Below are 72,089 nucleotides of genomic sequence, written 5' to 3' on the forward strand. Positions count from 1 at the left end.
ACCCCAGCCTATTCAGTCACTCCCTATAGCTCAAACCCTCTAATCCTGGCAATATCCTTGTAAATCTTCTCTGAACTCTTTCAAGTTTCACAACATCCTTCCTCTAGGAGAGAGACCAGAATTGCACACAATAATCCAAAAGTGGCCTAACCAATGTCCTCTACAGCTGCAACATGACCTCCCAACTCCTAAACTCAATGCTCTGACCAATCAGGAAATGCATACCAAAAACCCTCTTCACCATCCTATCCACCTGCGACTCCATTTTGAAGCAACTATGAACCTGCACTCCAAGGTCTCGTTGTTCAGCAACACTCCCCAGGAACTTACCATTAAATGTAGAAGTCCTGCCCTGATTTGTCTTTCCAAAATGCAACACCTCATATTTATTTAAATCAAACTCCATCTGCCAATCCTTGTCCCGTTGGCCCATCTGATCAAGATCCCATTGCACTCTGAAGTAATTTTCTTCACTGTTGACAAGAACCTTCAATTTTGGTGTCATTTGCAAAGTTACTGACCATATCTCCCATGTTCACATCCAAATCATTCATATACATGATGAAAAGCAGTGAACCAACTTCGAAAACTAATGACAATTGCTGATATTCTGCCTTGACAAATCAAGCGGCTAGTTTCTGAAATGATTCCATGTATAATTGCCACTGCGTAAATAAACACTGTCCGTGTGGGAAAGTGGCAGTGCCTAAACTGTTTGTTAACTGGACCATGGCCTGCATGGGCTCATTAATCAAGCACAAACAATACAATTCCTTTCCAGTGTCTTGTTGCATGGTCCTGCATTGTGGTATCAGATATATAAATTTAACAATGCCAATAATTTGTACCAAATAAAAACCAAGAGATCTGCAGATGCTGTAAATCAGAAACAAAAACAGAAATTACTGGAAATGCTCAGCAGATCTGGCAGCATCTGGGGAGAGAAATCAAAGTTAACATTTCAGGTCAAATGACCTTTCCTCAGAACTGCTCTACTTCTGAGGAAGGATCACTCGACCCGAAATGTTAACTTTGATTTCTCTACACAGATGCTGCCATACTTGCTGAGCTTTTCCAGCAATTTCTGTTTTTGTTTCCAACAAATTGTACATTCAATGTAAGTAAACGACAGGAAAGATATAAAATATCTGCAGATCCAAATCAATGCTTAAAGTCAAGATCGATCTCAGTGGTAAATGCAATAAATTGCAAGTAAATTTTCAGTCCATGGGGGAGCACAGCGGTAGTTACAATGGAGAGTAAAGAGACAATCCTGCAAAGTGTGTTGTTGAGTGTCAGAAAGGGGCAAATCATTAAATGTGGTTATAAATGTATAAACCAAATAATTAAAATGGAGCAGTTAAAGTCAGGATGTGTTTATTTGGTAACAGTTCTGAATGGGTTAAAGTTCACATTACATTGGCTCCTCCCTTCCTACTGATGTCATGCATTGTCTGTGAATGGAAGTAAGGAGTTCTTCTCCTCTTTTTGAAGGGAGCAGATGTGTCCGTACCAGCCACCTAAGGCCCTCAGGATGATACATGACCAAATACAGTTGTATTTTCTGCTGTTATGCAATAAACCTTCTTGTTAAGAACAGTCCCTCTCTAGGGTGGTGTATTCTCTGTGATTAATCACAAGATAAACTAAAGCAAAAGTAGAAGAATTGGTGGGAGTGACTAACTTAAACCAGCTTTTCCCAGTGCCACATATTGGAGAGGTAGCAGCAGTGATTATCTGGAAAACTGCCTAAGAAAGATCCACAGGAGGTAATGATGTGACACCACTGACTTAATTTTAATTATCAGCAATCTGGTGCAGGAGCAACTTGGTTCCTGTTATTTTTGGAGAAATACTGGTGAACTTGTAAATAGTGTTTGTAAGTGAAGTTGTGTAGTGGGCAACAGATTATAGACACAGAACATCGAAATTAGGAGCAAGAGTAGTCAGTTGGCCTTTCGATAGCTGATTATTTGACTGAGTAGTCTGTTCCAGTTTTCTCTCCCTCTCCTTTAATGCCTTTAGCCTTAGGACCTATATCTAACTGCCATTTGAAAATATACAATGTTTTGGCATCAACTACATTCTGTGGCAGAGACTCCCACAGGCTAGATGAAGAAATTTCTCCTCATCTTAGTCCTGAATGGCCTACCCTGTATCCTTAAACTGTGACCCTTGGTTCTTGACCCCACCCCCTGGTCATTGTGAATATCCTTCATGTGATTAGCCTGTTTAGTCCTGTTAGAATTTTACATCTTCCTATGAGATTCTCCTCCTGTTCTTCTAAACTACAATGAGTATACTCCTAACTCACCCAGTCTCCCTTCATACTTCATCCTGCCATCCCACAATCAGTCTGTTAAACCTGCATTTCATTCCCTCCATGGTCAGAACATCCTTCCACAGATAAGGAGACCAAAACTGCACACAGTACTCCAGATGTGATCTCACCAAGGCTCTGCGCAATTACAGCAAGGTATCCCTGCTCCTGGACTCGAACCCTTTCACTATGAAGGCCAACATACCAGTCGCTTGCTTCACCACCTGCTGCACCTGCATGGTTACTTTCAGTGATTGCTGTACGAGGTACCCAGGTCTTATTACACCTCACCATTTCCCAATCTTTCAACGTTCAGATAATAACCCGCCTTCCCGTTTTTTGTAACTAACATGGATAACTTCACATTCATTCACATTATGTTTCATTTGCTCACTCACTCAACTTGATAAAAACACACTGAAGCATCACTGCATCCTCCTTACAGTTCATTCTCCCACCCAGAGTTTGCACTCAGTTGACTGCAAACTTGAAGGGGTATTGCATTTAGTTGCCTCTTTTCAATGATTAAAAATATTGTGAAGCACTGGAGTCCAAGCACTGATGCCTGCAGCATCCCAGAGACAGATTCTGCCATTCAGAAAACAAGAAGAGTCACTTGGCCCAAAACATTCTCTCCACAGATCCTGCCAGACCTCCTGAACTTTCACAGCAATTTCTGTTTTTGACTCAGAAAAAGAATGTCGACTCTCCTGCTCCTCGGATGCTGCCTGATCTGCTGTGCTTTTTCATGCTTTTTGACTACGTTTAACCAACACAACAGTTTGAAAAGCTCAATTGTGCTGATATTTTAGATCAACTGAGAGGCATGTGCACATTATTTAGCAATATTCAGTGAATTTTACAGGGCAATAGCCAATTTGAAATTGAGAAAGTACTTAATTGGCAGAAAGACACTCCAACTAAATAAATGACTAAACAGTTTTAAAGCTAATGCAGTCATAAAATTACTCAACTATTCCAATCCAGTTTGGAATTCACTCAGGTTTGATAGTTTCTGTTGAAAAGTTAACAAAGAAGAACAACATTCATGAAGGACGTCACTGTTTTGAAATGACATTCAGATCAAAAATGAAATGCGACACTGGCTTTTACATAACCAGTTTTGCAAGAGTAAGTCACAGAGAATCTAATCATGAACAAAAATAATTGGCTCTGTGTTAATTTCTTAGCATCAGTAAGTAATGTTAAAGTGTTTCAGATGAGGTATTTAATGCCTGTATGTTAAAGAATGAATAAAATACAAACTAAGATTTCCACTGGCTGTAATCCAGTGTGAGAATTATTGGTTAAGAATCACACTCTGTTTCTATTCATTTCCTCTTTTTTTTAACCAAAGATAATAATAAACTTCTCATCCAAATACATTAAAATTGCAAAACGGATTGGACCATTTGGCTCAACCCATCATGTTGGTGATAAGTTTCTGGCAGTAGTCCTCATCCCAAAATCCCAACCCATTCCTAGGCACTTTTCCTGAACCAAATATCTAGTCTATCTTTAAAGGTTGATATTATAGTCTATACTTCAACAATTAATGCAGTCTCAAAATCCTGTGCGTAAAGAAAACAGTTTTGCCTCTTCTCTAACAAAATCTCTAATTTTTAAAAATCTATTGCTCCCTGCTTTTCTCTGAGTCACAAGGTAATGGGTTCAAGTCCCTTGCAGGGCTTGAGTTAAAATATCCATGCAGACACTCAAGTATAGCATTGAGGGAGCACTGCATTGTCAGAACAGCCATCTTTCTGATGAGGTGTTAAACCTATTTTCCTGCATGATGCTATCTTAAAGCGAAACAGGAAAGTAATCTCCAGTGTCCTGGTCAATAGTTGACTCTCAAGAAGCTTCACAGATTATTGAGTCATTGCCCTTTGTGAGAGTTTCCTGAATGTAAATTGACTGCTGCATTTCCAATATTACAACAGTCACCGCTCGTCAAAAGTTCGTTCTTATGAGCTGTAGACACTTTGAGACAGAGTTAACAGCCCTAGTCTGGTGAACCCCTGAACTCAAAACATTATCTCTGTTTTATCTCTCCATAGATTCTGCCAGATCTGTTGAGTTTATTCAGTGCAAATTCTGCTTTTGATTATTTCAGTATTTCAAATGTAGCACAAGGAAGCTTTTCAAAACAATTGTCTCTGCCTTTCCCATAAGAGACGATGAATTGCCTTTCGCAGTAATGTCAGTGTAAAAATTCTTGCACAGTTTATTATATTTCAATAGAATATTCTTTTTAAAACTACACAAACTGACATAATGAAAGAGAAAAAGAAGCATATTGAATTGAAAACATTGGAGCCATCCACACAGCCTGTATTCACGATATTTACTGACACACAAGTAAGCATTAAATGCACATCTCAATATATCTTTATGCTGTCATTGTATTTTGTCCCAATTTACTAAATTGATGTTAGGTAAATGGAAGGTCTCAGTTGCATTGTTCTCGTCTAAACTATAATTAATCCCTTCAGAAGTATAACCATTCTAATTTCACTTTACAACTTATTCATGCCAGGCAGAACAATACCAGCAGAATGATGGGCTACTATACACATAACATTTAATCTATTTTGTAGTTCACCACAATATTAAATGTCTACATTCAACATCAATCTAATACAAGTCACCATCTGGTAACAGTTGGGTTAATTGCTTTTAAAGCTAAAACAGCAGTATCAAAATACCTTGCTTGGTTTGAATCTTTACAAGTGACCGAGCAGTCATTTACAACCTGTAACCAAATGCAAGTGTAAACTGTGGTATTGTCTGCTGGTCTCACATATAAAAGTGGTGTGTGTGTGAGGCCTTGAAATAGCACAAGTGATGAAACTTTGACTCAGTTATAGTCAGTTAAAAGAGTGGCTCCAAAAATATAAAGCTCATTTGCAAATATCTGCACAAAGTGTGTGCTAAAGTTCACTTCTACTTGCATCATCATCAAATTTGGTTCTATTTATAGTTTAAATGTAGTTTAAGATCTATACAAGTGAGACCTCCCAAGTGTTCTATTACATACATATTTCCTATCATATTTCTCCAAGAACATTTTCAGGAAGCAGCTTTGAGGTTGTCTTCAGAGAGTCTCCACACGGTGTTGATACCATGGAAAGGGTGTTAATCCAACACAGTTAGCTGAAACATGTTTACTGGTGTTACAAGCAACTGAATTGTCAACAGAATCCTTCTTTAAATATTCAGTTGGGGGTCTGTTGCCAAGCCTGTCCCACAGCCTATGATTTTAACTCTAGTCTGAGCAAGGAAGTCACTGCAGTTTGACTATCGGGTGAAGGCCATTCAGAAGCAGAACAAAAGCAAAATAATGTTGTTCAATCTAACATCTTTTATAAATCAGTCCTTTCCTTGGTGCGGCTAAAAGATGCAAGGCTGTCAAATAGCCCACATAGCATTCTTCAAAACAGCTCCAAGTTACTTCATTTGAATTTTGAAAGTAAAGGGTCAGATTTGGTATCAGCCAAACCTATTTACTGACTCAGACTTAAAGGTAGGGCACAGTATGGTCACAGGAGAATAGGGTTGGTTATGAATCTGAAGGTATCAAGTAGTTTGCAGACCATTGAGATACAACTAACTAGTGCCATCAAACTATTGTTAAAGCAAAGTATATAAACCGGAGTAGGATTTCTATGTGTTTGCAATATTGTAATGAACTGGGAACGTGTTTCTCCATTCATTATTTTTAGTAAAAGCTCTAAGTCCTCTAAAACAACAGATTGATGTATTTTCCAGAAATCACAAACAGTGGACACTATTCCTTTAAGATGTATGATATCTCAATCATTTAACACAACTGAGGAAAACCTCTCCTGGATTCTTTATTTTATTCTTATCAACAACGTTACAGCATTATTGTGGATATGAAACTTGACTAAATTATAAAGGATAGGAATTGCTAAAATTAGAACCCTACACAATCTTTAACAAACATTGGTACCTGCCACAGAAAATCTTAACTTCCAAGTTGCTGACTGCCATAGTGGAGAATCATTATCTTTACTGTAATTGTATGATGAAGTTATAACCTGCAATTTAAAACAACAGTGTCCCTGCAGCACAACAGAAATAAAAGTGTTCTTGCAGCAGTTATTTTTGCAGTGAACTGTTATTCTGATAGGTCAGCAAGACTATAATAATGAACCTCAGGAAGTGCAGTTACTGGTTATTCATTCAACGGTGCATTCAAGCACAAAATAAAACAGTTCATTGGTACCATTTGATTTGAATTGTTCCTCTTACCAGTGCAACAGAGAAGAAACTACTGCCTTCTTCAGAAAAAACGTGAACATGTCTGCCACTCGGAAGCCCCTCTGAATATTTTCTCTGATTGCCTCTAGAAGTTAGAAAGGTTCTGTGATCATCTCATGTGAACAAGCCAGGCAGAACTGAAAACAAAAGCTCACAGGGTGTAACTGGGTTTTTCCTAGTTCTGTTCTTATCACTCTTGCAGGACTGCAGTGGAACACAGAGATTAATCTCTTTGAAGATAAAGCACAAGCTTTGTTGTACTTTGAAGAGCAGCAGCTATATCAATTCTGACCCTTAAAAGACATCCCAAGGTATTTTTTTTGGTGTGTGCTCAGCATCCTTGCACCCTAGTCTGCTAATTATTGAGTTTTTACTGATTCATTGTATTTAGATTCTGTAATATTGCCTTTCTTATTATTTAATGCTTTAAATCGCAAAATACAAATCATTACATGTTTAACTTGCAGATCAAATCAATGAAATATTTAATATTTCAGTGGGTCCAGCAGAATATCCAATAGATGAGGGCTAATATTATTTAAGGTTTTAAAACAACGCACCGACAGAATAACTGTGCTACCATTGTGACAGATACAATCCTAGAATACAATAAATATGAGCTTTTGATATTACAACTTGCCATTTCTGTATTACTTAAACCATTGTTAAAATATTTACCTGGATACAATTCCTATAAAGATTCAACTTGCTTTTTCATCTTTCTAAACAAGCACAACGTTTAATTTAATCTGACATGGCACACTTTTGCAACACTTACCTTTAATGCAGAAATCCAAAACGTATCTGCATTCAATTTATACAACTGTGGAGATGCTTTGATTGAAGCATGAATATGTAACTAGTGTAAAAAGGGAAGTGTCATTCATGTGACTAAGTAAGAGATGTATATGAAAGGAAATGAAATGACATATGCAGGTTTAACAGTAGCTGGAAAGCAATGTTGTTCATTGAGTATAAATCACATGTTTAATGTTATATAAATAGACATTTTTCTCCTCTTAGTTTCACATTGTCGTTTCAAGTTTGGCTGTGGTGATTGTTATGACTTATGTGAGGAGGAGGAATTAGTTCCCCTCTTTTTAATGTGGAATTATAATCACATGCCAATTAAAGATGAAATTAACTAGATCTAAATAAATGGGTTAAACTAAACTAAATAGACAAAATAAATACAAGGTTTTCTTGAATGAAAGAAAGAAGAATTTCTTACCTATTAACCCCCAAGATTAAAATAATAGAACACAGCATCAAGCATACACAGACACAAGCACAGGTAATAGGTTTAAACGAGAACGTGGTGTGGACTGGTAATAAATAAGTCTATGCAGTTTAAAAGACCTCAGAATTGCTCACGTCTTAAATTTTAAACTTGAGGCCAGTGCATAGCATCCATAGCATTAATAGAATATATTGATCATTTTATGTTCTCGATAAATGGTTGTTAGCACAAGTTGTATTGTAACCAGATGCTTTATTTCAAAATGCTGGAAGTAACAGGCAGAAAGAGAAAGGGGGAGAGGGGTCTGAATCTTACCATATTTTTCAGAAGCACCAATTCTATTGTGTTTCATGAATGATTTTTCTCCATGAGGTCTAGTGAGCATTTCTAGCATGATCATCCCAAACTCACCTCATTAACTCCCTACAGTTCCCCAATGGCGACCTATTTGTCCTGTGCTAGCCCAGTTCTCCCACCCACCGTAGAAGCACTTGCCACTGCTGGTGTATTCCAGCTTTTATCAGCATTCACTGCCCTGCTGCCATCTTGGAGACCAAGCCATCTATCTGGTAAATGTTGTCCTTCACCATCAATGGAGTACCACAGAATCTACAAGCCAACTCACCTCAAGCACATAGGTGACCTTTCCTTACATATACAACTGTCCAATCATACACCTATGACTGTATAAGTGCTGGTCCACATACCTCATTAATCCTTAGCTGCATCTCACTTTACAAGCCTCTGGATGTCACTGCTATGCTTTCCTGAATCCCCTCCAAAGCTCAGCATCTTCTCCATGATGAATGTGGGCCTGTCACATGCAGGAAAGCCTCCAAAATGTTGCAAGGATTAGCCTTGATTTACACCAACTAAAATTGAACAGATATGAAACAACCGGAAGCTACATTTTTCTCTCAGAACTTAACTTCTTGCATGTCATGTATGAACAATTTTACAGTCAATGATTAATCACTGTACATTCATCTATAGCAAGTGGAGGTCAATAAAAATCTGTCTGGTTTATTGTGCCTGATACAACTGAGCTCTATGATAAAGCAGGTGACATTTGTCCTGCCCAGTATTCTCCTCTTCAGGAGACTGCTGCCCCTCTCCCAGGTCTTCTGTATTCATCACAGTCTCTTGTTCTTTTCTATAGTTGTACAGGGAGCAGCATGCTGGGATTATGCAGCACACTCTGTCCAAGGTATAGTGCAAATGCCTATCTGAACAGTTCAAGTATTGGAAACAGATCTTCAGGAGGCCAATCAGCTGCTCCATGATGCCTGTGGTTGAAGAATAGGCTACACATTTTATCTCCACTTCAGCTCTGTCAGAGGGTTACATGATGGAGTCATCAGTTGTGGATGCAAAGGGCAGCCTTTGTCTCCCAGTAACCATCCTTGTAAGGCATAAGTCCATAAGATGTAGGAGAGGAAATAGGCCATTCAGCCCATCAAGTATATAGCTCCATTCAATGAGATCATTGGTGATTTTCTAATTCTTCACTCAACTTTTCTGCTGTGCCTCTGGAACTCCTTACCAAATGGAGCTGCATGGGCAGGTCCCAGTGTATATTTAAGGCTGAGATAGATAGATTCTTGATCAGGCGGGGAATTGAGTATTACAGGGCAGGCTATAAAAATGGACCTGAGGAATGGAGGATCAGGCACGATCCAATTGAATGGTGGATTAGGCTTGAGGGGCTGAATGGCTTACTCTTATTTTCCTGTTACTTTTGGTCTGATAGCATGGTGCTGAACATGTCACTGATGGTTGCTGACAACCATTAAAAGCTGCCTGGCTAAACTGTGAGGTATGACGGTGAGAATCTCATTTCAATGTCTAGAACTTAGTTGGAAAATGCAATTCATTCCTTCCAACGTCAAGACTGGCCTTACGTGACTTCTTGTGGAATTCGCCCACATTTCTCACCACTGCCCACATCTTTCAGAGCCTGGGAAGAATCCACCCTGAGTCTTCCAGTTCTTGCTGACAAATCTATTTTCATTCTCTCCGCTCTGCTGGACTTATATACTTAATGGTAAGGTCCTAAGGAGTGTTGCTGAACAAAGAGACCTTGGAATGCAGGTTCATAGTTCCTTGTAAGTGGAGTCACATGTAGATAGGATAGTGAAGGCGGCGTTGGGATGCTTTCCTTTATTGGTCAGAGTATTGAGTTCAGGAGTTGGGAGGTCGAGTTGTGGCTGTACAGGGCATTGTTCAGGCCACTGTTGGAATATTGCATGTAACTCTGGTCTCCTTGCTATTGGAAAGATGTTGTGAAACCTGAAAAGGTTCAGAAAAGATTTACAAGGATGTTGCCAGGCTTGGAGGATTGGAGCTATAGAGAAAGGTTGAATAGGCTAGGGCTGTTTTCCCTGGAGCATCAGAGGCTGAGGGATGCCCTTATAGAGGATTATAAAATCATGAGCGACATGGATAGGATAAATAGACAAAGTCTTTTCCCTAAGACAGGGGAGTCCAGAAGTAGAAGACATAGGTTTAGGGTGAGAGGGGGAAGATATAAATGAGACCTAAGGGGCAACATTTTCATGCAGAGGGTGGTACATGTATGGAATGAGCTGCCAGAGAAAGCGGTGGAGGCTGGTACAATTGCATTTAAAAGGCATTTGGATGGATATATGAATAGGAAGAGTTTGGAGGGATATGGGCCAGATGCTGGCAGGTGGGACTAGATTGGTTTGGGATATCTGGTGGGCATGGACAAGTTGGACCAAAAGGTCTGTTTCCATGCTGTACATCTTATGACTCAATGACTCTATGCTGTTCAAAGGCACCTGGTGTATCATAGCTCAGTATATAGTCTAAAGTCTAGCTCCATTGTCTTTCTAAGCTAGCTAACTGGCAGGTGAGTCATACATTTCCCCAGATGTAGAATTACAACCAAGTGTGAATAAAACAGGAGATGTGAATTTCTTGATGCCAACTCAATTGCCGGCTTTCAGCATCTTTAGATAAAATAGTTATCTCCACACAGATGTGTATATCAGTCTGAAATCAGGTGACTACTGCAGTTTCCTTAGAGTCTATGTTTCTTTTTTAAAAAAGTATTTTAGTCCCTGAAAGATCTCTGTATATCAGGTGATGATTTTATAATCCATATGGTTCATATTTTTTACTATTATAGCACCTCCACCCCCACCATGAAAAATGAACACAAACAATATTTCGATTTTTTTGTTTACAGTGAATGTTCTATTACTAGGTCAACATGAAATAACAGCTGTGTAGTCCCATCTTTTTACTTTTCTTTTGATATTGTGGACAAAAATGGGATTTGACTTTCAATTTGGATCAGTTGTGTATCTCAGGATCATCAACATGGCAAGACTCTGATTAGCTCCAGGGCAGATTATCAACTTGTGTGTGAACATTACAGAGGCAGAAGGTCTCAGACTGCAAGACAGAGCATCTTTCTTTTCCTCTCTGTGCAGTAAAGGAACCAAGAATTGAAAGATAGACATCATTCCTTATAAGCTGTTGTCACAAACCAATGACTGAAAACCTGGACAATTAATGTATTGACTGCCCTGTGTTTTCAGCAAAGAACTGAAAGAATCGGGATACAAAGTTCGGAGAGCAGAAGGACTTGGAAGAAGCAAAAGGACCATCTCGTTGACTCCTGCGGACTGGTGCTATTGAGCCTGAGCTTCAACAGCATTTTTGTCTTCACTATAACATCTACATTGGTGTATCTTTCTGTATCTGTCTGTGTGTGTAGGGCCCCATGATGGGGATTAAGATGAGTTATATATTGATAATTCATGTTTTGTTTTCCTGTAGTTAGGAATTATTTCTTTGTAATGAATGGTAGTTCTAGCTGGTGTAAGTGTAGAAACCTGGTTAGTTCATTTTCTATTGATCTGAGTCCACCAGACAGATAAACTGGAGATGTTTAAACAATTTGATTAAAGCATTATGTTTTGTGATGATCCTGAGATTAGTTGGAAGTTGACTCACTTCCAAAGATTTGTATGACCCATTCTGCACCCAGTCCCTTGTCCTAAATTGGATTCAAAATGTACTTCAGACTAGCAGCTGCATTGGTTCTGTCTGCCTAAGTTTTAACCATTTCCCTTTACTGCTCAGTTCCAGATTCAGGCACTTTTACAGTTTTGGCCCCTAGAAAATTAAATGGTGGTAATCCAAGGTTTACTTCCTGGATGGTGCCTGCACCTCACTTTCCTTTAAATTTATACCAACCTGATTTGATTGGTTGTGTTGCTTGGATCCTGTCATGAGTGAGGCTGTGTTTAACTCACTGTGTACTCTTGCTTGCCACAAGCAGTAGTGTCTGATGTGAGGAAATGTTCTCCTCCCTTTGTTTTTGGGATTGGGCTTTTCCGTAACCTTACCCACTTTCCCTGGAACACTACCACCATCAGGTGAATGTTCAGTGTCAGCTGTGCTCCCCGTGACCCTTCCAGTGAGGCTTCACCTTCACTTTCCCCTGGCCTGTCTGAAGGCTCCTTTAATCCTCCATTAAATTTGACATGAAGTTATCTGTTTGCCAGATCTCTGCCTCTGGCCCTGTTGTATTTTCCTCACCTGCTCTGCTGCTTTTTGTTTTGGCCTCCTTTTACAGCTATAGGCCTGTCTTCTTTATATACAACCCAGATCTTCTTGGATACTGCTGACCTGTCTTCAGCCCTGTTTAATTCAAGAGATTCTTCCATAGCCACTCCAAACCTCAAGGGTTTTCCTATCCCAGAGGGGCCCCTGAGCCTTTCATGGTTCCCGGCCTGTGTGCCACCTCCAGTTCATTTGATCCAAGTCAATCTCCTTGAGCTATTCCAAAACTCATTGGTTTTACTGGACCCTGTGGGCTTTCCAATGATTTTTGGTTCCTGGTCTTGCTGCCACATGTTGCTAGTCTTTTTCTAGTTATTCAATCCCTTCTACACCTCCCTTTCCTATCTGGCTTACAGCCAAATAATTCCCAGTACAAAATCTCTCCCCAGCATTGGAAAGCTTGGGACAACACCCATTGTTACAAGTTGAATAATAAGTTTACTGTGCAAGTAAACTTTAACTGGGACACTTGTAACACACTTCCCCATGAGCTCTTTTACCAGCACATCGGAGGGATGTGTTGCTTCAAGGTGGGAAATCTTTTATTTGTCTGATGAGCCAGATCTGCAAGCACCCAGTGTCTTCACGGGGGCCATATAGGGCAAATTTGTAGGGGGCCACAGGGTGTTCAAGAACAAATGATCTTCTGTCTCTGTACTTGTGTGGTATTCCTGTTTGAAAAGGGTGCCCTGGAACCTGAGAAGAGCTCCTAAGGGGACCGTGGCCAAACAAAACAGTTGCAAATCACTAGACAATTCTGATTTCTCTCTTTGGTTGTTAGATGGTACAAAACCCTGACAGCTAACCTGATGAAGGGTTTATGTTTGAAATGCCAATTCTCCTGCTCCTTGGATGCTGCCTGATCTGCTGTGCTTTTCCAGCACCACACTTTTCATCTCTGAGACTCCAGCATCTGCAATCTTCACTTTCTCCCCGTCATGCCTGAACAGACAGGCACTGGTCAACCTTAAAGCAACAGACACTAGTCTTGTAGAGTGCTGATTTGGAGTTGCCGGTGTTGGACTGGGGTGGACAAAGTTAAAAATCACACACTATGACTTGTAAAAGAAAGTAATTGGTTCCAGTTTTCCATAGAAACTCACTCTACAAGGTTAAAACAAATCACGCAACACCAGGTTATAGACCAACAGGTTTAATTGGAAGCACACTAGCTTCGGAGCGTCACTCCTTCATCAAGTGATAATGGAGGGCTCAATCCTAACACAGAATTTATAAATTCTGTGTGTTATGATTGAGCCCTCCACTATCACCTGATGAAGGAGTCACGCTCTGAAAGCTAGTGTGCTTCCAATTAAACCTGTTGGTCTATAACCTGGTGTTGCGTGATTTGTTTTAACCTTGTAGAGTGAGTTTCTATGGAAAACTGGAACCAATTACTTTCTTTTACAAGTCATAGCTTTATGAAGAGGAAGGACTTGGAATGTTAAATATAACACATTAGTTATTTATTTTTGCACCTCAATAGGAATAAAATAAACAAAATGAATCAGGAGTATTAAAGTGTAGACATTATTTGTGGCTCAGTGGTTAGCACTGCTGCCTCACAGCACCAGGGACATGGGTTTGACTCCAGCCTCAGGTGACTGTGTGGAGTTTGCACATTCTCCCCGTGTCTGCTTGGGTTTCTTCTGGGTGCTCCGGTTTCCTCCCACAGTCCAAAGATGTGCAGGTCAGGTGAATTGGCTGTGTTAAATTGCCCATAGTGTTGAGGGATGTGGAGGTTAGGGGCATTAATTTGAGGAAATGTAGAGTATTAGGTTAGGGGGACTGGGTCTGGGTGTGATACTCTCCGGAGAGTCGGTGTGGACTTGTTGGGCCGAATGGCCTGTTTCCACACTGCAGTCATTCTATTTGGTCATTTTCTTGCCAGGGTATTTCCAACAATGACTTCTCTCCCGGTCCCTCCATTAATACTTCTGGATTTCCCCAAATATCCATTCACGGCTCCTGCCTCTACCTCAGTTATATCTTGGGATCACCTTTTTAATGCAAACCTAGAATGCACCTATTTCTAACAGCTTAATTGTTGTCCTCAGAATATGCTGATATAACTTCGTGGTTTTGTTTTTAACCATCTTAGAATACAATCATTTGTCCAGTAGAATTGTATGGGGCTGGAGTCATTAGGAGAAAGTGAGGATTGCAGATGCTGGAGTACCAGAGTTGAAAAGTGTGGTGCTGGAAAAGCGCAGCAGGCCAGACAGCATCTGAGGAGCAGGTAAAATCGACATTTCAGGCATGAGCCCTTCTTCAGGAATGAGGCTGGTGTGCCAAGCGGGCGGAGATAAAAGGTAGGGGGGAAGGAATTTGGGAGAGGGGCGCTGGGAATACGATAGGTGGAAGTAGGTGCGGGTGAGGGTGATAGACCAGAGAGGGGGTGGGGGCGGAGAGGTCGGGAAGAAGATTGCAGGTCAAGAGGGCGGTGCTGAATCTGGGGGTTGGAACTGAGATAAAGTGGGGGAGGGGAAATGAGGAAGCTGGAGAAATCTGCATTCATCCCGTGTGCTTGGAGGGTTCCTAGGCGGAAGATGAGGCGCTCTTCCTCCTCGTATGGCCAGGGTCTGGTGATGGAGCAGGCCAAGGACCGGCATGTCACTGGCGGAGTGGGAGGGGCAGTTAAAGTGTTCAGCCACAGGGTGGTTGGGTTGGTTGGTGCAGGTGTCCCAGAGGTGTTCTCTGAAACGTTCCACAAGTAGGCGGCCTGTCTCCCCAATATAGAGGAGGCCACATCGGGTGCAGCGTATACAGTAAATGATGTGTGTGGAGGTGCAGGTGAATTTGCGACGGATATGGAAGGATCCATTGGAGCCTTGGAGGGAGGTGAGGGGAGAGGTGTGGGCGCAAGTTTTGCACTCCTTTTGCAGGGGAAGGTGCCGGGAGTGGAGGTTAGGTTGGTGGGGGGTGTGGACCTGACGAGGGAGTCGCAGAGGGAGTGGTCTCTCTGGAACGCTGATAGGGGTGGGGAGGGAAATATATCCCTGGTGGTGAGGTCTGTTTGGAGGTGGCGGAAATGCCGGAGGATGATACTTTAACTCCCCCTCCCACTCCGCCAATGACGTGCAGGTCCTTGGCCTCCTCCATCGCCAGACCCTGGCCACATGACGCCTAGAGGAAGAGCACCTTATCTTCCGCCTATGAACCCTCCAACCACATGGGATGAATGTAGATTTCTCCAGCTTCCTCATTTCCCCTCCCCCCACCTTATCTCAGTCCCAATCCCTGGATTCAGCACCACCCTCTTGACCTGCAATCTTCTTCCTGACCTCTCCGCCACACCCCCTCTTCGACCTACCACCCTCACCCTCACCTCCTTCCACCTATCGAATTCCCAGTGCCCCTCCCCCAATTTCCCCCACCTCCCCCCACCTTTTATCTCAGCCCGCTTGGCACACCAGCCTCATTCCTGAAGAAGGGCTTATGCCCAAAACGTCGATTCTCCTGCTCCTCGGATGCTGCCTGGCCTGCTGTGTTTTTCCAGCATGACATTTTTCAACGCTGGAGTCATTAGGCCAGACCATTTAACAACAGCGGATTTATTTTTCTCTAAAAGGGATTAAGGAACCAATTGGGTTTGTATGATAATCTGGTAACTCTTTATTGTTTTTTCAGTTCCAGCTTTTTAAAGTTGAACAGAGATTTTCAAATTGTCATGTTTTCTGGATTATTAGATTACTAGACCAGTGTCCTAATTATTCCATCACTATCCTTCCCAGAGAAATGGAATCAGTTTTCACATTCATGAGGATGTCACCCAGATCCAACAGTTCTCTCCATTCCCTGCAATGCTATCACGTTACTTCTTCAATATCCTGGGTCATATAATCTGATCTGGAGGTAGATGTGAAAGTGGATGTGCTGGTGTTGGACTGAGGTGGATAGTCTGAAGTCACGTGACATCAGGTTATAGCTGCAAATGTGTTGCTGGTCAAAGCACAGCAGGCCAGGCAGCATCTCAGGAATAGAGAATTCGACGTTTCGAGCATAAGCCCTTCATCAGGAATAAGAGAGAGAGAGCCAAGCAGGCTAAGATAAAAGGTAGGGAGGAGGGACTAGGGGGAGGGGCGATGGAGGTGGGATAGGTGGAAGGAGGTCAAGGTGAGGGTGATAGGCCGGAGTGGGGTGGGGGCGGAGAGGTCAGGAAGAGGATTGCAGGTTAGGAGGGCGGTGCTGAGTTGAGGGAACTGACTGAGACAAGGTGGGGGGAGGGGAAATGAGGAAACTGGAGAAATCTGAATTCATACCTTGTGGTTGGAGGGTTCCCAGGCGGAAGATGAGGCGCTCCTCCTCCAGCCGTCGTGTAGTTGTGTTCTGCCGGTGGAGGAGTCCAAGGACCTGCATGTCCTCGGTGGAGTGGGAGGGAGAGTTAAAGTGTTGAGCCACGGGGTGATTGGGTTGGTTGGTTCGGGCGGCCCGGAGGTGTTCTCTGAAGCGTTCCGCAAGTAAGCGGCCTGTCTCACCAATATAGAGGAGGCCACATCGGGTGCAGCGGATGCAATAGATGATGTGTGTGGAGGTACAGGTGAACTTGTGGCGGATATGGAAGGATCCCTTGGGGCCTTGGAGGGAAGTGAGTGTGGAGGTGTGGGCGCAAGTTTTACATTTCCTGCGGTTGCAGGGGAAGGTGCCGGGGGTGGAGGTTGGGTTTGTGGGGGGTGTGGATCTGACGAGGGAGTCACGAAGGGAGTGGTCCTTGCGGAACGCTGATAGGGGAGGGGAGGGAAATATATCCTTGGTGGTGGGGTCCGTTTGGAGGTGGCGGAAATGGCGGTGGATGATACGTTGTATGCGGAGGTTGGTGGGGTGGTAGGTGAGAACCAGTGGGGTTCTGTCTTGGTGGCGGTTGGAGGAGCGGGGCTCAAGGGCGGAGGAGCGGGAAGTGGAGGAGATGCGGTGGAGGGCATCGTCGATCACGTCTGGGGGGAATCTGCGGTCCTTGAAGAAGGAGGCCATCTGGGCTGTGCGGTGTTGGAATTGGTCCTCCTGGGAGCAGATGCGGCGGAGACGAAGGAATTGGGAATATGGGATGGCGTTTTTACAGGGGGCAGGGTGGGAGGAGGTGTAGTCCAGGTAGCTGTGGGAGTCAGTCGGTTTATAATAGATGTCTGTGTTGAGTCGGTCGCCCGAGATAGAAATGGAAAGGTCTAGGAAGGGGAGGGAGGAGTCTGAGACAGTCCAGGTGAATTTCAGGTCGGGGTGGTCTGTGTTGAGTCGGTCGCCCGAGATAGAAATGGAAAGGTCTAGGAAGGGGAGGGAGGAGTCTGAGACAGTCCAGGTGAATCCCGAGATAGAAATGGAAAGGTCTAGGAAGGGGAGGGAGGAGTCTGAGACAGTCCAGGTGAATCCCGAGATAGAAATGGAAAGGTCTAGGAAGGGGACTCAGCACCGCCCTCCTAACCTGCAATCCTCTTCCTGACCTCTCCGCCCCCACCCCACTCCGGCCTATCACCCTCACCTTGACCTCCTTCCACTTATCCCACCTCCATCGCCCCTCCCCCTAGTCCCTCCTCCCTACCTTTTATCTTAGCCTGCTTGGCTCTCTCTCTCTTATTCCTGATGAAGGGCTTATGCTCGAAACGTCGAATTCTCTATTCCTGAGATGCTGCCTGGCCTGCTGTGCTTTGACCAGCAACACATTTGCAGCTGTGATCTCCAGCATCTGCAGACCTCATTTTTTACTTGACATCAGGTTATAGTCCAACTGGTTTATTTGAAATCACAAGCTTTCGCAGTGCAGCCCCTTTGTCAGGTGAAGTGAGAGAGAAGAGCACACAGCCACAGAGTTTAAAGGCAGAGACATCTTGTTTAATTTGAAGTCACGTGACACCACATTATAATCCTACAGGTTTACTTGAAATCACAAGCTTTCGGGGTGCTGCTCCTTCGTCAGGTGAACTGAGAGAGAAGAGCACACAGCCACAGAGTTTAATGGCAGAGAGATCAAAAGATCAGTGTCAGATAATACGCCTCTGCAGGTGACCAAATGAGTCAGAGAGATAATTTTGAAATTGAGCATCAGGTGGTACTGCAGATGGACTAAATGACTGGAATAACATGATAGGTGTAAGAGTTGCATGCCAAGGGTCTAACCGAAGTAATAAGTAATTTAAAACTGACAAACTAATTAAGGCGGGGAGATTATAGCAATTTGTCAAGCTGATGCCACCAAAACAGGACAGTAAGGAACTGCATATGTGACCCATCCGTACTGTTCTGTATCTGTAAAATCTTCCTTACTGACCTGTTTTGACACCATCAACTTGGTAAATTGTTGTGATCTCACTCCCTCAATTAGCTTGTACAGTTTTGAATTACTTATTACTTTAGTTAAACCCTTGGCATATGACTCTTATACCAATCATGTTATTCCAGTAATTTGGTTTGACTCCAGCACCACCTTATGTTAATTTTTTTTTGTCATTGACTCTCTGCCTCGCTTAATCAGATTATAGGTTATCCCTTCACTGGTTATTCAGCTGTTGACACTTTATTCACCGTCTAAAATTCTTGGTCACCTGCAGAGACACGTCATCTAACACTCCTCTGACTTTCAGTTTCAGTCTGTGGATGTACCTACGAGAGAAGCACCAAACCTTGACCTACTGTTGGGAAATAAGGCAGGGCAGGTGACTGAGGTGTCAGTGGGGGAGCACTTTAGGGCCAGCAACCACAATTCTATTAGTTATAAAATAGTGATGGAAAACAATAGAACAGATCTAAAAGTTGAAGTTCTAAATTGGAGAAAGGCCAATTTTGATGTTATTAGGCAAGAACTTTTAAAAGCTGATTGGGGCAGATGTTCACAGGTAGAGGGATGGCTGGAAAATGGGAAGCCTTCAGAAATGAGATAACAAGAATCCAGAGAAAGTATATTCCTGTCAGGGTGAAAGGAAAGGCTGGAAGATATAGGGAATGTTGGATGACTAAAGAAATTGCGGGTTTGGTTCAGAAAAAGAGGGAAACATATATCAGGTACAGACAGGAGAGATCGAGTGAATCCTTGGAAGAGAATAAAGGAAGTAGGAGTATACTTGAGAGGGAAATCAGGAGGGCAAAAAGCAGACATGAGATAGCTTTGGCAAATGGTTAAGGAGAAACTAAAGGCTTTTTACAAATACATTAAGGACAAAAGGGTAACAAGGGAGAGAATAATGCCCCTCAAAGATCAGCAAGACAACCTTTGTGTGGAGCCGCAGGACATGGGGGAGATACTAAATGAGTATCTTGCATCAGTATTTACTGTGGAAAATGACATGGAAGATATAGACTGTAGGGAAATAGATGGTGACATCTTGAAAAATGTCCATATTACAGAGGAGGAAGTGCTGGATGTCTTGAAATGCATAAAAGTGAATAAATCCCAGGACCTGATCAGGTGTACCCTAGAACTCTGTGGGAAACTAGGGACGTGAGGAAGCCCCTTGCTGAGATACTTGTATCATCGATAGTCACAAGTGAGGTGCCGGACGACTGGAGGTTGGCAAACATGGTGCCATTGTTTAAGAAAGGTGGTAAGGACAAGCCAGGGAACTATAGACCAGTGAGTCTGACATTGGTGGTGGGCAAGTTGTTGGAGAGAATCCTTAGGGACAGGATGTGCGTATATTTGGAAAGGCAAGGACTAATTAGGGATAGTCAACATGGCTTTGTGCATGGGAAATCATGTCTCACAAACTTGATTGAGTTTTTTGAAGAAATAACAAAGATGATTGATAAGGGCAGAGCGATAGACGTGATCTATATGGACCTCAGTAAGGATTTGACAAGGTTCCCCATGAGAGCCTGGTTAGCAGGGTTAGATCTCATAGAATACAGGGAGAACTAGCCATATGGATACAGAATTGGCTCAAAGGTAGAAGACAGAGGGTGGTGGTGGAGGGTTGTTTTTCAGACTGGAGGCCTGTGACCAGTGGAGTGCCACAAGGATCGGTGCTGGGTCCACTACTTTTCATCATTTATATAAGTGATTTGGATGTGAGCATAAGAGGTATAGTTAGTAAGTTTGCAAATGACTTCAAAATTGGAGGTGTAGTGGACAGCGAAGAAGGTTACCTCAGATTACAATGGGATCTTGACCAGATGGGCCAATATGCTAAGAAGTGGCAGATGGAGTTTAATTTAGATAAATATGAGGTGCTGCATTTTGGGAAAACAAATCTTAGCAGGACCTATACACTTAATGGTAAGGTCCTAGGAAATGTTGCTGAACAAAGCGACCTTGGAGTGCAGGTTCATAGCTCTTTGAAAGTGGAGTCGCAGGTAGATAGGATAGTGAAGAAGGCGTTTAGTATACTTTCCTTTATTGGTCAGAATATTGAGTGCAGGGGTTGGGAGGTCATGTTGCAGTTGTACAGGACATTGGTTAGGCCAGTTTTGGAATATTGCCTGCAATTCTGGTCTCCGTCCTATCAGAAAGATGTTGTAAAACATGAAAGGGCTCAGAAAGGGTTTACAACGACGTTGCCAGGGTTGGAGGATTTGAGCTTTAGGGAGAGGCTGTTTTCCCTGGAGCATCAGAGACTGAGGGGCAACTTTATAGTGGTTTATAAAATCATGAGGGGCATGAATGGGATAAATGGACAAAGTCTTTTCCCTAGGATGGGAGAGTCCAGAACTAGAGGGCATAGGTTTAGGGTGAGAGGGGAAAGATATAAAAGAGACCTCAGGGGCAAGGGGTAAGGAGGAATTGCAGCATTCAAAAGGCATCTGGATGGTCAATGAACAGGAAGGGTTTGGACGAATATGGGCCGGGTGCTGGCAGATGGAACTAGATTGGGTTGGGATATCTGGTTGGCATGGACAAGTTCGAACAAAGGGTCTGTTTTTGTGCTGTACACCTCTACGACAATGACTCTCCTGCTCCCACCATAAGCCTTCCATCTTTGTCATCAACTCCATTTCTTTTTGTGGCCATCATCTCAGGCAGAAACAGGCCATTCAACATCATCACGAATCTTTTTGTAAACATTTGAATGGGTGTGGTTACATTTGCTGTGTGCGTCACTGCAGGAAGTGGTGCAATTGAGAATTCAGTCTCAATTTCTATTTTTTCTGAGGTGGCTGCACACTCAGATAAATCTGCAAGTTCTGCAATTGTATAAACCTGCTACCAATTTCTCAAATCCTTAATGATTAAAATTAAGTATTTTTATGTTAAATGCTCCCTGTGTGGTAAGTGTCTTGATAAAAGTTTATTAATCCACTCTAACAAGCCATAAAGCAAAACAATTCTGAGGTGTATTTCCAAACTATTTCCATCACAAAGACTCCTTGCTTTCAGCTCCATAATGCACCCTGCCTTCAATCCATTTACCACTGAAACATTCTCCATGTCATTGTTTTTCAGACACAGATATTCTTTAGGATGCATTATTCAATCTCCATAAAATTCAGGTCATTCGAAACCGTGCTGTTAGCATTGTATCTTACATCAAATTCTGATCATCTCATCACTTCAGTCCTTCCTTTAAAAAAAGTCACCTTGTGAATTCTATTCAAAATTCATATTTTTTTTCTGTTCAAATCTTCCTCAGCTATGTTGCAGCGCCTTCCCTTCCTCTATTCCATGAACTCTCCTTCCTCCTGTGCCTTCCCTTGTTTATCATTCTCAAATTTCTGGTTGTGCCTCCACCCACTGAGTTTGCATTGTGTGGACAAGCTCTTGCGTCTCAGTGGTTGAGTCTGTATTCAGGATTGGAATCCTCGGATTCAGCTCGTACCTCAGGACTTGATGCTGACAGACGGTGTGTCATGACCTGACCAAACAAGTTGATCATCATTCCGTAAAATCGTCTTAATCTGCTAATGGCGGACGATTAGAGCAGGAGAGATTCCTGGTCAGCAACAGTCTTCCCAAGTCAAAAGCCTCCACTGGCCATAACCACGTGCCATTCCTGTTCAGGAACAAAACAGAGTGCAGGCCCAGGGGAAGTGAGGAAACTGGTGAAATCTACATTGATCCGGTGCGGTTGGCCGGTCCCAAGGAGGAAGATGAGGCGTTCTTCCTCCAGGCGTCGTGTCGCCTCTTCTTCCACCTTGGGACCCTCCAACCACATGGGATCAATGTGGACTTCTCCAGTTTCTTCATTTTCCCTCCCCCCACCTTATCCCAGAAACAACCTTCCAACTTGGCACCACCCTCTTGAACTGTCCTACCTTTCCATCTACTTTGCCCCCCCTATCTAGTCTACCCTCCTCTCCAACCTATCACCATCAGTCCCCATCTCCATCTACCTATTGTATTCCCAGTTACTCCCCCCGCAGCCTCACACCCCTCCCATTTATCTCTCAGCCCCCTTGGGCCACCCCCACATTCCCAATGAAGTGCTGATGCTTGAAACATTGACTGTCCTGTTCCTCGGATGCTGCCTGACTGGCAGTGCTTTTCCAGCACCACATGTTTCAATTCTGATCTCCAGCATCTGCAGTACTCACTTCCTGCAGGCTCTGACACTCACTCACGGGTCCTTTGCATTTTCTTCCTTTTCTTCACTCATTCCCTTTTTGTGACCTTCTGCTTAAAAGCTAATTCTTTAACCAAGATTTGGAGATGCCGGTGTTGGACTGGGGTGTACAAAGTTAAAAGTCACACAACACCAGGTTATAGTCCAACAGGTTTAATTGGAAGCACACTAGCTTTCGGAGCGACGCTCCTTCATCAGGTGACAGTGGAGGGCTCAATCAGTTACACCACTTTGTAAATTTTTGCTCTAAATTCTGTGTTAGGATTGAGCCCTCCACTATCACCTGATGAAGGAGCGTCGCTCCGAAAGCTAGTGTGCTTCCAATTAAACCTGTTGGACTATAACCTGGTGTTGAGTGACTTTTATTTTTAACCAAGCTATTTGTCACCTCTCTGTGACATTCAATAAAGATACTGTTAAAATGTGTGTGGTTCCTATGCCATTCATTCGTGATGACCATTTGGAAAACTATCTTAGCTCCCTCTGCTGGAACTAACTCAAATTACATGGATCTGCAAAGTAACCACGAAGACATTCTGAGGGTATTAATCAATAGCTGCAGAAAACCTCGAACAGAAGAAGACTGGCTGGTCTATTTATTTACCATGCAGCAGCCTATCAGACCTTGGATATTATCTAATTCATTCAATGACTTGAATTAAAGTGTAACTGAGCCAATTGAAAATAAATCAAACTAACTGTCCTAAAATTTCATTATTAATTAGATTAGATTCCCAACAAGTCCACACTGGTCCTCCGAAGAGTAACCTACACAGACCCATTTCCCTCTGACTAATGCACTTAACATGGCCAATTCACCTGACCTGCAAATCTTGTGGGAGGAAACTGGAGCACCCAGAGGAAACCCACACAGACCCGGGGGGAATGTGCAAACTCCACACAGATAGTTGCCAGAGGCGGGAATTGAGCCCGGGTCCCTGGCACTGTGGGGCAGCAGTGCTAACCACTGAGCCACCATGCCCCCCAGTGCACCCAGTTTCATCCTAGAATAATTACTTTCCGTGGTCACATGTTGTTTTTGCGATTGTCATTTTCACAGTTGGGTTCTGCCCTTTACTTGGCCTCTAAACTCAGACACATGGGAACTTCAGATTTGAATTGACTTGATGCATTAGTTCACCCACGGGAAATATATATTGACCTAAAACTCAACTTGGATTCAGGGAAATCAAAGATATTCAAAACTACTGTTATCAGGGCATACACTCCATCCATCTCCATGGTGACTGTATGAAACTGAACCAGAATGAACTTCCTTTTTTTTTGATTTCAAAAATATATTTTATTCATGAAAATGCGTTTATATACACACATAATTACTGAAGCAGTTCGGTTCTGTACAGTAGGATACGAAGAAACAAAGCAAACATTCGAGTTTGACTATAGCCCTATATTTGCATGTTTTGAGGCACCGGGAGGGTCTGATAACTGAACAGGCCCCCAATTAACTTCAGCAGAAAGACCTCAGACATTGGTTTCTCCCCACTGCGCTTTGCCAGCAGCTGCCCCAAGCTTTACTATGCCCCTCAGCATGTAGTCCTGGACCTTGGAATGTGCCAGTCTGCAACACTCTATCGATGTCACCGCCTTGTTCTGGAAGACCAACAACTTTCAGGCAGATCAAAGAGCATCTTTCACCGAGTTGATGGTCCTCCAGGTGGAGTTTCTGTTTTTGTGCATCCCAGACCAACATCCTGTGTCATGGAGCTGCTCGGGACAAACTTTGACAAAAAAAACCACTGCATCTTTCTCCAGACTGCCTTTGCAAAAGCACAGGGCAGCAGGAGATGTCTGACAGTCTCTAATCTCAGGAAGCTGCTACGAGGGCAGCGTGTGGTGTCGCAGACTGACCGGGTGTACGTGAAGTAACTCCCTGCCACATCCCTTCTCACCACCAGCCAAACGATGTCCTGGTGTTTGTTGGGAAACCTGGTGAAGAGGCATTCTGCCAAATGACTGTGAGAATCTGCTCAGGGAACCACCCGATAGGATCCACTCTCTCCTTTTCCCACAGGGTCTTGAGGACACTATGTGCTGACCACTTCTGATGAGCTTATGGTCAACAGTAGTTTTCTTTGCAAATTTCTCCACAAAAGACAGATGATACGGGACAGGTCAACTACTTTGAGCATTCCAGGGCAACAAGGCCAGGCCCATCCTCCACAACATCAGGGACAGGTAGAACCTCAGAATGAAGTGACTCTTGGTATATGCGTATCAAAGGTCTACAGCTTGATGCAGCTGCACACTAAGGTGGCCATGAGGATGAGGGGGGGCTCTGGGTACATTCCTCTCCCCATCCAGAGTTTTGCACTTAGTGTCCGTGCTGACCTGGCCCATCCTGGCCCTCCAAGTGAAGTGGACTTTGGCTCAGGTGACAGCACTGGCACAGGTTTGGGTAATGAGCCAGCCCTGTGCCACGTGCAATAACAGAGAGAATGCCTCACACCTGATGACCAGGTTTTTAATGTCATTAGAGGGGGACCAGTGCTCCCATCTGCCCAGTTTCTGTGCCACCTTGGGGATATGCTCCTCCCAAGTTTTGACATATGCCCCGGCTCCTCCAAACCATATTCAGGAAATCTGTCCTGACAGTGAGGGCAATGAAGGATTGGTGGGCCCAGTTCCCAAAGAACACGGCCTCACTCTTGCCTTGATTTCCCTTGGCTCCCATGACCAGTTTGAACTGGTTGTAGATGCTGGGGAGTCTATGCACTGACAGCGGATCCAAGCAGAAAACGGCGATACCATCCGTGACAGGGAGGCTTTGACCTGCAGGCCTGCTGCCTGGAGTAGTGACCCCTCTCAGGCTCACATCCTTTCTGATAGACTCAGCAATAGGCTCTATACAACACACAAACAAGGCAGGAGAGAGTGGGCAGCCCTACCTGACTGCGGATCTGACTGGGAAGCTTTCCGATTCCCAATGAGACTGCACTAATGCTGTTGGTGTACAGCAGTTGGATCCAACTACAGATTCCCTTCCCAAAGCCCAGTTTGGAGAGCACATCCCACATGTAGGTGTGCAATATCCTGTCAAAGGCCTTCTCCTGGTCCAGGCTGATGAGGCAGGCATCCACCCCCCCTGCCCTGCACGTGGGCAATCATATCCCTGAGAAGTGTGAGACTGTCAGAGATCATCCTGCCTGGTACAGCACAGGTTTGGTCGGGGAGAATCACTGATCCCAGAGCAGACCTGACCTGGTTACCGATGACCTTCTACAGGATTTTGTGATCTGTGTCCAACAGTGAGAATGGTCACCAATTTCTGATTTCCTCCCTCTCCCCCTTCCACTTGCAGATGAGGGTGATGATACCTTTCCTCATGGATTCACATATGTTATACATCTCCAGCAGGTCCTGACCAATCAAGTCCCACAGAGCCAAATGCAAATCGGTTAGTAAGCCATCACTTCTGGGAGTCCTATTCTTTTCTAAGGACTCAAGGGGCATGATCAACTCATCCAGAGATAGCAGCTGGTCCAGCCTGTCCTGCGTGCTGTCATCTCAGACCTCCATGATAGAGCTCAGGAATGACTGGGAGGTCGCACTGTCTGTGCACTTCCTGTCATACACTGTCATGTAAAAGGATTGGCTAATGCTCAGGGTGTCAGACTGAGCTGTCGTTACCAAGCCATCTTTCTCCCTCAGACTGCTGAGCACAGAGTGAGGGAACCATGGTTTATTAAAGAAATTGAATCTCTTGTCAAGAGGAAGAAGGAGGCTTTTGTAAATATGGGACGTGAAGGCTCAGTTAGGGTGCTTGAGAGTTACAAGTTAGCCAGGACCTAAAGAGAGAGCTAAGAAGAGCCACAAGGGGACATGAGAAGTCTTTGGCGGGTAGGTTCAAGAAAAACCCTAAAACTTTCTATAGGTATGTCAGGAATAAAAGAATGACTCGCGTAAGATTAGGGCATCAAGGACAGTAGTGGGAAGTTATGTGTGGAGTCTGAAGAGATAGAAGAGGTGTTAAATGAATTTTTTTTGTCAATATTCAGACAGGAAAAAGAAAATGTCGAGGAGAATACTGAGATACAGGCTATTAGACTAGATGGGATTGAGGTTCTTAAGGAGGAAGTGTTAGCAATTCTGGAAAGTGTGAAAATAAATCAATCCCCTGGGCCAGATGGGATTTATCTGAGGATTCTCTGGGAAGCCAGGGAGGAGATTGAAGAGCCTTTGGCTTTGATCTTTATGTCGTCATTGTCTACAGGAATAGTGCTAGCAGACTGCAGGATATTAAATGTTGTCCTCTTGTTCAAGTAGGGGAGTAGAGACAACTCTGGTAATTACAGACCAGTGGGCCTACTTCGGTTGTGGGTGAAGTGTTGGAAAGGATTATAAGAGATAGGATTTATAATCATCTAGAAAGGAATAAGTTTATTAGGGATACTCAACACCGTTTGGTGAAGGGTAGGCGGTGCCTCTCTAATCTTATTGAGTTCTTTGAGAAGGTGACCAAACAGGTGGATGAGGGTAAAGCAGTTGATGTGGTGTATATGTATTTCAGTAAAGCTTTTGATAAGGTTTCCCAATGGTAGGCTATTGTAGGCAGAACAGAGGCTTGGGATTGAGGGTGATTTAGTGGTTTAGACTAGAAATTGGCTAGCTGAAAGAAAACAGAGGATGGTGGTTGATGGGATATGTTCATCCTGGGGTTCAGTTGCTAGTGGTGCACTGCAAGGATCTGTTTTGGGTCCATTGTTCTTTGTCATTTTTATATATGACCTGGATGTAGACATAGGAGGATGGATTCGTAAATTTTCAGACGACACTAAAGTCGGTAGAGTTGTGAATAGTGCTGAAGGATGTTGCAGGTGCCAGAGGGACATAGATAAGCTGCAGAGTTGGACTGAGAGGTGCAAATGGAGTTAATGTGGAAAAATGTGAGGTGATTTACTTTGTAAGGGGGAACAGGAATACAGAGTACTGGGCTAATGGTAAGATTCTTGGTAATGTAGATGAGCAGAGAGATCTTGGTGTCCATGCGCATAGTTCCCTGAAAGTTGCCACCCAGGTTGATAGGGTTATTAAGAAGGTGTACAGTGCGTTAGCCTTTATTTGTAGAAGGATTGAGTTTTGGAGCCATGAGGTCATGTTGCAGCTATACAAAACTCTGGTACGGCACTTGGAGTATTGCGTACAGTTCTGGTCATCACTTACAGGAAGGATGTGGAAGCTTTGGAAAGGGTGCAAAGGAGATTTACTCGGATGTTGCCTGGTATGGAGGGAAGGTCTTATGAGGAAAGGCTGAGGGACTTGAGGCTGTTTTCATGAGAGAGAAGGTTGAGAGGTAACTTAATTGAGGGTTAAAGATAATCAGAGGGTTAGATAGGGTGGACATGAGGAGACATAACTTTAAACTGAGGGGTAATAGATATAGGACAGATGTCAGGTAGGTTCTTTACTCAGAGAATAGTAAGGGCATGGAATGCCACGCCTGTAGCAGTAGTGGACTTGCCAACTGTAAGGGCATTTAAATGGTCATTGGATAAACATATGGATGATAATGGAATAGCATAGGTTAGATGGGCTTTAGATTGGTCTCACAGGTTGGTGCAACATTGAGGGCCGAAGGGCCTGTACTGCACTGTAACATTCTATGTTCTATGAGCTATCCTTGTGCACCTTCTGGAAGGAGAATCATGAACATGTCTCATCCTGCTCCATGGTGCAGACCCTGGACTAGGACTTTATCTTGGAAGCCTCCGAGACAAAGAGCAAGGCTTACTGGTTATTTACCACCTGGAGATCCTTCGTGATATCAACCACCATTATTCGCAGCAGGAGTAGGTTTTGCAAGCTTTTCTGGAGTTTGGACAGTTTTCCCCATCTCTCTCTTGCCTTCTAAACACCTTTGAGGATAAAGAACCTCTTGATGTTCCCCTTGACAGTTTTTCACCAGTCCGATGGAGACTCAAAGAGGGGCTTCATGTTTCTCCAAACTGTGTCACTGTGTTTGAGCTCCTCAGTGTTTTTTGGTGTCAACAGTTTCACGTTCAGCTCCCACATTCCTTTGCCAGCATCCTGCAGGTGGCAGTTGACCAGCAGGAGGCAGTGGTCAGAGAAGAACACCGGCTTGATGTTGGTGCATCTGACTGAGAACATGTGGGATGAAAACAGAAAATCTATGTTTGAGCAGATAGACCCATCTGGCTGTGACCAGGTGTATCTACACTGTGTTCTGTCTGCAGGGATGCTGACAGTGTCATGCAGCTTGACTGAGTTGAGCTTCCAAACATATATCCAGACCATCATTAAGTGTCCTCTTTCACAGTTGCCCCTGCTTCAGCTTATCAGCTGCTGGAGCCATCATCTATGTCTTTACACTTGACTACCCTAACCCATTCGTGGCTGGTCTCACATGTCGTATCCTGTGATAACCTGAAGCCATCCAACACTGTGCTGCACATTTCCTGTGCTCGCTGACCTATATCGGCTCCAGGTTAAGCAACTCTTTGAGTTTAAAATTCTTTCTCTTCACAAATTTCTCCATGATGTCACTCTTTCCTATTTTTAATCTCCTCCAACCTCTTCCAGACACCTGTATGCCTTTAATTCTAGGCTCCCGAACATGCCCAATTTTAATTTCTCCAACACTAATATCTGTGCTTTCAGTTGTCTGAATCCCACACTCTGAAATTGTCTCCTAAACCTCTCTGCTCCATTTTCTTCCAATAAGACTGTCGTCCCATCCAACATACCTCTTAAAATCAAGTTTCTGGCTACCTGCCTAGTATCTCCTGATCTGACTCACTGCATCCCTTGTTTTATAATGCCCCTGTCATAGCTTTGAAAAGTTCAATTACATTAAAAGCATTAGGAATATGTCATTATCAAGGATATTAGAGAAACAAATGGGTTTTTAATGACAGTCCATTAGTTTCAGGGTCACTGTTACTGATAGTGACTTTTTATTCCAGTTTCATTTAATTAGTTGAATTTAACTCCCCTAGCTCTGCAGTGAGGGTTGAATTCATATTGCTGGTCCATTAGTCCTGGAAGTAAAAAGAAATAAACACACTGACTTGGTAGCCTCGGAACCAGGTTTTCACCAGACCAGGGAATTTCCCAGGTCCCAGGAGAACACTGGAGTTTTTACACTATTCCATTCTTGACCTATCAACCTCTTTACAATGGCTCAAGTTTGAATACTGCCAAGTCAAAGGAGATGCTATGCTGGCCTCTCTATGGGGAATGTTGAACAATTCTTCCTCCACTCCTACACTGCCCCCTATCCTAATTCATTTATCGCTACATCAACAACTGCTTCAATGCTACCTTATGCTCCTGCCAGGACCTTCATAAATTCGTTCAGCTGGCCTCCAATTTCCATCCCTCTATAACTTTTACATTGTCCATTTCCGACACTTCTCTTCCTTTCCTTAACCTCTCTGTCTCCATTTCTGGAAATAAACTGTCCACTACATCCACTACAAACTCACTGACTCAAATAGTTACCTTCACTACAGCTCTTCACACCCTACATTCTTTAAGGCTTCCATCCCATTTAACCAGTTCCATTGTCTACGTTGTATCTGTTCAGATGATGCCACCTTCCAAAACAATGCTGCTGACATGGCTTGCTTCTCCCATGACCATGGTTTCCCACCTGCTCTCGTTGTCGGAGTCCTCAACCACGTCCAATCTATCACCATTGCTTCTGCCCTTGCCCCTTCCCATTACTTAACAGCGTGATTGGGTCCTTTCATCCCACCAGCTTCTGCATTCAAAGGATCATTCTCCGCCATTTCAGACAACTCCAGCAGAACACCACCACCAAACACATCTCCCCCTCACTCCTCCTGTCTGCATTTCACAGAGATCATTCCATGTGGGACACCCTGGTCATTCTTTGACCACCAACATCCCCCCCCCCCACTTTGCAGGACACCTCCGGCCCCAAGCGCAAGCATGACCCTGCCCCTCCCATAGACGGTCATTGTAACGCAGAGTCTTGCTTTCATGTCCGCTTGTCTATCCTCGGCATACTGCAATATGTCAGGGCGCAAACTGGAGGAGCGACATCTCATCTTCAGACTGGGCACTTTACAACCTCCAATTTAGACTGACTTTACAGCATTTAAATATCTGGAAATCTCCCTTCCACACAGTAAAATGCCATAAGATTGCTGGATAAGAGCTATGTCGGGTTAAGGAATTACAACCTTTTTCCCATTATCCCCACTGTTCTGATGAGCAGTCATGAACCTGAAATGTTAACTCTGTTTCACTCCACAGACACTACCTGCCAGTTGGATATATCTAACAGTTTTTGCTTTTATTTCTCAGTTCTGTTTCTTATTCCAACATTTTATAGAACTTACAACATTTCTTAATGATTCCTTGAATTTCTTTGAAGAAAAAAAGTACAGCAAAGGATCCAGGCAACAATTTAAGCTTGACAGTGCTAAACATTTGTAATAAATAAGCTCAATAATGCCCAGTGTTTCACACTGATCAGGATAAAAGAATTTTAGTGAAATTCCAAATGTTCGGGATACATGTACAGGCAGAAAGCAGATTATAAAAATTGTTAGGGACACTAAAATCATTTCCATGGATTTCACCTTCATATGTTTGCTCTTAAGTTGATTGGGATTCAATTTTACAATGAAGCTGGCAAGTAAACCATAGCAAATGATGGAGACAAAAAATGGAATGATGTACCCAGTGCATAAAATAACTGTGTTCCACACAAAGTACAAAACTATCAGGTCATCCTGATGCATGTTCAAACACTGAGTGGCATTGTACATTTCAGTGGTTTTAAGGACAAAAAAGAATGGAAACCCTTGAGCAAACAGAAGGACCCAGACTCCTGTACAAACAATCTTTACAAACTTCTCTTCCTTCAGGATAGTTTTCTTTGTACAGTGCACAACAGAAATGTACCGGTGGATGCTAATCAGGGTGAGAAAGTAGATACTGCCATACATGTTGGTGCTCAATAAGAAGACCTTCAGTTGACAGAGAAATTGTCCAAAGGGCCAGTGCGAAAGTGAGAAGTAGGCAATCATGAATGGTGCTGCAGGCGTTATAATGGCATCTGCTAAAGCCAGGTTGAACTGTAGGATCATTCCACCACTCCATCTCTTGATTCCAAACCAAAAGATCCATAGGCTGATGCTGTTCAGAATGAAACCCACTGAAAAGACCACACTCAGAAAAATTGGAATGAATGTGCCAAGCTCCTCAGGTTTACAGGGATGACTCGCCGTCGTGTTATTGGATCCCCCTTCCCAGTGGGCAGCAGCTAAGGTCGTATTATCCATCTTGAGCATCTGAGTCTGGAGAAAATTGAAATGTTGTCTTCATTAAAAATGGCATTCATTAATGTGAATGATGCTCCCTGTTAGAAAATATGCAACGTCTGTGGCTGTGTGTCATGTTGCCAAGTTGCACTCTGATTTGTGAACGTGCAAAAAGAGAAGAGGCAATCAAGAATTCACTGGTAATAAATAAAACCAAAATACTACATAGGCTGCAAATCTCAAACACCAACAGAAAATGCTGGAGGCGTTTGATTTATAGAGTCATAAAGTCATACAGCACAGAAACAGACCCTTCAGTCCAATTTGTCCATGCCGACCAAGTTTCCCAATGAAGCTTGCCCCATTTGCCTGCATTTGGTCCATATCTATCTAAATCTTTCCTACTCATGCGCCTCTTCAAATGTCTTTTAAGTGTTGTAACTGTACTTACACTTACCACTTCCTGTGGCAATTCATTCCACATACAAACTCTTTGTGTGAAAAGTTGGCCCTCAGTTCCCTTTTCCCTCTCGCCTTAACATTATGCCCGTTAGTTATGAATTCCCCAACCACAGGGAAAAGACGTTTTGCTATTCACCTTATCTATACCTCTCATGATTTTATAAATCTCTATAACGTCACCCCTCAATCTCCTTCACTCCAGTGAAAAAGGTCCCAGCTATCCAGCCTCTGATTATAACTCAAATCTTCCATTTCCGGTAACATCCTCATGAATTTTTTCTGCATCCTTTCTAATTTAGTCATATCCTTCCTTTAGCAGTATGGCCAGAACTATACAAAATACTCCAAAAGTGCCAACATAATGTCCTGTACAACCACAACATGATGCCCCAACTCCTGTACTCAATGATCTGAGCAATGAAGGCACCTTCTTAATGACTCTGCCTATCTGTGATGCAGCTTTCAGTGAAGTATGTACTTGCACCCCTATGTCTGTCTGTTCTACAGCACTACCCAAGGACCTCCCATTGAATGTATAAGTCTTGCTCTTGTTCATCTTACCAAAATACAACTCCTTGCATTTATCAAATTAAACTCCATCTGCCACTCTTCAGCCCATTGGCCCAATTAATCTAGATCCGTTTGCACTCTTCGATAGCCTTCTTCATTATCCACCATACCAACAATTTTAATGTCATCTGCACACTTACTAACCATACCTCCTATATTCTCATCCAAATCATTTATATAAATGACGAGGAACAGCGGATCCAGCACCAATCCCTGCAGAACATTGCTGGTCACAGAAACAACCTGTCTAATCTGACAGGACAACACTCCTGTCCAAGAAACCACCCTTTACCACAATAAGAAGGCCCCAAATGTAAACTCTGTTTTCTTTCTCCACAGCTGTTAAGTCATTAAACTGGAATGGGTGCAAAACAGATTTACAAGGACGTTATCGAGATTGGAAGATATAAAGAAAGGCTGGACAGAGACTTTTGCCTGGAGCATAGAAAACTGGGGGGGGGGGTGACCTTATAGAGATTTATAAAATCATGATGGGAATAGATAAAATGAATTGCCAAGGTTTTTTCCTCAGGATAGGGGAGGTCAAAACTAGAGGGTATAGGTTTTATGTGAGTGGAGAAAGATTTAAAAGGGATCTGAGGGGGCAACTTTTTCACACAGAGAGTGGTGTGTGTCTGGAATGAGCTGCCAGAGGAAGTGGAAGAAGGTGCAACTACAACATTTCAAAGACATTTGGACAAGTACTTGGACTGGAAAGATTTAGAGGGATATGGGCCAAACACAGGCAAGTCGGCTATTTCAGTTTAGGAAAGCTGATAGCATGGGTAAGTTGGGCCTGTTTCTGTGTGGAATGACTCTACGACTCTATGATATTTCCTGATGTGGGAACTTCCTATGAGTAACTAGTGCATTTGACAGTAAACTCTTGGTTGACCCTATACCATTGCAGAAGAAGGAAAGAAGTTGCTCAACATGAAAACAATGTCCAAATTAAGGCAAGAAAGTTCTCCTTTCTTAACAAGGGCATATGACATACTTAGCAAATTTACACTTGGATGTTCCTTAATTTTCATACGATGGATCAAATATTCACAATTACATAATCAGGGTTCTATGGACAATCATTACACATCAAATGTCACATTGGGTCATGTTACTAGTGAGAATGTCACTTTGAAAGCGCTGCTTTACTGATCATTTCTGCCAAGGCTATGGAACTAAAGCTCATTTAGTACAAACTGGAATTGTTTTAGCACAGCAAGAGTCACACTTAGAACTAACAAAGATGTAACAAATTATATTTTTCCTGTTCTCACCTAAAGGGGGTGAGATATATTTGGATTCTAAGAATAATCTTAAATGATTGTTTACAGAGGTTGTCCTGGCTGATATGAGTGAGATTAGCAAAGCAGAGGATTGATCCTGACCTTCCTGGTTTATACGCCAAACTGCATTTACCCAGAACATTGTAGAAGCTGAACTAGTCAAAATTTGTTGATGTGCCGTGAAACAGCCAAAAATGAACCATTCAAAACACTGTTACAATGCCTGGAGACAGAACAAAATGTCATGATTGTTTTCTGACTAAAAAGGGTTCTCAAGCAATAATTGGTCACCATTCTCCTTCTACCTAATAAGTAGTCAGCAACAGATGTACCAATGGTGTTGCTATTGGTAACATCTACATTGTCCTTGGAGCAACATTAAAATATATGTGCTAAGCGCAGTTCCTTCAGTTACACCTAAGCTGGTTATTATGTATATTTACAGGATCATTTTACCTTCATCCTCATTTCAGTATTTATTACATAAGTAGACTTTGAACACACTAAAGATCCACCTAAACTGTAGTTAATTGTAAGAGTCTTTTCAATCTCACTACTTTCTGGTCTTTAAGTCTCTATTTCACCATGATTCTGCATTCAGCAATCTCTCCCATTCCAGTCATCACTCTGATCTAGCTCTCATCTTCACTTCCTTGGGTCCAGATGATGCAGATTTCAACATTTTGATGAACAATTATTTCATTTTGTGTTCCAGGCATAGAGAGGTTCAGGATAATTGTTGCTCTGTCATCTGATGCTACAATTAATAATTTGCCACAGGTTGGAATTTGAACCTTAGACCCCAGTTCCACACACATAACCTTCCTGGACCATTAAGAGATTTTAAACCCTATTTCCAGATTTATGTTTTTAACTGGTTCCAGGTTTTCATCAACATTGTAAAGTTTTTGTTGACAATAAACCATTCCAAAGGTTCATCAAAATTCACTAAAAATGCAGTACATAATGCATAACTAATTTATGTGAATAAAACTTTTTAGATTGTCTTCTTCAACACAATGCTTGCTTTTTGTGTATGCTTTCCATATGCAGCTGTTTTTCCAGGTGAAACATTTGCCGCTGGGGTTATTTATTCTCTTTCAATGTATGAACTAACCATCTTCAACCAGATCCATCACAGCTTCTTCCTCTAGTGATCTCCAACATCACAGAAGCTAGTTTTCAGCCCATTAATTCAGTCCACACAGTATCAATAAACAACTGAGTACACTAGATATTGCAAAGACTACAGACAGTAATGTTGAAGAATTTGGAACCAGAACTAGCTGCCTCCCCAGCCATGCTGCTCCAGTCTATCTGCCACACCAGAATTTACCTGAAGAAGCTGAAAAGTTCTCTCGATATTTCCTGTCCATAAAATAAGGAAGGATAATTCCAATCTAATCAATTATCATCAATTTGGGCAGCATGGTGGCTCAGTGGTTCACACTGTTGCCTCACAGTGCCAGGGACCAAGGTTCGATTCCAGCCTCAGGTGACTGTTTGTGTGGAGTTTGCACATTCTCCCCGTGTCTGCATGGGTTTGCACCGGGTGCCCCAGTTTCCTCCCATAGTCCAAAGATGTGCAGGTTAGGTGAGTTGACCATGCTAAATTGCCCATAGTCTTCAGGGACATATAGATTATGTGCGTTAGTCAGGGGAAATATACAGTGATAGGATAGGGGAACGGGCTACGGGGGGGTAACTCTTCAGCGGGTCAGTATGGACTTGCTGGGCCAAGTGGCCTGGTTCCACATTGTCGGGATTCTGTGATTGTACCCCAACATTTTACTCTTCATCATCAATAATATGGTAGAAGGTGTCATCAATGGTGCTATCAGGCAGCACTAATACAGAAATAACCCACTCACTGATGCTTATTTTGGGTTCTACTAGGACCACTTGCGTACTGACCTCATTGAAGCCTTGCTCAAACCACAGGCAAATTAGTTCTAACGGTTGACATTGATATCATTGCAGCGTTTACTGAATATGTCAGCAAGAAGCCCAATGAAGCTGAAGTCAATGGGAGGTGGGGAAAAGTAGATCAAAGCCAAGCAGAAACAAGGAAGTTGTTCTAGCTGTGAAGGTCAATTTTCTCAGCATGAATAGTTTACTAGACCCAGATCCAGCCATCTTTAACTTTTTCATCACTGACTGACCCCGGGTGTTTGCTGATGATTGCACTTGTCAGCAAATCAAATTGTATTTGATTCCACTTGTCGTAATAGCAAAGCAGCTGAAAATGTGTTGCTGGTTAAAGCGCAGCAGATCAGGCAGCATCCAAGGAACAGGAAATTCGACGTTTCGGGCATGAGCCCTTCATCAGCCCTCCTGATGAAGGGCTCATGCCCGAAACGTCGAATTTCCTGTTCCTTGGATGCTGCCTGACCTGCTGCGCTTTAACCAGCAACACATTTTCAGCTCTGATCTCCAGCATCTGCAGACCTCACTTTTTACTCGAAGGTAATAGTAAAGCAGTCCATGCCCACGCAAAGTAAAACTTTGATAAAAGTTGACGTGATAAATGGCAAGGGAATGGGAATGTACAAAGGAATGTTAGTATTTTATCTTGACATTGCTAAATTCCTCACCATCAACATCCTGAAGGTTACCACTGAGCAGAAATAAATTATGTGGTTACAAGCGGAGGTCAGAGACTGGAATTCTAGGATGAGTAACTCATCTTGTGATTCTGTAAATCCTGTTCGTCATGTACAAGACAGTCAAGGACAATATTCGTGCTATGCTATGCTGATGCATCATTGCTTGTTCTGTGTTACAAAACACTGTGTAAAAATTAAATTAAGGAGACTACATACTGAAAAGTCTGGTTGTGTATAGCAACTAAACTTTAAAAAGAGAAATAGTCAGAAATACGATGTAACTCTCCCCACATGTCTGGAATAGTTTGGTTCAAGCAACATTTAGGAAGCTTGCTTGGACAAAGAACCTTGCTTGACTGGATCACCACGGACGAGCTTAATCTTACCATATCCTCTCCATCACCAGTGTCCAGTGATAGCAGTGTGTACCATTCACAAGGTGCACTGTATTAACTCACAAAGTCCTCTTTAACAAAACCTTTAAAACCCAGGCCCTCTATCAACAAGAAAGACAAGGGCTTTTGGTGCATCAGACATCAGGTGCAAGTTTTCCTGTGGGCAGCACGGTGGCACAGTGGTTAGCACTGCTGCCTCACAGCGCCAGAGACCTGGGTTCGTTTCCCGCCTCAGGCGGCTGACTGTGTGGAGTTTGCACGTTCTCCCTGTGCCTGCGTGGGTTTCCTCCGGGTGCTCCGGTTTCCTCCCACAGTCCAAAAATGTGCGGGTCAGGTGAATTGGCCATGCTAAATTGCCCGTAGTGTTAAGTAAGAGGTAAATGTAGGGGTATGGGTGGGTTGTGCGTCGGTGTGGACTTGTTGGGCTGAAGGGCCTGTTTCCACACTGTAAGTAATCTAATCAAAATTTTCCTGAATCATCCTTGCCTGGAAATATATTGTCATTCTTTCACAATCATGGAGTCGAAATCTTGGAACTCCGGCTTTAACAGTTTTGTGTGTGTGCCTTGGCTAGAGCAGTTCAGGAAGACACCCTGCCATTATCTGTTTAAGGGAAAATAGGGCCAACAGTCATTGGTTTTACTAGTGACATGCAGTTCACTTGAAGAAATCAGAAAAATGTCTTCAACATGTATACACCTTTTTATATTCAATAGAGTGGCCAGTACATTGAAGTACTTTATGAATCACATGACATTAATTTTAACAATTAACAAATAATCACGGTTATCATAAACAATCTGCAATTTGGTACAAGAGCTTAAGCTGAATATTATCCTACCTTCTGTCTCACCGGTGCAGCTAATTGTGGGAAACAAGAAGTGCTTGGAATAAGTTATGAATCATTGCATTTTAGCAGAAATGAAAGCAGAAGTCTGCATTTCGAGTCAGTGGGTAGCCTTCAAAAATGCATTCTAAAGACATTGCGATAATAGTTTACAAAGAAGGAAGAACAAATCCTAATAAGATCAGAGCCATTACATTCAGACACTTCATAGGGCCATTAACAAACTAAATTTATGCCTAAGTCACACAAAGGGGTATTTGAGTATGTGGAAAGTGATAATATTAAAGAGATATCTTTAAAAAGGATAGAGGTCTAGAGAGGGGGAGAGTGTAGGGAGGAAATTCCATTGGCTTGAGTCCAAACAAATGGTGCAATTATAACAACAGATGTACCCAGAGCCAGTGATGGAGGAAAGCAGTTATCTCAGAGTGGGTCTGGGACAGGTTACAGGAACAAGACATGAATTAGATTAGTTAGTTACTTAGGTACACCCACAATGTTGATAGGGAAAAGAGTTCCAGGATTTGACCCAGTGACGTTGAAGAAGCAGCAATATAGTTCCAAGTCAGAACAAGGACCTCCAGGTGATAGTGTTCAGTAGAATCTGTAGCCCTTGACCTTTTAGCTGGTGGAGGTTATGGGTTTAAAAATGCCTTCAAAGAAGCTCTAGTGAGTTATTGGAATGCATCCTGAAAGTGGTACAAACCATTGCTCTTGCATATGAGTTGGGGAAAGACTGAATGCTTGTGGACATGCTACCAATCAAGCAGGCTGCTTTGTCTTGGATGGTGTCAAGCAGCTGTTGGGTACTGTTGAAGCTGTACCCATCCAAATAAGCAGGCAGTATTTCATCACACTCCTGACATGTGCCTTGTAAGATGATGGAAAGGTTTGGCAGTGAGTGAGGTGAGTTGCAGAAACACGAGCCTTTGATCTGCTCTTTAACCATGGTGGTTATATAATTAGTCCAGTTCAGCATCTGATCACTGTTCACTCTCAGGATATTGATGATGGGGACTTCAGTGATAGTAATATGACTAAATTTCAAGGGGAAATGGTTAGATTTGCTTGGTTGAGACAGACATTGCCTGTCACATATGAGGGGTTAATGTTACTTGCCAGTTACCAGCCCAAGACTTGATGCTGTCCAGGTCTTGTTGCATTTGGACATGGACTGCCACAGTATTGGTGTGGCACTACAGAACACACCAGATGGCCTCCTTCTTTAGAGATCGCAATTTCCCTTCCCACGTGGTTGAAGATGCCCTCCAATGCATCGCATCCACATCCTGCACCTCCGCCCTCAAACCCCACCCCTCGAACTGTAACATGGACAGAACACCCCTGGTCCTCACTTTCCACTCTACCAACCTTCGCATTAGCCACATCATCTGCCACCTCCAAACGGACCCCACCACCAGAGATATATTTCCCTCCCAACCCCTTTCCACTTTCCGCAAAGACCATTCCCTATGCGACTACCTGGTCAGGTCCACGCTCCCCAACAACCCACCCTCCCATCCTGGCACTCTCCCCTGCCACTGCAGGAATTGCAAAACCTGCACCCCCACCTCCTCCCTCACCTTCATCCAAGGCCCCAAAGGAGCCTTCCACATCCATCAAAGTTTCACCTGCACCAATGTCATTTATTGTATCCGTTGCTCCCGATGCGGTCTCCTCTACATTGGGGAGACTGGACGCCTCCTAGCAGAGCGCTTTAGGGAACATCTCCAGGACACCCGCACCAATCAACCACACCGCCCCGTGGCCCAACATTTCAACTCCCCTTCCCAATCTGCCAAGACATGCAGATCCTGGGCCTCCTCCACCGCTGCTCCCTCACCACCAGACGCCTGGAGGAAGAATGGCTCATCTTCCGCCTCAGAACACTTCAACCCCAGGGCATCAATGTGGACTTCAACAGTTTCCTCATTTCCCCACCCCCCACCTTACCCCAGTTCCAACCTTCCAGCTCAGCACCATCCTCATGACCTGTCTCACCTGCCAATCTCCCTTCCCACCTATCCACTCCACCTCCCCTCTGACCTATCACCTCCAGCCCCACCCCCATTCACCCATTGTACTCTATTCTACCTTCCCCCCAGCCCCACCCCACCCCATTTATCTCTCCACCCTGGAGGCTTCCTGCCTGTATTCCTGATGAAGGGCTTTTGCCCGAAGCGTCGATTTTCCTGCTTCTCAGATGCTGCCTGACCTGCTGTGCTTTTCCAGCACCACTCTGATCTAAACCACAGTATTGGTGAAGTCCGGAATGGCTGAACATTGAGCAATGAACAGTGAATATCACACTTCTCATCTTGTGATGAAGAAAGATCATCAATGAAGCAGCTGAAGATGGCTGGACATAGAATACTGAAAACACATGCAGCGATATCATTTGGCTGAGATGATTTGACCTTCAACAACCATAACCGCATTAGGTTTCACTCCAACTAACAAAGAGCCTTGCTCTGATTCTCAATGAGTCGAATTTTGCTCAGGCTCCTTCATGCCATATTGGTCAAATGCTGTTTTAAGGTCAGTCACTGATCAAAGTCCTAACCTCTGAACTTCAGTTCTTTTGTTCATGTTTCAACCAAGCCTGTAAAAAGGTCAGGAGCTGAATGACCTGAGCATTAGCGAGCAGATTATTAGTGGACTATTGATGGCTCCATGCATCACTTTCCCTGATGATTAAGAGTGGATTGATGCAACAGGGACCAAAGCAGAAATTGCTGGAGAAATTCAACAGCTCTGGCAGCAACAGTGGAGAGAAAGCGGAGTTAACATTTCAAATCCGCGGTCCCTTCTTCAGAACTAGTTTCTTTCTCTCCACAAATGCTGCCAGACCTGCTGAGTTTCTCCAGAATTTTTTATTTGTTTCAGATTTCCAGCGCCACAGTTATTTGTTTCAGAACATATGGCATAGAACAATACAGCGCAGAACAGGCCCTCAATGTTGTGCCGACCTGTGAACTAAACTAAGCCATCTTCCTACACTATCCCATCATCATCCATATGCTAATCCAAGGATTGTTTAAATCTCCCTAATGTGGCTGAATTAATTATATTGACAAGCAGGGCATTCCACACACTTGTTTTATTTTGATGAGGCAGGGATTGGTTACATTGGATTTGTCTTTCTTTTTGTGGACATATCTGGGCAATTTTCTTAAAGCTCAGTGAGATATCAGTGTTGGAATTGTACTGGAACAGGCTGGGTAGGGGGGAGGGGGGTCTACCAGTTCAGCAGCATACGCCTTCAATACTATTGTTATGGTGTTGTCAGGTCTATAGTCTTTGCAGTACCCAAGATTCTAATATGTTCCACCCACATGCCCACATGGCATTATTGTAATAGGGAGTGCCTCTGGCACTTTTTAGTGTTCCTACTTTCATACTCTTTCCATTTTATATATCACATTTAGTGCCAACACAAAGGTGATTGTACAATTGCATGCTCAGAGATTCAACCTGTTTTCTGGACCATTTCAGTGCCACTCGAAGTGTTTAGAGTATAACTCTATTTAGTCTCCCAAAGTAATGTTGCTGAAGTCTATGGAACTTGCTGCAATAATTTGCTTAGTCTATGTAGAATCATAGAAGTCCTACAGTGTAGAAAGAGGCTATTTGGCCCATCAAGTCTGAACCAACCCACCAAAGAGCATCCCATCCAGACCCACCCAGACCTGTAGCCATCCATTTCCCATGGCTAACCCACCTAGTTTGCACATCCATGGATACTATTGGCAATTTAGCATGGCCAATCCACCTAACCTGCACAGCTTTGGACTATAGGAAGAAGCCAGAGTACCCAACAAAACCCATGGGGCAAACGTGGAAACTCGGCACAGCCAATCACCCAAAGCTTGAATCAAACCTGGGTCCCTGAGGCTGTGAGGCAGCAGTGCTAATCAGTGAGTCACCACACCTAGAGCTTCTGCTCCTTTACAGTTTATTCTGCTGAATCATGTGCCGGAGGGAGAAATGGAGATCTCTGTTAAGGTTTGACCAGGTCATCTCCAGATGTGATTGAGAACAAGTGAAGCCACTAAATGTGATATATAATTGCTTTTTTCTGCCTCCCTCACCTTTACCCATGATGGTATTGCATATGGTGTATCATAATTCCTGAAGAAGAGCTTATGCCCGAAATGTCGATTCTCCTGCTCCTTGGATGCTGCCTGACCTGCTTCCAGCAACACACTTTTCAGCTCTGATCTCCAGCATCTGCAGTCGCCACTTTCTCCTATGGTGTATCCTGGGTAAGTTGGTGGTGGAAAGAAAGCCATCCAGGTTGTGCAAGGTGACCTCTTAAAGTCCTGTTGGCTTCCGTGCCAGGCTTTGACTCTGACCAGTTTCGTTGGTATCAGTGAATGCAATGAAATTTTGAACCATTCGTATCTCCACACCTTCCCCAACTACCATTCAAATGTTGTTAAAATCTTTTGTGGTGCAGTAATAGATCCCTACCTCTGGGCTGGGAGGTCTAGATTCAAGTCCCACTTGCTCCAGAGGTGTGTAATAATATCTCTGAACAGGTTGATGACGAAGTAGATTTGGCAATGAAGAAAGGAATATGGGGGGGGGGGGAAACAATAGAGTTGCATTTATTCTGGACTTATGGCACCGTGGTACTGTCCTGACTTTTTGGCAAGAAGATCTGGGTTCAAGGCCCACCTGCCCTGGGTGCGTGTTACAGTACGTGTCAACGGCTTGGTGAAAATCACTAGGAGCTGAGTTCCTGTCCATCTGTACCCTTGAAGCTTTCAGATGGAGATGGTGGCTGGGGTGCATTATTTCCCCACCAACACTATTTTGATTTCATCCCATCCCTCGTTTTCTCCCACCTTTTCGATTTTTCTTTGTTATCGTGACACTACTCATTGATCTGGTGGGGATTTATCGAATTAAATAAACAGAGCCAGGTTTCTGTCCACCTCACAGTTTGCAGATGGCACAAAGATGGATGGAGAGACGGATAATGTTGAGGAAGTGGGGAGGCTGCAGAAGGACTTGGGCTAGAGAGTGAGCAAAGAAATGGAAGATGTAATACAATGTAGGAAAGTGCGAGTTATGTACTTTGGTGGGAAGAATAGAGGCATAGACGATTTTCTAAATCAGGAAAGGCTTCACAAATCTGAAGCACCATCAGTCTAAGGAGTCCTAGTTCAGGATTCTCTTAAGATTAACATGCAGGTTCAGTTGGCAGTTAGGAAGGCAAATGCAATGTTGCATTCATTTCAAGAGCAGTAGAATACAAGAGCAAAGATATACTGCTGAGGCTGTGTAATGCTCTGGTCAAACTGCATTTAGTATTGTGAGCAGTTTTGGACCCTGTATCGAAGGAAGGATATGGTGGCATTGGAAGGGTTCTACTGGAAGTTTACAAAGTTGATCTCTGGGATGAAGGCTGAAAATGTGTTGCTGGAAAAGCGCAGCAGGCCAGGCAGCATCCAAGGAACAGGAAATTCGACGTTTCGGGCATAAGTCCTTCATCAGGAATGGGCTTATGCCCAAAACTTCGAATTTCCTGTTCCTTGGATGCAGCCTGACCTGCTGCGCTTTTCCAGCAACATATTTTCAGCTCTGATCTCCAGCATCTGCAGACCTCACTTTCTCCTCTGGGATGAAGGGTTTGACCTGCGAGTAGTTGAGTCTGTACTCAATGGACTTTAGCAGATGAGGGGATCTCATTGAAACTTTCAGAAAATGGAGTGTCCTGCATAGAGTGAACACGGAGAAGATGTTGCCACTGGTAAGAGAGACTAGGACCTGAGGGCACAGCCTCAGAGTGAAGGGATGACCCGCTAGATCTGAGATGAGGAGGACTTATTTCAGTCAGGGACTGGTGAATCGGTGGAATTTATTGTTCAGGGGCCTGTAGAGATCAGGTCATTAAGTGTCTTTAAGACAGAGATGGATAGGTTTTTGATTACTAAGGAGTTCAGGATTATGAGGAGAAGGCAGAAGAATGGGGTTGAGAAATGTATCAGCCAGGATTAAATAGCAGATCAGACTTGATGAGCAAATGGCCTAATTCTGCTTCTATTTCTTATAGTATTACCTTAACCTTTTGGAGGGAGGTCAACATTGTGGAGGTAGTATTTGCAGTAATTTGTTGGTTGGGTGTTTTGTTTAATTTGGGGTGAGTTTCTAAAATGAAACAAAGAGCTGAGTTTTTTCTTGGTAAGATGTTGGCTTCATGACAAGAAAAGGGTCCGTAAGGGAAAGGTGGAAACTGACATTTACACCACACTATAGATTTACAATCAAATCTTTGTAAGTATCTGAAGGTCTTTTGCTGCCCAATTCAAAAGATGTCTATTTGGCTACTAATCATCATGTGTTTCTAACATCATCATTGCAACATTGTAAATCATTATTATAAATATTCAGATGTTAATCTCATTACATTAAATCTTCTCTCTATGTTTTACTCCCCATTACATATTATATATCATTTGTCCTAAAAATCTCAGTTTTGATGGAATGAGGCTCTGGGGTGTACTTTGTTCCAAACAATGCCCAGGAAAGGCTCCCCCAAGGTAGGACAATTCCATACAGGATGCCCCAAATTGCTAAACCCTGGATAAGGAGCGAGAACTCACTCCCATTCTTTATTCACCAACCCCTCAACTGGCCATGACAGGGTTACTTTTAATTGATCCCTTTTCTTGTGGATCTCTTTCTTTTAGATCAAATGAACGAATGTATTAATAAGAGCCAACATAACCAGGTTTTCTTGAGACAAGCAAAGAGTTTATTAGATGCTAAGGTGAGAAGAAATGATAACACACTGATTAGAAATAAAAGGACCGTCCAAAAAAAAACCTGATAAAAGTTAAAAACAATATACAGATCAGTGACTGGGTTCTGTGAAGTGAAGACATTGGTTGTTGCTGACATTATACTGGATGATACCCAAAGTATAGATATTGGTCAGTGAATAGATGATTTTGAGATACTTGACTTTGCTGTTTAGCTAAAATTATTTAATCCTGCTTCCTTTCAGTAGTGGCTGGCCTGTAGCACTGAGGTGAAGGAACACTTTTTATTTCACCAGTAATGCAAGGGTGTTTAAAGGTTGTCCTCAAACTATAATTTTCACAGCACACTAGTCAACTAAAGGTTTGGAGTTGGTTTTCACCTGTTTTATATTCACCTGTAAAGGCGAAATCTTTCAATTCATTCCCCCATTTTGGATTATAAACCACAGGGGATGTTTCTGTTGAGGAGATGTGATTAAATTGAATTTTCTTGGCATCCTGCAAGGTGCAGCATCCGAGGAGTTCACAAAGGGAACCTTCTGGAACTTGATGAATTCCATGTTTAGAAGTTATCTGATCAACTCGGCTTGGTTTGCTGTCTTCATTAAAAAAAAACAGCTCTTGTCCAGAAGTTCATCATCTCTGTAAGCAATACAAGATTGTGAACCATTGTCATGACAATTGCTTATCTGATTTAGTTTTGGTTTTGTTTTTAGATCTAAACTGTTTTATGCTTATTGTCTTTCAACATGAGTGTTCCTCTACAATGTAAAAATAAAATTTTTGTTCCTCTGAGAAGGGCTTCCATATTTCTATTAGTTTTTTGTCCAATGATATCAATGCATTATTATTTCTCCTCAAAATTCCACAATCTGTTTCAACACTGTATGATCTCTATTGTGTTTTACATGTGGCCATTCCTTCTCTCAGTTGATCTCTTATCCTCACTCTCTCTAAGCTACACAGATAACCCTTCAGCTCTGTATCTTTTATTGAAGTTGCAAGAGTGATTGTCTCTTTCCTCCTCCTCACAAGCTTTCACTATATTATGGCCATTCTCAGGCTGTAACTTCTGAATTAGAGAAGTTCTCAATCTCCTGTCCATCAATAACATTGATGTTGCTCAGTCATTCTGTTGCAGTGTTAGTTAATCACCAATTCATATTGATTGTCCTTCGGTTTGATGACTGATCCCAATTTGCTTACTTAAATATTGGCAGCAGGTTTTTGCTAGTTCTCAATCTACCCAACCTATAACCCTGGGTCTGCTGTTGACATGGCTTCTGGAAGATTGTAATCACATCAGACGATAAGATATAGGAGCAAAGATAGGCTATTCAGCCCATCAGGGAGAAAGTGAGGACTGCAGATGCTGGAGATCAGAGGTGAAAAATGTGTTGCTGGAAAAGCGCAGCAGGTCAGGCAGCATCCAAGGAGCAGGAGAATCGACATTTTGGGCATAAGCCCTTCCTCAGGAATGAGGAAGGTGTGCCAAGCAGGCACACTTGGGGGGACGCTTGTTGGGAATGCGATAGGTGGAAGGAGGTTAAGGTGAGGGTGATAGGCTGGAGAGGGGGTAGGGACAGAGAGGTCGGGAAGAAGATTGCAGGCCAAGAAGGCAGTGCTGAGTCCGAGGGTTGAGACTGAGATAAGGTGGGGGGAGGGGGATTTAGGAAGCTGGAGAAATCTGCATTCATCCCTTGTGGTTGGAGGGTTCCTAGGCGAAGCTGAGGCGCTCTTCCTCCAGCGTCATGTTGCCATGGTCTGGCGATGGAGGAGGCCAAGAACCTGCATGTCCTTGGTGGAGTGGGAAGGGGAGTTACAGTGTTCCGCCATGGGGCAGTTGGGTTGGTTGGTGCGGGTGTCCCAGAGCTGAAAAATATATTGCTGGAAAAGTGCAGCAGGTTAGGAAGCATCAAAGGAGCAGGAGAATCTACGTTTCGGGCATAAGCCCTTCTTAAGGAATGTTCCAGAGGTGTTCTCTGAAACGTTCCGCAAGTTGACGGCCTGTCTCCCCAATGTAGAGGAGGCCACATCGGGTGCAGCAGATGCAGTAAATGATGTGTGTGGAGGTGCAAGTGAATTTGTGACGGATATGGAAGGATCCCTTGGGGCCTTGGAGGGAAGTGAGGGGGGAGATGTGGGCGCAAGTTTTGCATTTATTGCGGTTGCTGGGGAAGGTGCTGGGAGTGGAGGTTGGGTTGGTGGGGGGTGTAGACCTGACGAGGAATTCATGGAGGGAGTGGTCTTTCCAGAACCCTGATGGGGGAGGGGAGGGAAATATATCCTTGGTGGTGGGGTCTGTTTGGAGGTGGCGGAAATGACGAAGGATAATAGAATGTATCTGGAGGTTGGTGGGGTTGTAGGTGAGGACCAGAGGGGTTCTGTCCTGGTGGCGATTGGAGGGGCGGGGTTCAAGGGCGGAGGAGCGGGAAGTGGAGGAGATGCGGTGGAGAGCATCGTCACCATGTCTGAGGGGAAATTGCGGTCTTTGAAGAAGGAGGCCATCTGGGTTGTTTGGTATTGGAATTGGTCCTCCTGGGAGCAGATGCAGCGGAGGCAAAGGAATTGGGAATATGGGATGGTGTTTTTACAGGGGGCAGGGTGGGAGGAGATGTAATCTAGGTAGCTGTGGGAGTCGGTCGGTTTATAGTAAATGTCCGTGTTGAGTCGGTCACCCGAGATAGAAATGGAGAGGTCTAGGAAGGAAGGGAGGAGTGTGAGACGGTCCAGGTAATTTTGAGGTCGGGGTGGAAGATGTTGGTAAAGTGGATGAACTGTTCAACCTCCTCGTGGGAGCACAAGGTAGCGCCTATATAGTCATCGATGTAGCTGAGGAAAAGGTGGGGGTGGTGCCAGTGTAGTTGCGGAAGATGGACTGTTCCACATATCTGACAAAGAGACAGGCATAGCTGAGGCCCATGCAGGTGCCCATGGCTATTCCTTTGGTTTGGAGGAAGTGGGAGGATTGGAAAGAGAAGTTGTTCAGAGTGCCCAAAATCCACAAACCTGACTGCCCCAGCCAACTCATTGTCTCAGCCTGCTCCTGCCCGACCGAACTCATCTCTGCATACATCGACACAACACCCCGTGCTGGCCTCTTAACCACCCTCAATCTCTTCAAAGCCAACTGCCGCCGCGACATTAACCGCCTCAATCTGTCCACCCTTCTTATCCACACCAAACTCTCACCCTCGCAACATGCAGCCCTCCACTCCCTCTGCTCCAACCCCAACTTCACTATCAAACAGGCAGACAAGGGAGGCGCGGTAATAGTTTGGCTCACCAACCTTTACACAGCTGAGGCTAAACGCCAGCTCGCGGACACCTCCTCCTACTGCCCCCTTGACCATGACTCCACCTCCCACCACCAAACCATCATCTCCCAGACCATCCATAACCTCATCACCTCAGGGGATCTCCCATCCACCGCCTCCAACCTCATAGACCCACAACCCCGCACCGCCAGTTTCTACCTTCTGCCCAAAATCCACAAACCTGACTGCCCTGGCCGACCCATTGTCTCAGCCTGCTCCTGCCCCAATGAACCCATCTCTGCATATCTCGACACGGTCCTGTCCCCCTTAGTCCAAGTACTCCCCACCTATGTTCGGGACACCACCCATGCCCTCCACCTCCTCCATGATTTTCGCTTCCCCAGCCCCCAACGCCTTATCTTCACCATGGACATCTATTCCCTATAAATCTCCATCCCCCATCATGAAGGCCTCAAAGCCCTCCGCTTCTTCCTTTCCCGCCGACCCAACCAGTACCCTTCCACTGACACCCTCCTTCGACTGACTGAACTGGTTCTCACTCTGAACAACGTCTCTTTCCAATCCTCCCACTTCCTCCAAACCAAAGAAGTAGCCATGAGCACCCACGTGGGCCCCATGCAGGTCCTTGGCCTCCTCCATTGCCAGACCATGGCAACATGACCCCTGGAGGAAGAGCGCCTCATCTTCTGCCTAGGAACACTCCAACCACAAGGGATGAATGCAGTTTTTCCAGTTTCCTCATTTCCCCTCCCCCCACCTTATCTCAGTCCCAATCCTCAGACTCAGCACCTCCCTCTTGACCTGCAATCTTCTTCCCGACCTCTCCGCACCCAACCCCTCTCCAGCCTATCACCCTCACCTTAACCTCCTTCCACCTATCGCATTCCCAACACCCCTCCCCTAAGTTCCTCCTCCCTACCTTTTATCTTAGCCTGCTTGGCACACCTTCCTCATTCCTGAGGAAGGGCTTATGCCCGAAACATCGATTCTCCTGCTCCTTGGATGCTGCCTGACCTGCTGCGCTTTTCCAGCAACACATTTTTCAGCTATTCAGCTCCACCATTGAATCATGGCTGACATGTTTCTCAACCCTATTCTCCAGCCTTCTCCCGGTAACCTTTGATTTCCCTTACCAGCCAAGAACCGATCTATCAATGTCTTAAAGGCATTTAATGACTTGATCTCTACAGGCCTCTGAGGCAATGAGTTCCACAGATTAACTGAGTTTTGAATGAAGAAATTCTTCTTCATCTCAGTTCTAAAAGGCCATGCCTTCACTCGGAGGCTAGGCCCTTGCATCCTAGTCTCTCCTACTCATGGAAACATGTTCTCTGTGTGCTTGCTTTCCAAGCCTCTAAGGATTCTATATGTTTGAATAAGATAACCCCTCATCCTTCTAAACTCCATTGAGTACAGGCCCAAAGTCCTCAAGCACTCCTCGTATGACAAGCATTTCATTTCCAAGATCATTCTTATGAACTTCCTCTTGACCCCCTTCAGGACCTGCATGTTCTTCCTTAAACGAGGGAAGTGTATCACCTCACAGTTTCCCACATTGTATTCCATCTGCCACTTCTTTGCCCACTCTCCAAGCCCGTCCAAGTCCTTCTGCAGCCTTCCTGCTTTCTCAACACTACCTGTCCCTCTACCTACCTTTGTGTCATCTGCAAACTTAGCAACAGTGCCCTCAGTTTCTTTATTCAGATTGTTAATGAATAATGTGAATAGTTGTGGTCCTAACACTGAACCCTGTGGAACTCCACTTGTCACCAGCTGCGATCGTGAAAAGGGCTCCTTTATCTGCTGTCTGCAGTCAGCCAAACCTCTAACCATGCCAGTACCTTGCCCCTAACACTTTGGGCTTTTATTTTATTTGGTTCATTTCCAATAGTCTGGTGTTAACTCCTAATTTTCAAGGTTGAGCAACATTCCACCAGTGATCTCTTGGTACCCGAATCATTCCAACATGAACAGATCTATTGCTGAATGTCAACCGTAGTTATTCAGTGACTTACACACTTTAATTGGCAGTCTCATTGTAGTTAAATTATGTACTGTCAAGTATTCAGCCTTCAAACAGTTGGAAGCCAGTTTTGTTTAGCTCAATCACTTCATTCTGTTGCTCAGAGACAGTTGTGGGTGGTGACACTTGATCGCTCACTTTCACGGAGAATAACCTCATATAAAACCTAAGACTTCGGAGAGAATAAAATGAACAACAATTTCCGTGCCCTGACAAAGAGTAACTGAAAAATAAAGAGGGAAGGAGAAAAGTGCAGGACAAAAGAAAGGGAGATTTTAAAATATGAGGCTGCAGTTACATCGCCGAATGTGTGGTGCTGGAAAAGCACAACAGGTCAGGCAGCATCCGAGTTACATTGCAAATATATATTTTGACTTTTTCTTCATGGCATGTGAGCGTTGTTGGCAGGATCTGCATTTATGATCAGATTTCCCTGAGTAGTTGATAGTATAAACTAACTGCTGTCATGTACCGGGACAGGTTTTGTTCTTATTGTTTTTCTATATGATAATATAAAAAGATTTGCTAATAAGAGGCCACTTTGACCATCATACTCATGCTGCAAGGGAAGTAATTTGATATAACTATTAACTATTGTTCGGCTGTATAAGCCAAAGCAGAAGGAATGCTAGATTTCCCTCCCCTAAAGGAGATCAATCTCTTAGTCTGAAAACTTCATGATATCAGCATTTTTCCAGAGATCATGAATTAATCAGGTTGAATATAGAGTTGAGAAAAAAAGTGGCGATTTCAGGTTAACCACTATAAATTTAATAGGAAGATCAGGAAAGTTAGGAGAAATCCAATGACCTTGCAACCTGGAATGAAAATATGGAGAAACAAGTGACAGTTTACAGCCAGGAATATAAGAAGCCCTCAAGTGTTTGCTAGGGAATAATTCATTATGGCAAAATAAAAACCATATAAGGTACTGAGGGATGAAATAGCAATAAAAGGGAAAGACACGATTGAACCTACAAATAGTCTTTCCCTACAAATATTTGCAAAAGCTCTTTGCAGATACTAAACAGAGAAGAGGGTTCATCAAACTTACCAAAGTTGTTTTTGTTGTAATCTCTCTGAAGTCTTAGGTTTTACATGGAGCTACTCTCCATGAAAGTGAGCGATCAAGTGACACCACCCAAAACTGTCTCTGAGCAAAAGAATGAAGTGATTGAGCTAAACAAAACTAACATCCATCTGTTTGAAGGCTGTTTATTTGACAGTACATCCTCTGATACATAACGTTTATAGTCATTCTATTTAACAATAAACCCACATTCAAGGTTTATGGGCCGAGGATATTTTTGAAATTGCGTCATTTAATCTTTAAGGGTTGCCGTTAATGTTACATTTACAATGCATTGCTGGAGGTTTTCTGCCCTTGTACACATGTATTTCAAAAATACCAGAGTCACCTCCAACCAAGAACATATGAGAAAGCCTGTACTAAATCGGATCTTATTCAATAATGAGTTTGTTGGCCGGACTCTTTCATTAGATCTCTCACTGGTTACTAAGAGGCAGTATTTGGGAGCAACCATCTGGTGCACTTCATCATTACTGTACACAGAGTGGAAAAATTGACACATTAATCAGCTTATATTCACAGACAGCAGCAATAATTCTGAAATGGAGACATAAAGGGTTTCAAAAAAACATAATAAATAGGAGCAGGAGAAAGAATGTTGAGTCTTTTCATCATTCAACATACTTATCTTCAGCTTCACCTCTACTTTCCAGATTGCTTCTCATATTCCCTGATTCTCTTGGAGACCAAAAACCTACCAATCCCAACCTTAACTACATCCAATGAATGTGCATGCACAACCCACTGGGCTAGAATACTTCCAAGTTTCACAACCCTTTGAGTGAAGAAACTTCTCCCCGTTTGAATCCCAAATAATTGGTCTCTTAACTTGAAAATGTTCCCTTTCTTCTGTGTTACAGCCCATAAGAGGCCATTCAGACTGTCATATATGTGCAAGCCTTTTGCAAGAGCAACTCATGTAGTCCCACTTTCCAAACCCTTACAAACCTTTTCTCCTCAGGTGTTGATACAACCCTCTTTTGCAAATCAAGATTAAACTTGTCCACAACATATTCTCTGAGTGGGCAAAATCTTGGGATAAAATTGTAAAATATAAGCTTATACATTTTAGCAGGAAAACTAGAGGAGCTGAATATCATTTAATTGTGGAAAGACTGCAGGAAGCTGCAGAACAGAGGAATTTGGGAGCCGTCATGAATAAATTACAAAAAGTTAGCATTTAGGTTCAGCAGGTAATAGGGAAGGCAAGTGGAATGTTGATCATATTTTGTAGGGAATGGAGTATAAATATACAAAGATCTTGCTAATAATATACAAAGCACTAGTTGGACCAAATCTAGAATATTGCGAACTGTTTTGGTCCCCTGATATAAAGAAAGATATATTGGCATTGAAAACAATCCAGAGAAGGTTCATTAGATTGATCCTGGGTATAGAGAGATTTTCTTATGAGAACAGTTTGAGTAGTTTGGACCAACTCATTGGAGTTTTGAAGACGCGAAGCAACATTATTGCAATGTACAAGCTTCTTAGGGGCTTTGCCAGGGTGGATGTGGAGAGGTTGTTTCCTCTGATGGGAGAGTCTAGGACCAGAGGGTATATTCTCAGAGTAAGGGGTCACCTGATTAGGACAGAAATGAGGACAAATTTCTTTTCTCAGAGTGTAGTGAATCTATGGAATTCTTTATCATGGGGACTGTAGGTGCTGAATGAGTTACATATATTTAAGGCTGAGATATCCAGATATCAGACCATTGGGCTACTCTCCCATTAGAAACAACTGGTGGTAGTTTTACCTGAGGGTCACCATGCTTCCGGTGAGAGGAGAGGTTGAGAAGGAGACTCTTCATGATAACCTCCGCCAATGCAAACCGTGTGTTATAAAAAATCTCGTTCTGATAATATTAGCCAGTCACAAGGTGGAGAGCGAGATTTGACCACATCTTTGGAGAAACTATAAACATCTTTGATAGGGAAGGCTCCCAATTCACAGCATTTCACAGGAGTTTTGTTGAGCAGTACATTTATGAAATGTACTAGTAAGTGCAATAGAAAAAGAGAAGTACATCTTTAAAGAATGGCTTCTGCAAATTCTCATACCACTAATATGCTAGCTCCTGTCGACCACAATGTTGGATATAATGGCTACAATCAACCAGGGAGATTTCTTTCAGGTTTTTATTTCCTTCTTTGAAAATATAGTTGGTACAATAGGATGAATCTATGTACGGACGTAACGCGCAGGTTAAGAGAGGGAAGTGGCATGACAGAATCTAGCATGGGGAAGTCTGTCAAAAATCAGGACTAAAGTTCTCTGAATTCTGGGTATGTGAAACAAAAATAGAAAATTCTGCACTTAGGCAACATGTCTGGAGAGACAACCAGAGTTCATTGACCTGACTGTTCAATCTTGTTTCTCTTCTACAGAGGTAATCTGACCGGCTGAGTACTTCAACATTTTCTGTTTCTCGTTCATCGGAAACTATTTGTGTTCCCCGATGAGTCAATGGTAATTTTCTTGTCTTCGGGACATTCACAGAATGTGTGTGACTGTGGGCTGACAGTTTGAGCTTCATGGGTAATGGAGGAACCAGAGGAGCTGACTGCTTTCATTTGTTATAATAAAAGATCAGATTCCATTAAGCCCATTTTCCAGCTTTTGGCCCATAGTCCTGGAAGATACTGCAATGTAAGTAAAAATCTAAATCCTGCTTAAATATTACGAGAGTTTCTAACTCAACCACTCTTTTAGATAGTTAGTTTCAGACTCCTTCAAATCTCTGAGTGAAAACATTTCTCCTCAACTATTCTCAGTCTTTCAACTCTTACCTTAAATCTATGCCCCTGTAATTGACCCCTTTACTTAAGGAAAAAGTAGCTTTCTACACCGTATCTATACCCCTCACCAGCTTATGCACTTCTACAAGGACCCCTCTCAACCTTTGCTGTTGCATGGAAAACAATCCCAGCCTATCTAATATTTGCTCATAGCTTGGAGCCCATTTAGCATTCAGGTAAATCTCCCGCAATACCTCTTTCATGCAATCACATCATTTTGATAATGTGCTGATCAAAATTCAAGTTGCAGCCTAACCAGTGTTTTATACAGTTATAGAGCCACAGAGTTATACAGCACAGAAACAAACCCTTTGGTCCAACCAGTCCATGCTGACTATAATCTCTAAACTAAGCTAGTCCAATTGCCTGCTCCTGACCCAAAACCCTCCAAGCCTTTCCTATTTAGTTACTTATCCAAACATTTTTTAAATGTTGCAATTGTACCCACATCCACCACTGCCTCAGGAAGTTCATTCCACATGTGAACATTCCTCTGTATAAAAAAGATTTGCCCCTCATGTCCTTTTAAAATTTCTCTCCTCTCACCTTAAAAATGTCCCCCCTAGTCTTGAAATTCCCTTTCTTAGGGAAAATCCAACTCTATCTATTATTTTATAAAATTCTATAAGGTCACATCTCAACCTCTTACTTTAGATTACATTAGTTACAGTGTGGAAACAGGCCCTTCAGCCCAACAAGTCCACACCGACCCGCAAACCACTCAGACCCATTCCCCTACACCTAACCTGCACATTTTTGGATTGTGGGAGGAAACCAGAGCACACCCACGCAGACACTGGGAGAATGTGCGAACTCCACACAGTCAGTCACGGGAATTGAACCCACATCTCTGGCACTGTGAGGCAGCAGTGCTAACCACTGTGCCACCATGCTGCCCACTTTCCAGTGAAAAAAAATCACAGCCTATCCAGACTTTCTTTATAACTCAAACCTTCTGTACCTGGCAACATCCTGTCCAGCATAATCTCCATATTTTGTATTCCATGCCTTGGCTAATAAAGACAAGCATTCCACATGCCTTCTTAACCACCTTACCTACTTGGTCTGCTACCCTCAGAGATCAGTGTACATGCTCACTGAGGTCTCTCTCATCTTCAGTACTTTCCAGAATCCTATCCTTCACCGTGTAATCCCTTGCTTTATCTCACAGTTCTCCGGGTTGAATTCCACTTGTTCAAACCAGTCGATTATGCAAATTACTGCGGATGCTGGAATCTGAAACCAAAAGAGAAAATGCTGGAAAATCTCAGAACTGACATTTCGAGTCTAACTGACCCTTTGTCAGTTTTGTCAAAGGGTCAGTTAGACTCGAAACGTCAGCTCTTTTCTCTCCTTACAGATGCTGCCAGACCTGCTGAGATTTTCCAGCATTTTCTCTTTTGCTCTAACCAGTCGTTTGATTTCCTCCTGCAGTTTACAGCTGTCTTCCTCACTATTTACAAACCTACTAATTTTCATGTTATTCCCAAACCTCTTGATTACACCAGCTCCACTTAAGTACAAGTCATTCATGTATACCACGAAAGGCAAGGGCCCAGTACCAGGTCCCGTGAGATCTCACTGGAAACAGACTGACACAGGAACAGCCCTCTATCATCGCACTTTGCTTCCTACCTCTCAACTAAATTTGGATCCAATGTGCCACTTTCTCTTGTATTCCATGGGATCTGACTTTCTTGACCAGTCAGGCATGAGGGATCTTATTAAAAGCCTCGTTGAAGTCTTTGTAGACAATCAGATGCATTCCCCTCATCAACGCTGCTGGCTATTGTCTCAAAAAAGTTGATCAAATTTGTCAAAGACAGCCTCCTTTTAACAAATCTGTGTAGATTATCCCTGATTAATCAGAATATCTTCAAGTGCAGGCGTATGCTGTCACTGACAATTCTCTCTAATAATTTCCCCACCACTGAGCTTAGACTGATGGGCTCAATCCCTTATAGATTAGATTACCTACCCTACAGTGTGGAATCAGTCCCTTTGGCCCAACAAGTCCACACTGACCCTCCGAAGACTAATCCAGCCAGACCCTTTTCCCTCTGGCTAATGCACCTGACACTATGGGCAATTTAGCACGGCCAATTCACCTGAATCTGCACATCTTTGGACTGTGGGAGGAAACGGGAGCACCCGGAGGAAACCCACGCAGACACGGTGAGAATGTGCAAACTCCATACAGACAGTCACCCAAGGCTGGAATCAAACCTGGGACCCTGGTGCTATGAGGCAGCAGTGCTAACCACTGAACCACATGCCATCCCATACTTCCTTATTCCCTGCTTTTTTTTAAATAATGGGATAACATCAGCAGTTCTCCAGTCGCCTGGTACTCCAAAGAGGATTTGAAAATTTCTTGAAATTCCTGATATTGATATCTGCATTGTCCTTTTCTATTATGAAAACCAATGCAAAGTATACATTACGGTGCTGCATATCTCAGTCTGTACAAGATTACGTCTGTGGACCCTACGTTTCCCCGAGTTAATCGTTTGGTCTTACATTACATTTTTTAAAACCCATTGGGTTGTTCTTTATTAGAATTAGTTTCCCTACAGTATGGAAACTGGCCCTTCAGCCCAATAAGTCCACACCAACCCTCCGAAGAACAACCCACCCAGACCATTCCCCTATCCTATATTTATCCCTGACGAATGCACCTAACACTATGGGCAATTTAACATGGCCAATTCACCTGACCTGCACATCTTTGGATTGTGGGAGGAAACCAGAGAACTCGGAGGAGCACACGGGGAGAATGTGCGAACTCCACACAGTCACCCGAGACAGAAATTGAACCTGGGACCCTGGTGCTGTGAGGCAGCAGTGCGAACCACTGAGCCACTGTGCTGCCCAATGACTACCCACCAATTCTACCCACCAATGCAGTAACATGCATTCTCGTTGCTTTCCTAATTTCTTGTTTAAGACCCTCTCACTTTGAACTTTTTATATTCCTCCAAGGACTCTGCAGTATTGAGCCTTCGCTGTCTGCCTTAAAACTTTTCATTTTTTCTTCATCCTAACCTTTGTACCCCTTGGTCATCCATGGCTGTCCAACTGTGGTATCGCCTTTTGACTTTAGAAGAACATCTTTCCTCTCTACTCTTGCTCTTTCCTCCTTGAGTGTCTCCCATTGCTTTGACAGTTTCCTCACTGCCTGGTTGCCTTCTCAGCCAGCACTTCCTTAAACTAGAGGATGACCATGGTTTGAAACGAGCTAGCTATGAAGCACTCAGCCTTCTGAATGTCCTGCTGATGCTCAAGCTGTGAAACCCAGAGCTGGATTTGCTCCATCTGGAGACACCTCCTGAAACCATGGTCATCGAGATTGCCAGCAGCATCCAGGATGTCTCACATTGTGCAGAGTGTGTAAACCACAGGTCACAGCTTCTCAGATATACTGAGAAGCAAAATAGCACATGGATCCTTTACTCTTATTTTACCCTTGCTCCTACATAAATATGGACTAGAGAAATCTTGTTCTTGTTTATGAACAAAGTCCCTCCGCCACTGGTTTGTCCACTTCTCTGTGAGGGCCTCACTCGCTCCTCGCAATGACGCTGTCTGTTTAATTACAGGGCCGTTAGCTTTCTCGCTCCCCTCAATGATGCTGCCTGCCTCAAGTCCTCACCCGATTTGCTCCTCTCCTGGTTGAAATGAGTATCTTGTACAACATTCCCAAGCTGATGGCAATGCACTGTTGATATCTAATACTGGTCTTGAACAGATTGCCTACTTCCCAGCTGAAAAGATGTTGTATTTATCAAATGGTTTAGCTGAGAATATCAGAACTCACACTGTCCAATTACTGATGAAATGCAGCCTTTGATTGTATTCTAAATCATTGTTCTTCTCTGGAGTTCTATCAATCAGTCTAAATATTATATTGTTCTTGAATATCAAATTAATTGCAAGAGCTTTTATTCCAGGGTGGGCCCAATGGGATGTAATTCTTGGTCCCAACCCCACTGTTATGGCATACAATTTTACATGAGCAAGCCCATTTGTGGTCAGGGGATGTGTTGAAGACTCAATCGTGTGCATCAATGACAAGGAGTCAATTTATCAAGGAGGCAGATACCATTATTGTACTGACAGTTTAAGAGGGGTTCAAAGATGGAGAAGCTCAAGGGCACTGTGTATTGAGCCATGGCCTAAGCCTAGAGCATTGCATTGTAACCTGGCCTTAAAAGGGTGGTGGGAAAGGTGGAGGCTGAAAAAGGGGTGAAGGTGAGGAAGAGATTGTAAGGGGAAGGAGGGAGCAGAAAGCATTAAGGGGAAGAAAAAGAAAGAGGTTATAAGGGGCTAGGGAGAGACAGGAGCCACAAAAGACAGAGAAAGATTTAAAGTTGCCAACAAAGATCCAGAAAAACCTGAAATCATTGAGTTGAGGAAATCTTTGCAAATGAATGTAGAATCTCTAGCTAAAGGCTGCTTAAATGCGTAATTACTAAATGCATAAAATTAAGTAATGAGCAATGTGTCAATTGTTAAATTTAAATATAGAATTGAGATCTAAGACGAGAATAGTGACTATCTGGGTAAAACAGAGCTGAAAATGTTTTGCTGGAAAAGCGCAGCAGGTCAGGCAGCATCCAAGGAACAGGAAATTCGACATTTCGGGCATAAGCCCTTCTTCAGGAAAGGGCCTATGCCCGAAACGTCGAATTTCCTGTTCCTTGGATGCTGCCTGACCTGCTACGCTTTTTCAGCAACACATTTTCAGCTCTGATCTCCAGCATCTGCAGACCTCACTTTCTCCATCTGGTCAAAACATTCTAGCTGTGGGATTACGCAAAGGAAACGCATAAGCTGTGACCTCAATAGTCTATGAATGGGTTGTTTAGTGATTTTCTTGTGTGTAAGCTATTTATTTTGTGTAAACCTTTGTTAACTTACGCCTGCCATCTTGTGCCAAATAGTGAGGTTATCTCGGAAGTTGATGTTTTCCTCATGCATTATAGTTTTGGAGGGTTGATAATTCTTCTCTGCAAGTCCAAACACACCTTTACTCAACTCCAATATAGAAGTTATTGATGCTACTTGACTGCATCAGCTAATAAACACATGCTGTGTTCCTCTGTTCTATAGAGTCTCAAGTACATAGAAAAGACAGTCGACAGTAGCTGTTGAGGAATTAAGAGTGAGGGCAAGTGTGGGTTTAAGGGGCCTGGAAGCACCATGGCCCGTGATTTCTGTCTCTGGTCCTGCTTATGGCAAACCCAAGCTAGGGCAGCAGAAGCACATCTTGGAAAGTTTAATGCTATACTCAGTGGAGGAAGCAGTTGTAACATCTTCATACCTGTGTTAAGGATTGTGTTTATATATTAGCACCCACTTCTTCACCAGATAAGCTTTGCACCTTGCAACCATCACCCCTCTTCATTGTCACAAGCTTTATGAACAACTGTGGGACCTGTAATTGTATCCATTATGGGACATAGCTGCAGGAATCTCATCTGGTGGTTGCATACTAGTTGAACATTAATGAGTTGCATCATTTCCAGTCCACAAATGATCATGGTGGCCACTTGGTGACCTGGACAACACCATGCACCTGAGGGAGTCCAGTGATGGAGGCAAATCTCAGTGGCTCATTGGTGGTGATTTCAGGGTAATCCCTCTGAATGTAGATGCATCCTCTGAACCAGGGCATCCACCACCTCCCAAATGCTGTGATAAACCGCTGACTGTGAGATACCAGGGAGTTCAGCTGCTTTTCAGAAGCAAAGACATTCGGTGCCCTAATCATTGTGACAGCAATTGGCAGGGCACACTGATGCCACTAGCAAGGAATGCATCTAACTCTGCTGCCACCAACCTTGATAGATGCTTCCTTCAGAAATACCAGTATTGCTACTTTATTGTCAATATACCCAATGTGTGGGATGTTACCATTGTTTTTTTGCTTGCCTCTTATCCAGCACTTTTCTTCCCTTGGGAACAATGGCCTGGACTTGCTGTGAGAGTAGCTGCAACTCATCACTGCTCAGGCACAAATCCAAGTAGTTCAGTCTCATGTCCACATTTGGTCTCTGAAAGTGAGATCACAGCCGCCTGGATCCACCTGCTACACCCCCACAGAATTACTCACCTCGAGGTGCCACAGAGCGATCTCAGCAACATTTAAACACTCAAAGGCCACTGCATGTCACAGTCTGGATGGTTCTCTGAGCCATTTCCATTTAATGTTATGGTACTAAAATGATCCACTTCATGACTAGACATCCACTGAGCCCTATGCCGACAATCGAAAAAAACTTCCCACCCTTTCATGAAATAATAAGTTTCTCACTTGCAGGCTAACGTTCTGACCTTATACATTTTTACATCCTGCCAGCATACAAATCCCAATGCCTCTTCAAATCACTGGGAGGCAGGACTTGCTGTTTTGGATCAAATTATCTGGGTCAAGAGTGTGGCGCTAGAAAAGTACAGCAGGTCAGGCAGCATCCGAGGAGCAGGAAAATTGACGTTTCAGGCAAAAGCCCTTCATCAGGAATGGCTAATTATCTGGATCCATTTACCTCCAAACATGGACTGAAAGTGTAGTCAATGAATAGTGAAATATAAATTAGCCAAATAAATTGTGCACTAAATCCATATAAATTAGAATAGACATTGAACTCTAGATTATTGAACACAGATCTTTAATAATTACATGAATACACATCCAGAATCATAGGTATATATTGGAAAGTGGAAGTTTGGGTGCTTTTTTTGTGACATTTTCTCAAATCATGCAAGATTCTTCTGACATAATATTTTTCATAATTAAAAAGCAACATTTTTCATATAAATTATTGACTAAATAATTTGATATTTAGTCCAGAGCTACTGTGAATTTCTCTGCCTCATTAGATTTCTATGTTTTAATATTCACTATTTGTAAATTAAAGAAACATTTTTGCACATTTTACAACAGAAACAACATGCATTTGTTAAAAACAATAAATAGTATTTGAATATGTATTCAGAACTAAAGGTTCAACATTTTCTAATTGTAGGTTTGTGACAGGAAGGTTGCCTTCAGTGGTTCTTTCAGACTAGTTGACATGTATTCCAGTAACAGGAAACATGTTTGATGTGAATCTTAATGTATGCTACATATTTATGGATGTCAATCACCCTTGCTTAAAGATATGTGAGTAAAATAGAATTCCAATCATAGGCAGAGACCTTGTTTCTTCCTCTGTATTTGAATGCTGATTTGGCATGGCAGCACATAAACTTAATTTAAGATTTCGACTCTGCAATACCAATGTGTGAAATGGGAGGTCAGCAGTTCCTTAAGAGTTTTATTTCAAATTTGTCATTCCTATGTGTCCTTAGGCTTTGATATTTCTCTTACCCTTTTCCAATATTGCACATGTTCAAACAGGATGCTCCAAATTAACACAATGCTGGAAATATTGTGTGCTGAGAACACAAGGCTTCCTGACAGAAAGTGGTAAGAAGCACTGTTGTTAAACAATGGCAAGGAAAACTCACACTACTGATAATGGCCCCAACTCTGTCATATGTAATAATATATTAACGTATCACAGCATACAGAATTACAATAAATAACACAAAGTTGTTGATTTTTTGTGCAAATAAGGTACACATTAACATTCCTATTGTTATCACATGATGTGTTTCCTTTGTAGAGACGACGTGACACTGTAAAGTTGTTAGATAGCATCAACACACCAAGGCAGATATTGGCAGCTCCTTGGAATCACTTAGTCACACACACATTCAGAACATGATAGACTCCCAGGTTGATAATCAGTTCTGATTTGCATTTTGTGTTCAGGCTTTTCTGACTATGCGTCCAGACTTCTTCCAATCTCGGAATTTCTCACGTTTTGTATAACGATTCAGAGACCTGGAGTGTGTCAAACTTCCAGATTTCACATTACTAAAACAAGACAGATGAACAACATCGCAAAGTCAGGCTCAAATGCTTCACATTAGAAATTAGAAAATGAAGTGTGGTGATTTTTAAGTTGGCAATTACAATGTTATCACTCTGTCAAAATTCCTGTACCACAGCTCAAAGCTAAATGTTTAAATTCAATTAATTAATACCGTATTCAAATTTACACAATACAGGAGAATGACTTCCTTCTGTGTGGTATATTTGTGTACTAGGGAATATTCTTAATTAGACAATGTGGTATATTAGTAATTTTAATCATAATTGAAAGTGAAATTAACTTTCAGTGACCATTATTAGTATGTCCCAAGAGAATTGGGCACCACAGCAGTTTCCATTTATGACAAAATTAGAGTAGAGTTTATAAAAACAGAAGTATATATTTGCTGATGAAAGTACAAAACCCTTACACCCAACTCAGTCCAGATTGAGGAAAATGATAATTATTAAAGACAAAGTTAATTTAATTATTAAAGACATGTTGCTTATCGATGTCCTCCAATCATCTCAATGCTTGAATCATTCATACTACAGGAATGTTGATGTGTTTTTATAGGGCTTTCATATAAAGCAAAGATCAAACAGTAATCTAGGCAGAATTGGTTTAAATAGTGTTCTGAAAGTCTGCCATTTCTGACAATGACACTGATAAGATTGGGGCAAGATGGATTTTAGCACTAAAGATATGTTGCTGAAAAAGAAAGGCATTATGGATTATCAAATAAATACGTTAGCTAGCTAATTTTGAGCTTAGAGCATTGTTAGGGTTGAGACACAAGACTTTTGAAAAGAGGAGCTTTTTTTTATCATGGCAATGAAATAATATGGCATGCAAAATTCAGTTTTCCTAGTTTTTGAACCTCCAAAAGGATATTAGGAGGAAGGCAAGGACATAACTTCATAGAATTCCTACAGTGTGGAAACAGGCCATTTTGGTGCAACAAGTCCACACTGACCCTCCAAACAGTGTCCCTCCCAGACCCATTCCCCTACCCCTATTACTCTACAATTTCTCCGACTAATGCACCAAGCTAATGCACCCCAGAAGACTATGAGCAATTTAGCAAGGCCAATTCACCTAAACTGTACATCTTTGGACTGTGGGAAGAAACTGGAACATCCAGAAGAAACCCACACAGACACAGGGAGAACGTGCAAAGTCCATACAGGCAGTCGCCTGAGGCTGGAATTGAATCCAGATCCCTGGCGCTGTGAGGAATTAGTACTAACCACTAAACCACCGTGCCTTGACAATTCCTTTAAAACAGCTCACAAAGACCTGTTCCCTAACAGGTCTCAATAATAAACATGGTACAGCTTTAGGAAGTTGTCAGTCAGTGTACAATACAGACTACAATACATTCATTAACTTGCATTCTCCCATGCCAGCAATAATGAGCAGAGCCAGTAAATGGCATTCTGCAAGGCATAATATAATCAACACAGCAAGGACGTAATAAAAGGGAAGTGCTGATCTGAGCAGTACCCATTTTATAAAGTTATTAAGCACCTGGACATTGTTCAGACACTGTCAATACTTTCATCCTGACATAGTAAACATGTTCCAGACAACGGGATTATATCTAATTTGCTTCAGTAATAGAGATAATTTATATTTATTAGTGACTGCAAAGATAATTTATGATTCCTTCAAAGCATTTTCCTATTCCAAAAGATCTTCTCTGATCTAAAGAATGAAATGCTAGTTGCAGGAATTAGCATTAGCTGCTTTTCTGGGTCTCCAGTGCTCTACTTAACCATTTTTACAGGTCACTGCAGCAGGCAGAACTCGGTGGAGAAGATCTTTATCAGACCTTCACCATCATCAAAAGACATTGTTTAAAGATTCTCAGAAATTACTCAGTTCTGAAACATATTGTTATTCTCTAGTCAAGCAATAGGCTATGTCTTGGATATTTTTTAATCAATCTGTTCAGAGACACACCTCTGGACCAAGGCTTGAACCAGGGCTCCTGGCTCAGAGATAGGGACACTAATTCTGTGCCACAAGACCCCTTAGGCTGTGTTTATATTTAACATTCTGTTGCTCTTATGTAAATTAAGTTATTGCACTCAGTTGTGTTTTCACCCAATGATCTGATGGCACTGCGATTTGTGAGTAAATGAGAGATCAAAAGGATGTTGCAGGCATATATTTTATGATATGCTTACAGGCATGTATATTAGGAGGAGAAAGTGAGGTTTGCAGATGCTGGAGGTCAGAGCTGAAAATGTGTTGCTGGAAAAGCACAGCAGGTCAGGCAGCATCCAAGGAACAGGAAACTTGACGTTTCGGGCATAAGCCCTTCCTGATGAAGGGCTTATGCCCGAAACATCGAATTTCCTGTTCCTTGGATGCTGCCTGACCTGCTGCGCTTTTCCAGCAACACATTTTCAGGCATGTATATTATCAAAGGGGTATATTGTAGAAGTTGTGACACACCATTCCTCCTTTATTTGTTTATTTAGCGTAAGTAAATTACAAGAGCCAAGAAGTGGCCTCCTGATATGTCGAGTCAAAGATAGATCGCTCACCACTTAATCTGTAGAGGGGTCACTCCTCAGTAATCTGCAACATTTCTGGTGTTTCTCCACCAGCGCACCAGGACTTGTACTAAGATCCCAGTTGGGGAGATTAGCTGCACAAGGGTCTTGGCGTGTCCTAAACTTGTTCAAGGACCACTCTCCCTGTGGTCGTTCAAATTTGTTCGTGACTTCTGTTGTTTCCCATTGCTTGACCCCAAGTGTGTCTGCTGGTAGATCTTGTTCACTGAGTTATTGGTTTTACATCATGGGGAATACAAGCTTACTTGTAGAATGATACCATTTGTGACCATGAATAAAAAGAGCTCAAATTGTTACGTTGTGGATGAGGAAGGATATTTATCCATCCAAGTTCATTCACCTTAAAAAGAAACATTTCTGATCGCATTCTAATGGTTTTGCTTCCAATGCTGACCAAATGCTAATCATCTTTTGGTTACAAACACAGACGCATTTTAAATGTGCCTTCCAATAATTTGAATTTGTGGCTCTTGCTCTATCGTCACATTCTAGGTAGAACTAGTCTTGCACTGCTGTATTTTCAGTGTAGACTCTAACATGGGTTGCTATATATATGTATATGGAGTTAATAAACCTCAAATGACAGAGAGTACTTCATGAACACTTCACTGCATTAGTTTTAATGAATAAGCCTGGCAGCTGTTGGGTTCATGGTGGGTACTTCAATAGAGATTTATTTCACGAATGCCTATAAAGGTCTTAATAATAACACAGCAATTATCCAGTCTGTCAGTTACAAAATAGCCCAACCACTGAGACTGTCACCATGTAAGGTGAAACATGTAATTGAACACACTTTGGGAGGATACTAGATTTTATAAGCACAAGATATGAATATTTAGTTCGAGGGCATTGGCTGCACAAAGAGGTCTGAGAAACAATTTATTTCAATTTTCTGGTAAACCACTATTTATTTATTATCTGATAGCTTTAATATTAGAAATTATTTAGTATACAAAATAGTTTAGTTGCATTGAATGACACCAGAAATCACTTTGCTCTAGGTTCTTTGTGCAACAATGATCACATTGACTATTTGAGCTGAGCATTGCATCCTACTATTAACAGACTGTTTCTTTTTATCCTCCGAAAACCTGTGGCTATATGTGTCTGCCTCTATCATGTGCCTGTTGTTGCTGAAACTCTTATCATCTTCATCACCACCAAACACTTTGAACCAGCCTCCCAAACTATATCTTGTATAAACTACCAACCAAGATTTATTTCTCAATTTGTCCTGTTCTCTCCTCACCCATCTCTGTTGGTTCCCTATCTCTCAATAAAATAAATTCAGAATTATTTCCCTTGTTGAAATGTTCTTCTATGGTTTTAATTTCTCCTATTTGCACAATTTTCTCCAAAAACATAAGAAGTAGGATTTAGAAAATAGGCTATAAGGATTATTGAGCATATGTTTTCATTCAATAAAATCATGGTTTAACTTTTACGTCATCTCCATAACCCTTGATTCCCTTTGTGCCCACAAACCCATCCATCTCAGTCTTCTAATTACTTTATGATCAAATATTTATAATACACCAGAATTGAGAATTCTAAGTTTGCACAACTTTCTGAGTGAAATGTCACCTCATCTCAGCTTAAACGGTCACACGCACCCCTCCCTTACTTGAGAGCATTACCTCTAGTTCTGGCCTCTTCAGCCAGGGAAACAATCTCTCAGCATCTATCTTGTCAATGTCTCAAAACATTTTTACTTTTCAAAGAAATTGATTTTCATGATTCTAAACATTGAAGAACTACTCATTTCCTACTCATTGGGCAGCCTTCTTTTCTCAGGAATCAATCTAATGAACATTTGTAAGTCATGTATGTTCTTTCCCTGGGTATGAAGACCAGAATTGTACACAGTACTTCAAGTGTGGTCTCACAAAGGTACTATGTAACTGCAGCAAGACTTTCTTGTATACTTCAATTTCCTAGTAATGATGGCTAATAAACCTTATTTATTGATTGTTCAACTTGTGTGTTCACTTTCCCTTTTGTTTCTTTAACTCGATCCTGTTCACTGATGGGTGTTGACTTTGTAGCTGTCCCAGACCTAGATTGCACAGCACTTTCCCGAAAAACACAATCCTTGCTACATCAGTTGAAAACATGACACCTATTTCTTCATGTACCTAACCCTATAACACAAGCACCTTTCTCACTCAATTGTCAGACTGCTTGCTCAGTAGTGGATGAACAGAAATTTCCTCTAATTAAGTATTGGGAAGGTTGAAGCGATTGTCTTTGGTCCCTGCTACAACCTTCTCTCTCTCTATCACCAATATATCTTCCCCTCTCCTGCACCTACCTGAGACTGAACCAGACTGTTTGAAGTCTCAGTGTATTGCTTGACCTTGAGAAAGGCTTTCAGCTGCACATCTGCACCATCACCAGGATCTCTTGTTTCTGCCTTTGTAATGTCACCTGATTCTACTCAGTCTCTGTTGAAGCCTTCATCCAGGTTTTGTTACTTCTGTCAGAGTCTGGGAAAGGGGGCACCATGACTGGACAGGATGCACCTGTTGTACTCAGGTTGGGAGGGGGGCTCTGTCTCTCAGTCAGAAACAACACCCAGATTTTCCCTCCTTGACCCTGTGTCTTCAGGTTATTGAAAACATTCCTGGTCCATGTTACTCCATGTAAACTTGGCCGTCATCCGAATTTTTGCCAGCCCTATCCTAATGAGCGCCAAATCTTATTCATCAATCCTTGCCTGATATAAATATGAAAACATGTTGAGAGTTTGAGTTATATAAAATGTAAGTCCTTTCCTAAAACATAAACAATTGTCAGATGGCGTCGTACAATTCTACTGTCAGAACGGTTCTGCTTCTTCAGTGATCTTCAATAATCTGAATATTTCGAGTAAACATTTAGAGTTTGATTTAACTCAGGGCGGATATTTAGTTGAGGAAACAACATACTTCCTGATAGACTCACCTGGAAGACCAGACGGGACGGGCTTGTTTCTTCGGTTTGGACGCTTGCCTTTGATATTCCATCCAGCCACAAACCAGTTCGTGAATGATCATCACGTAGAGCAGGAAGATGAGAACCCCCGGCTCCATCCTGGGATGCTGAGCATTCGCTGCATTTGTCGGGGGAGGCATGGAGTCAGGCTGGGGGTGCCGGGTGCGGGCGGGTGCCTGGGAGGTTGCGATTGCCCTGATTCACACGCTGAGCTGAATCACATCAGAGAGAGAAAGGAGAGCAAGCTTGGCAAAACCTCCCTGAGGAAAGCAGAGAAGCGCCGCCGGCTGTCACACAACACTGTCCAAACAGCCTGCCGCACAGTTCCACTGGGAAAGCAGGCTGCAGTTCCAATGGAAGCGCTCGACCTGAACAACTCCTTCAATAAGAACATTTCATTCCCGCAGAAGTTGCTGGAGAAACCGTATGTTCAATGCTGTGCGGGTTGTCTAACAGTTAAAGACATGGGAGAGTTGCTGGGGAAATAAACAATAGGGTCAGCTGTTTAAATATTACCTATCCCTCTGTAACTCTGAAGTGAAGCACTTAGATTTCTAGTTGAGGAAAGAGAACTTGTAGATTGTGTCAGTTCTACATATACAGTGTGCTGTATACCATTGTGTTTGTATTTAAACTTTGACGATAATCTGCTAATCCATAATTTGTTTTGCTGCATGGGCCAGTAAATGAACGTGTCTATTGGTGAATATAGACATGAACGGCGTTTAATTGATGGCAGGAAAATAAGGGGAGGGTAATGTAAAATATTCATGGAGAGATGTATATACACTGCTCTGTGTGTGACTGTATTTGTGTGGACGCTTTCTATCTGACAGCTGGGCCTGTGGATCTATGTGTCTAAATGCATGTGCTCATATCTGTATGGCGTTTGTGTATAGGGAGTGAGTGTATGTATGGCTGTCTATATGTCTAAGAGCTGGATCTATGGATGTGTTTGTGTGTAAATGTATGTGCACATATCTGTATGGCGTTTGGGTATAGGGAATGAGTGTATATATGGTTGTCTATATGTCTAAGAGCTGAGTCTATGGATGTGTTTGTGTGTAAATGTATGGTCTATCTACATAGAGCGTGTGTGTGTATGGCCCAGTGGAGGGCAGTATTAAGAATTGCCTGCGCCACTGGATTGCTGGTGAGTTTGGGGACCTTGTTTGCTGATTCATGTTGTGATCCTTGAAGTGGGATGAAAGGCTCATGTCGTCGCCATGGAAACAGCTGGAATTGCTGAGCCGCGGTACATGCTTGAACTGGCTTTAATTAAATCGAGAGAGAGGTGAACTGAACCTCGAACTGCTGCTGCTGCTGCTGCTGTCAATTTCTGACAGAGCTTATGGAAAAACAAACTTCAATCCCAATCAGCCAGCAGGACTGAAATGAGCGTTCATTCTGTGTACAGATTCAAGCACCATTCCCTTCCCCGGAACGTTCTGTTTGTATTCTGCAGCTCTGCAACATTGCGGGTCCCAGCATTGCTGGGAACCACCACCTACCTACTGGTGTCACAGCAGGACCGAGCCACTGTACCCAATGATCTGAGTTGAGTGCATTAACCCCCCCCCCCCCCCCTCCAAAGTGACATGAGGATTTTTATTTTCAATGCCCTGATTGCTGTTAAGATATTGAATACTGACATAAAAGAACATTCAATATAAATTCAGTCCGACAAATGCATTCTTATGTTCCACTCCAATCTTGCGCCATCCTTCCTCATTTAATTCTGTCATGATTTTATATGATTTTCCCGTGTGTTTATCTTAGAGACTCTTGGGCGGGGGGAAGGTGGAGAATAAACACAGATCAAGTCTGTTTCAAAGCAGGTCGCTCCATGTGAAGCATGATCAGGAGGGACTTAGCTGATTGGGAGACTCTCCTACTCTTCCTGCCTGCCATAGATATCTAAGATTTACAAGGTGAAAATCAGCCAGCTTCCACAGCCATCAAATTGTGGAACAGACTCAAACCTGGAACTTCCGGCTTGAAGCCGGGATATTACTCTCTGAACCACAAAGCCTCTATGTTCATAGCTAGTTCCGCTTAAATATATCTAACACTGCACCACTTCCCACACGCACTGGGCGGTCTCCTTCCCCTACCTTATGCCTGTGGTTTGGTTATCCTCAATCTATACAAAACCAATTGTCTCTCAATCTCTCTCCAATGGCGAGAGATACCTGTGGTCCTTTCGGCTCATACTATGCACTACAGCCAATCTCTCTGTGGCAAGACAACAGGTTCCACATTTTGGCCACTCTCTGGCTAAAGGAATACTCCCTGATTACGCGGTTAGATCTCTTGGTGACTCCTGTACTGTTGGCCTTTAATTCTCCCTCAAGTGGAAGCATGTTGTGTGTCTAATCTATCAAAACCTTCCATCTTTCGAAAGATCTTGATTAAATCACATCTCAACCACTTCTTCTCAATAACATATTCTTACCAAAGAGTCTAACCTCAGTCCCAGTGTAATCCAAGTGCATTTTATTGCACCCCCTCCTCACTATCTCCTTGGGATATGATGATTAGTGCCTGGTTCTCCAACTGTGGCCTAACCAAGGGTCGCCTTAACGTTAGCCTCACTTTCTTACTTTACAATTCCCTCCCTCTGGAAATGAATCCATTTCTGGGCTCCCTTTCTCATGGTCCCGTTAACTTATACCACTGTTTTAGTGATGTAGATATTCATATCCCTTTGCTCCTCGACCCACTTTTGATTGTTATTTTCAAGGTAATCTGCAATTGCACCAAATGACACATTTCACTTTGATCTGTCTTGGAATTCACAAGCAGGACGTCGAGATCTTCAGTCAACCAGAACAGACTGGTTATGTCACACCTTGGATCAAGTGGGACTTCAATCCTGGCCTTTTGGCCCAGAGGTGGTGACAATACCACTGCACAAGAGCCCTCAATTTGCAAATTATATTCTCATACTTCCAGGTTATCGGCAGGTACAGAGATGTAACTCAGATTAAAATAGTCTGGAAGAAATTACGATTTATGAGCTATCAATATAATCGCATTTTGTTTCACTTTTACTAAACATGAGGCGGGGCTTCAGCCCAAATGGTTGTTCTCAATTGCTGCTTGTGAAAATGAAGATGATTAGGTCGGATTCCCTACGGTGTGGAAACAGGCCCTTTGGCCCACACCGACCCTCCGAAGAGCAACCCACCCACACCCCTTCCCCTACATTTACACCTGACTAATGCACCTAATACATCTTTGGAGTGTGGGGTGGAAACCTCAGTTGTGAACTAAACCAACACATACAAAGCACAGCGTCAGAGCAGAATTAATCCGTTACTGATCGCTATCTTAACAAGGCCAGCCAAATGATGTGCACTCTGACAGAAATCCTATTTGCCGTCGAGGTACTGCCTCCACTTTCGATTATTGGCTGAAATTAATATTAAACAAAAACGTTTAGGAGGCGAGTTACCAGCACTTCATTACACACGGAATTATTCTGTATTATAAAAGGACATTCATACACACGGACACTTTCCCCTGTGTTCACCATAATCCCTGAATGTTACAGAGCAGTATGAAACGCCCCTTCATTCCGGCCCGGTAAGGTTGCCAGAGTGGGGTGGGGGAACATACTCCCTGGGTCGGGATGGGGGAGCTCCAAAGACAGCAGAGCCAGCTGCCCCCTCACTTGTGCTACGGCGAGAGACACTGGTAACAGCTTCTTAGACAGCAGCCCCTCGCCCTTGCAGCAGCCCTGCACCCCTGGGAAAGCTCTCGTTTCTTCCTACCCCCAACCCTCACGCACAATGACAGGGGGCACTCACACATCTCCCCGGGAAATACAATACAAACCATGCTCTGACCCGCTGTGTGTGGGGTGATACCGCACCAGATGAGCAGCGGCGGCTGGGGTCCAGGAAGTTCCGAAGCTTCTGGAGAAGGTGGAGAGAGATGACCGCTCTAATGACAGCGCCCACTCAGTGAGGGGTAGACCGTGCGAAGCGGAAAGGTAGGATGCTGCAGTCTCGGAGTTGCAGTCGAGAGTGAGTATCCTGTTAAAACAATGCTGGGAGGGCGGTGGATTATCTCGGATGTTGCTGCAGCCTCAGGACTTAGGGTTGAGACACTGTATGTGTCTCGCTGCATTTCTGTGCATCATTAGCACAATTCGTTCGCCCATCTAAGTAAGTGTAGCACCTTATGGTTCCCAGCCAGATCTTTCAGTCAAACTCTAAGCAAACATTTTTATCAGTAGATCAACCTTTGCTATTGCAAAATACTTGTTAAGTACGA

At 43.0% G+C, this 72,089-nt stretch overlaps 2 protein-coding genes across 4 annotated transcripts in view; both read right to left on the reverse strand.

The window, feature by feature from the left end:
* The window catches only part of LOC132825652 (lysophosphatidic acid receptor 6-like), a 13,321-nt gene extending 4,631 nt beyond the window's left edge, over positions 1 to 8,690 (reverse strand). The window contains exon 1 of one of the 3 annotated variants that reach the window (XM_060841024.1): positions 8,555 to 8,690. The gene's annotated coding sequence lies outside the window, so the exon portion shown is untranslated. Of the gene's footprint in view, positions 1 to 6,598; positions 6,681 to 7,385; positions 7,437 to 8,554 lie in introns of those variants that run through there. The other 2 variants (XM_060841023.1, XM_060841022.1) reach the window with 2 other exon arrangements.
* Positions 8,691 to 31,233: 22,543 nt separating this feature from the next.
* LOC132825651 (P2Y purinoceptor 4-like) lies at positions 31,234 to 38,371 on the reverse strand. Its single transcript, XM_060841021.1, has 2 exons — positions 38,360 to 38,371; positions 31,234 to 32,235 (listed from the first exon to the last, which is right to left on the reverse strand). Exon 2 carries the CDS (start codon positions 32,227 to 32,229, stop codon positions 31,234 to 31,236), a length of 996 nt encoding a protein of 331 aa, XP_060697004.1. The 5' UTR covers positions 32,230 to 32,235; positions 38,360 to 38,371.
* Between the last annotated feature and the right edge of the window lie 33,718 nt (positions 38,372 to 72,089).

This window comes from Hemiscyllium ocellatum, chromosome 21 (assembly GCF_020745735.1).
Source record: "Hemiscyllium ocellatum isolate sHemOce1 chromosome 21, sHemOce1.pat.X.cur, whole genome shotgun sequence".
NCBI classification, from domain to species: domain Eukaryota; kingdom Metazoa; phylum Chordata; class Chondrichthyes; order Orectolobiformes; family Hemiscylliidae; genus Hemiscyllium; species Hemiscyllium ocellatum.

What these genes read in the sequence shown, in the direction of transcription:
- LOC132825651 (XM_060841021.1), bottom strand. Translation starts at nt 32,229, where the DNA reads ATGCTCAAGATGGATAATACGACCTTAGCTGCTGCCCACTGGGAAGGG.